The sequence below is a fragment of the Nothoprocta perdicaria genome, unplaced genomic scaffold (assembly GCF_003342845.1).
Source record: "Nothoprocta perdicaria isolate Ctin4 unplaced genomic scaffold, notPer1 scaffold_180, whole genome shotgun sequence".
In the NCBI taxonomy this organism is placed as follows: domain Eukaryota; kingdom Metazoa; phylum Chordata; class Aves; order Tinamiformes; family Tinamidae; genus Nothoprocta; species Nothoprocta perdicaria.
The window spans coordinates 1,173,225-1,240,577 of NW_020454983.1; the positions used below are offsets into that span (position 1 = coordinate 1,173,225).

The following is a 67,353-nucleotide window of genomic DNA, read 5'->3' on the forward strand; positions in this document are numbered from 1 at the left end:
CACTCCTCTTGGTTTGGCAGCTTCGCCCTCTCTGCTACCTAACTGCTTTTAGGTGCTATTGATTCTACCTCAGATCAAGCTTTAATAGCACTGAAGCCTAGGGCAGCATGCAAAAAATATTCCGTGAATTATAGAATATAGTTAAAGTGCAATATAGGTAAATGAAATGCAAGTACCATTTGCCTGAAGAGGGCACTAAAGGTAACTAATTGCACCTATTTACATTTTGCTTGGCTTGAAGGAAACAGTCTTTACCATTACTGTAACCTACATTATTGCAAGGCAGATGAAATAGTACATTTAAATATATACTTTTCACGCCTAAGAGATGTGAAATACACATGTGATGTTTCTAGATACCTTTCCAAAGAGCTGCCTATATCCCCAAATTATTATAGCATAATATAATTCAGTCAACATTTACAATTTTCTGAAAAGATTTCCAAGACCACAAGTTCTAATATGTGTCAAAGCACCTTGTTTCCATTTTTCCATTTTAGAACAGTCTAGAAAAAAGAATCAACTTCTGCTACTTCCCTACTTTATGTATATGYAACATTTGTTTTCCAAGAGAACCTTTTTAGCTATATCATTTCCCCTTTGTGGTTTACTAACAAAATAAAATTGAATTCAGAATTAACCTAGGATAAAACCAGTCCATAACAAGTGCAGAACTGTGGAGACTCCTCCAATTTTTTTTCTGATATTCTAACACACCAGCATATATTCACTGTGCAAGAAAACACAGAACAAGAACAACATGCTAGAAAACAAACAAAACAAACAAAACAAAACAGTTCACAGACATGGCCCATGGCATAGCAGATGTGCACACAGGACAGACTTGGTCTTGACATAAGCCAAGTCTCTAAGCAATATGGTCAGATATTTTAATATAATATGGCCATTAAAGGCTGAGCACCTGGCAGAGGATTCATGTGTCCGAGTACTTACTCACAGAAGTTCTTTTGTGAGGAAGCCTCCCTTCGGAGGAACAGCTATTGCTCCTTCTTCAAGTCGAAGCGCACTAAGGTTAAACCTGAACTGTGCTTCAAAAGAATTAATAACTTTGTGTTCAGATGCCCAGATTCTCAGGTTAATAAGCCCAAATTTGCTGTAAAATCTGAAGATAACAGGATTGGCTAGACCAAATTTTGAGCTCATATCAATACATAAAGCCAAGAAAAACTCTCAAAGACATAGTATCAACCATAAACAGACTATAAAACATGTCCAAGAACAAATAGTCAGAATASTATAGTCATACTGCCATGCAAATTGATTAAAAAAGCACACATGCACACACACAATTTTTCCTTTCTCAACTATAGCAGCTCCTAGGATCTGTCCTGCAGTCTCCTTTCCTAGGGCACAGGTAGCTTCTGCCTCCTACAATCTCTTTTCTGCKTCCAACAGTCACCCCCACATTCCTGTGAAGAACACGCAGAGAGGACTGAAATCAGGTTACCGGGCTAACTAATAAGTCCCTTCCCAGGAGAAGTTTAAAATACAAGAGGCCAAATGATTCAGTAAGGCACTTGGCACTGGAGCTATGGAGCTGCCACTTGTCATTAGCAGCAGGAATATGGTCGGCTTACCAGGCAACCTCACCTGCCTGCACAATAGCTTCTATTTTCAGACATATCTTGTCAAACAGCACAGAAATAACATGAGCCACATGGATTTATTTTTCCTGACACCATGTTGATCACACTAGGAGGCTGTCTGTCCTCCAACTGGACTCCAGACTAACCTGGGGACTTCAAGCATCTCATCTGCAGCTACGATGTATTATGGGCCTCTTACGCCTAGATGTTAGAAACTTCTTTTGGGGGAGTAAAAATAAAAAATCTACTTCCTTGGAGGAGGCAAAARGAAGATCCTTAAGTATTACAGGTTTACCAGCGTTATGGCATTTAGTACCTTCCCTCATCTTCTGTACCATCAGCACCAACTCAGCTGCACTGACCATATTAATCCAGTTAACTGATCCTGACAGGCCAGATGGAGCTGAGGAACTTCAGAACAGAAACCTGGGCCATCTGCAGTCCACCCCATTAAGGTGATTCACTGGCAGTACCAGCACAATCTCACTCAGGACCAAGCTAACCGAGTGTGTCCTACACATGCTCGTTCCATGCAGTCACACACAAACAAAATGTGGTGGTAAGAACTGCAAACAAGAGACTACAAAGCAATTAATCCACAGACCCTTTTTTTTTTTTTTTTTTTTTACCATAGAGGAGAAACTCCTGCTACTCATCACCAAGAGATCCAAGTAAAACATTACAAAATAGTTCCTACTAGTAAGAGGAGCAAAAAGCCAAGCCAGCTGCAGGACAGAGTGGGCAGCCTTACCAAGCGAGCAGAGCTACCATGACTCTCCTCCAGAACCCAATCCCTCCTGCTCCTCCCCTGCTGTTTCACATCCCCAATTGCCAATGAACCTCATTAGCCTTCCTGCATGAAGCACCTGCTAATCCACCCAYCCTTGTTAGTGCACTGAAGAGCATCTGCTAGTTTGCAGACTGAGCAAGCCAGAGCCGTTAACCCTATCCCTGCCAGACCCACTTACTGCCACGCACTGAGGTTACAACATGACCAAACCAAGTGTCTCAATACATTAACTATCACCTCCACACTTCGGTAAYGCAGGATTCAGCAGTGCCGGAGCCCACAGCCTCATGACCCTAAAAAGACAAAAGTCACAGAACTGTCTTGATTTTATTAAGAGAAAGAAGGGAGGGGAAAAAATCCACCACCATAAACACAAACACAAAAAGATGCTTTTCATGCACTGGAACATTTGGCTTTGCCAATTTTTAGTCCTGCATACAAATCAGTTTGTACAGTCTTCACCACCTGTTCATAACCTCATGTGGTATCTGCAGCCTTCTTTTGCAAAGAGAACCACAGGTCTCCTCATGATGTCTCTCAATTCATGACTGAAGACAATCTACTCCCTCTGATCTGATACCCTTGTGACTGAAGCGCACACAGGATCACAGAACAGTTGAGGTTGGAAGGGACCTCTAGAGACCATCTAGTCCATCCTGCTTCAGCAAGGACACCTAGAGCACAGGGTGGCCTCCAGGCAGAATTTCAAGACCTCCAGAGAAGGAGACTCCACAGGCTCCCTGGGCAGCCTGTTCCAGGGCTCTGTCACCCTCACAGTGAAGAAGTTCTTCCTCATGTGGAGATGGAACTTCCTGTGTTTCAACATGTACCCATTACCCCTTGTCATGTCACTGGCTACCATTGAGAAGCATCTGACCCCATCTTTCCTACATTCTCCTCTCTGGTATTTGCACATGTTGATCTTATTCCCCCCCYCACTCTCCTCCAGGCTAAACAAGCCCAGCTCCCTTAGTTTATCCTCATAGTAGAGATGTTCTTGCCCCTTAATCATCTCTGCCACCCCACACTGGACCCTCTCTAGRWGTTCCACGTTCCTTTTGTGCTAGGGAGCCCAGAACTGCACACAAATTACATGCAATCATTTCTATTTCATACTCTTCCAGCTTTGGTGTACAGGTTTTCTGCCAATCTCTATCTTCCTTCTCCATTACATATGGGGGAAAAAAAAAAGACATGAGTGAATTTAAAAAAAAAAAAAAAGGTATTTCAACCTCAGTTTTATAAAGGCTACAAACAAAACAAGAAATCTATAGGAAAATTACTTCAACAGCAAACACTCTTAAAATTCTGTAAACAGACAAGACAGGTAACAAAAAAAAGCCCAGTTGTAACACCAGGGTGCAGAGACCATCATGGGGAACTATTTGATGGTGTTTTGGTTTGGTTTTTTTTTTTTTTTTTTGTTTGGATGTTTACAGTACAGCCAGGAAGCAAACAAGATTGCAAGAGCCAGTATGGAGCTTTTATTACAAGGTCCACCATGAATGACATGATCTGACCAACTCATTTTTTTCAAACAAGTTTGACAAGTTGACACCTTGCTGCTTCATTCTTGATTTATACTGCACAACTCGCAGGAGTCATCTCTAACATATCATGCAGGGCTTAATTTATTGGTTTTGGACTATTACTGTAATATCATGTCAAACTATTGTGGGAGGTAGGTGTTTTCAGGCAGTTTCAGAATATTCAAGAAGGAAAAACTGTTGTCACTCTCCTGCAGAGTAAAGCTGCTCAGCTACAAGGATGCTCATATGTTTTTCTCCAAACCTCTACTCAAGTTTCCTGAGCTGTCCCTCCTGTCAAAGGAAACAGCCAACACGATGCACATTTGTGCAGCTGAGATTGGATGGGCTCTTTCCACTTCAAAGACGACAGAGCTCATATTAGAAATAGGGCAGCATGGTACCAGTTTATTGGTACTGTTGCTCCAAGCTGACAGCAAAAGCAAAGTAAGTTTCATCTCTTGCTTGCCTTGTCTTAGGAATTCACATGAGTGCTCAGCACAAGTGATCACATCCTATGTCATTTCCAAACTCCCAGGCTGAATCGGACATCATTTTGTCAAAATCTGACTGGCATTAAACAAACCTCAGATATATATCTACACAAGAGCTTTCCTTCACCTTAAGAGCTCATACTGCTGCCAGACGAGTTACTCCCTCTCTGCCTTTTAGAGGGTTTCTTGCTCTTTTTGAGGCATCTAACTCAGAATTTCCAAGTTCCTGATTCCAGCTGGATCAGACACATGTAGCAGTTACAGATATGACAAACAGGAAAGACACYACCTAGAGAAAGACAGACCACACTTAAGTGTAGATGCAAAAAGTAACTTACATGGCAAGTACTGAAAAAACTGCAAAATAACCCTCAGCCTTTTAATGGTGAATCATTACCAAGATTTGAACTTCTGTCTGCRTATTAGTTACCAAATAGTTAGTTATCCAATTAAAACTAGTTCAGTGATGCAGCTTTGATTGTAAATTCATCGGAAAGGCAGCACCTTCCAGTATGGTGGAGATGCAGCCTGGAAAGCTGATTAGTATGTCAGTGCAGATGATAAATGGTGATCATCATTACTGGCTGAGAAGGTCAGTCATGTCAGCAAGCAACAGCAGTAAAGAACAGGAATGCTCTGCTTCAGTTCATGCTCTGTTTACACCTTGTCAGAACACACTGGCAGGAGAACTACCTGGTTCACAGGACTTGCTGTAACTGTTGGACACTAACTCACTCTAACTGCCCCTCTAGGTTGGCTTCATCCTTCCRTGTCTCATGAAGTCTGAGAGTTGCTTGTACAGTGAGTACCAGCAAATACAGGGACAAGGCCAGTCTCTCTCGTCTCCTTATGTCTTTTTCTTCGTATTTCCTATAAGTGTGATACAGCCATTGCTATTCAGTCCCGCATGCTAATGGTGATTTTCTGCTTGGCTCTTCAGCAGTATTGAGACAGACTTGAAGATTAATGAGGCATTTATTTTCCATCTAGGAACTATTAAATATGTGCTTTTAAATTCAAAGGTAGATATAGATAACTTCAAATGAAATCATTTCACTTCTGTGGGACAAATTCATAGCTTTTTTGGCAGCAAGTATTTAGTCCYATTACTGCCATCCTTGTCCTGGGGATCTATTACGTGCAAGATACTGGTTGTATTCTTTCAATTCTGTAGGTATCATCATATTAGGGTGACAGAGCCCTGAAACTGGCAGCCAAGAGGTTGTGGAGTCTCCTGCTCTGGAGATCTTCAAAAACCACTTGCATACGGCCCTGTGCCACCTGCTTTAGGTGACCCTGTGTGTGCAGGGGGTTGGACTAGATTATCTCTAGAGGTCCCTTCTAGCCTTAASGATTCGATGATTCATTATAGACTATATATACACATCCAGAATAGTAGTTCTGAGACTAAYTTGATTTTAGTCAGCAATTTAATAAATGGTATTAGTGCCTATTCACAAGTTTCAACTTATTTTTTTCCAATAATAAAGAAAAAAGTAAATTAACTAATCCTCTTTCTATAGGTTCCTCACAGTTTTCAACAGCTGCACATTACAGAAGAAAACACCTTCCTGAACCGTAAAGGCAATGTTAATATAACACACATGTAATACAAGCAAATACCACTAGAGCTGCCTTGGAAAYCTTCTTGGAGCACCACAAGAAGCCAAGGGCCTAGGGAGCAGGCCACGTTGACAGCAGSCTGGTTCATCTCCCCAGGGCAACCTCTAGAAGGGCCTCCTCACCACGCAAAGGGCAGCTCTGGCCCTTAGCCTTAGCAGCCACCCTCAAAACATCCTGGGAAATGGAACTGTCATTCCTGGAGCATCTCAGTTGTGTTCGACAGCTTGATTTCTTTTAACGTTATGGGAGACTATGACCATTTTAAGCTGTTAATGGTAAAGTAGAAGGGGGAAAAAAATAACCAGTGCTGCTCTTTGGTACCTCTGCTCTTCAGAGCTAGCTGGCACTGAGCAAATACACAAATAGACAATTACACAGGAGTTCTRTATACCATGAAGCATAGTTAACAGGAGACCATAAAATAACAGGGCTAAGACACAAAGGCTCTAAAGGCCGCACTTCTTGGCTGTATGCTGCTGCTGAGAGGCATCTGACTTGGAGTTTCACATTAAGGTTTCGGTAACAGGTAACAGAACTTCACTGTAAAGGTGASACTAATTATGGCAAAAACAAAAACAGAAAAAAAAAAACCAAAAAAGTCATTATAACTTCAAATATATGAAAATATGGAAGGTTTAAAATAGCTAATTATTTCATTTTGCTCATTTTTTCTTTTACTGAAATAGACATTTGTTTCACCCACATACTGTTTAGTCTGTAGAAGAATAGCGTGATCAGTGTTTTTCCCAAATGAACCTTGTTTATTTGGGTTTGGCAACAGGGGATTTTTTTTTTTTCCATCTATGCCCCACCACCTGTGTTAAAATGCTTGTTTTGCAACAGAACAGTGCTAAATTGTCTACGAGTGCTGGAAAATTTAATTAAAACTCACTTCAAAACCAAACACATCCTGTTAGCATATCAGGAAAACTATGGGCTCATCATTAAATTCATTAGCAAGTTTATAAAATCCAAAAACACAAAAATCTGTTCAAATATGCATGAACACACACACAGAGAAAGCAGCCACCCCCAGTAATGCAAATGCTCTTGGACCTCGTGCATTGTGGCGAGGCCCCCAGAGTCRGGCAAACACGAGCGACCATCTGTTACTGCTGTCTGCAAAGCAGCCACTTCCCCCCCCCGATGGCTCCTCGCAGGCAGCGGCAGCGACTGCTGCGGCRGGAACTGACAGGCAGCAGCCCCGCTCCCCATCCCTCCTCGCACTCCGCCTGCATGTTAAATGGCTGCTCCCAACCCACGAGGAGCTCCTTACATGCTAAAACTCAATATGCCTTCTCTGCGCGCTCATTTGGATTGCAGCAAACGAAGGGAAGTGTCAGGGAGCAAGCGAAGGGAGAAAAAAGAAAGAGTTGGAGGATGGAGAAGCCCTCAGGGAGCACTCATGATGCCAAAGAGACACTAATTTTCAAGCACCATCTGTCAAGAGCCACTTGGAGCTTTTGCTTTCTTTCCCTGTCTTTTCTCTCCTTCATGCCCTCCCCCCTGTTTTGCCGTCTCACTTGCCATACCAAGTGGCAAAAACCTCCAGAGATAACAGAGAAAACGCATGGACTTCATTTGCTTGAAAGGCAAAATACAACCTAGGGACTGATGGAACTGCAGTGCAAATCAGCATTAGGCTCCAAGAGGGGTGTGTGTGGATGCACGGGATGCTCTGTCTGATAATATTAACTGCTAACCTCTTTCAGTGGTGCTAGCATACACATTTCAGGAGAGCAATGAAATGAGCTTCACTCTGACTCCCATATCAGCCACTAGTTCAGCCTCCAGCCTTCCCCTGTTTGTGTGCACAACAGGAGCACCAGTGCTGCCTGTGTGACAACACAGCCGCTGTGTTGTGAACAGAACCACGAGCCCGACTGTCCTCAACTTGGCAACATCCTGGCACCTGGGGCAGAGCCTTCACCCCAAAGACGCTTTATAACTTACGAGCAACAACMTTCACAGCTTCCATGTAGAAGTCGGTATAGGAAATGTGCTCATTTCATTAACTTACACATTTAGATGAATAACTTAGTACAGTGTTGGCATGGCACATATATAGCAAGCATCTCAGGAAACTCTGCATCAAGTGCAACCATCATGAAGGCTCATGGGTTACTGGGCTTAGGGAACAAGGTCTTTCAGCCAACAGCAGCAGCAGGCATGAACCTCCACCCCAGAGCACTGACACGAGCAGTGTGCCTATGGAGGGAGGGAAAAGATGGACCCTTGCTGACCAATCCTCTTAAATAAAGATTCTTATCATAAAATGAAAGCCAGGAAAGCCAGCTAGTCATAGTAAGCATCAAATTTGACCTTTCATGGACAGGAGTGAACTACAACTACCAAATACTTTGTCACTTCTTATTTAACCAATTTGTTTTCTCAGTCACTAGACTTCTGGCCATTTAGCAATGTTACCATTCTTTTCATAAATAATTTCTTCCTGCCATAGCATTACTGTACACAATTACTCCAGTGCATGAGACAACTGTCTGCCTTGCCCTATCACTCACCTTATTATTTTCTTTGTTCAGTGGATCAAAACAACCTGAGGGACTGTATCATTGCACCAGGTCAGCAAGACACTTGGAATCTAAGTGGCTTGAAGCATGGTAATAGTCTCCTCAACATCAGAAAGACCATTCAGGGATTCATAAATAAAAAAATAAGTCCAGTAATATTCAGGTTTTTAAACATATATGTATATTTCCCTCCTTCCTATACAGATTGCCTTATTTAGGATCCACTTCCCTCAGTTCCACTCTATTTTCTTATCATTTCAAGGAAGCGTTTTTCCTCCATTTGCTATCATCTTTTCCTTTAACTACTTTTTTTTCCTCTTCATTTTAATTCCCACCCACCAATCCTTTCCATATTTCAAGAGGCTATCTTGACCTGCCTCTGCAAAACTTGACCCTACATTTACCTCCAATTGCTTTGGCTTTACAGCCCATTCTTCTCCTCCAAGGCTCACCCCTGCAGCTTCTAGCTCTGGTCTGCGCCTGTCTCAAGGCCACTACATCAAACGAACAAAAGCAGAAGCAGCTGAGCAGTGAATACTATGAGCCCAGTTCTTTCCCCACCCAGCCACTGGTTTCACTTGAAGRCTACAAAAATACTCCCAATTTATCTTAGTTTAAAACAGTAATAGTTCCTCTATTTTTTTTTTTTTTATCCTGAAGGCAAAGCCAGAGAATCGATGTTACTGTTGATGTTGAGGAAGACAAAAGCAGTCTGAATAAAATCTCCTAATATGAGCAAAGAAAAAAAAGTTTAAAAACCACATGCATGCTTCCCTTTCAACATTTCTCAGTGCTGACCCTGCCCAAGACAAATCTTCCAATTACACAGCCTGTTTCTGATGGAATCAAAGTACCSAACTCAACTAACAGTTCAAATGAATTCACATGAAAAATACATCCAATGTTATGTCTGCCTCATGTATTTGAACATATATTTCATATTATACACAGACATCTTTTAAACACAATACTTAAAGAACTTGCATACACGGTATGATACTTGCATACATCTATTTGCAGTAGATTTTAATGTCAAGGTTTAGAGTCTTTCAAGTTCTATCAATATATCACATAAACCAAGAGACCCTTGGGCTTGGGTCTATGCAAACTGAGGTTTGTTCATACCATGTCAAACTCCATAAATGATAGCATTTGTTATAAGAACTGGAGTACCATTTCGTGTGCTTTATCTCTTCCCTCTTTGTTAAATCAATTTTTCTCCCCCTCCAAAGGTACACATGTTGTGGCATAAGGAGCAAACGATAGACAGATGGCATTGAAACACCACAGTACCATAATTGAAGCTTATTTTCATACATCCCTGCCAGTTCAAAATCTAATTGCCAATAAAACAATACTGTGAAATTGCCACATCTAATACTTACTTCTCTGAAGTTACACTTGAACCCACCAGTAAGTCCTATACTCCCTATACAAAACATTTTCTCCATTCTGTTTTTTCAAATAAGGACTATAAATCTATGTTCAGTTTGAATGAAATCTTACCTCTCTCATCCCCAAAGAGCTGTCTTATTTATTCTTAATACYAGTATGAGAATGGTTTTAGACATCTTTTATTAAACCGCAAAAATGACACAAATCATATAGCACACACTGCTTTTATAGAGGGTCTAACTGAATCAGGATTAAGATATAAGAGCCTTGCTATATTAGTATTGACTGAAATTTAACAGTTAAAGCATCTGTTTTGAATTCTTCAGGAATTCATCCTAAAGCRTAGCAGAACCGCTGGGATGTTCACACTCATTCTTTCTCCGATTCCTTTTAACCTGAGATATATATATATATACACACACACACACAAGATTACTTATTCCAAGAAAATAATGGATTGTATCTACAGCTTCTGGATGCATTGACTTAAAGTTAACTAGTCTACCCTAGAAAACTCCAAACTTTTTTCTGCAAACTCATGCTCTTATACTGTAAGCCTTCATACAAACATTTTCAATACTATGAGATTTTATTCTGATTCATTTAACTGAGAAACAAACTTCAATAAATACTTATACAAGTACTTGCAGATTAGATTCTGCTTTAAGTGTGCACAAATGTGTACATATGCATATGGAGGTGTATGTTTATATGCATCTTATTAAATATGTATAAATCAATATGGGAGGTCAACAGATGGACTACCAAGTGTGTAGACCTCCCTGCTCACCCACTAGCACCAAGTGATGCTCCACAGCCCTGCCAAGTGTCTTCTGTTGAACCACGACAGTGCRAGGGCTGCTGAGATTAGGAGTTGCACCAAGTATTAAGGCAATAAAAAGTGCTTTTAGGAAGTCTGAAGCAGTCCCTGTACCCAAGACTTAGGTATTCTACCAGTGCTGGGTAATAGAAAAGCTACTCTCAGGACAAGGCATGCGTCAACAAGGAGATCTGCCTAGCCTGACTCTACAGGAAAGTTTTCTGTTTCTAGCACTTAGCACAAATAAGCTTAAAAAAACCCTTCTCAAATCTCATTTGTTTTTAAAAAGTGCATTTTTATCCCTTTATTCCTTAATTTTAAATAAAACCACTATCTTCTGCCTTCATTATTTCCTTGTTCTATTCCAACARGACAAGGTGGGAGGGCTAAAAATATTATTACAGTACGTATAAGACAGGTTTAAAAGTTCCTTGGACTCACATTGACCAGATGATCCATTCTGAGCACTGACAGAAACACAAAGCAGSTGCAGAGCTGGATCACTGCTCCAGCCTACGCCAGCAGGCTGCAGATTTGGACCTGGGCTTTGAACCCTTGACTAGGACTAGTACAGAGATGCACCTGGGTGCAAAGGCCCTGCAGAAGTGATAAACCTGCAGAGCTTGGAGGCCACRTCTGCCCCCACCAGGCCTTCCAGAAGCTTCCGCCCCACAGCCAGCRGCTGCCCTCAGCCACAGAGCAGTGAAGGACACACCAGGAAGACACCCCACACAGCGGGAAAACTGATCCCGTCCCATCCAGGGCAGGCTTAGCTCAAGGAACATCTTCATTTCCCAACATGGAGGCAGCAGCATYGCACGCAGTCACTCAGCAGGGCAGGCAGCAAGCTCGTCCACTGCAGGCTCAGGTGAGGCCCTTGTTTTTATGCTATTCAAAACARGCTCAATATCTTACTTGGATAAACATGAAGACAGCTAGATATGTGAAGCTAAACTCCCCACAAGGAAAAATATACAGATCAAAGTGGAATGCTGCCTACTTCTCCCTCCAAAAAGGAATTTTTAAACCATCACAAGATCARAACACAGGGAGTATTTCATATACTTCAGTTTCCTTGTGTGCATCTTGCACTCAATAGCTTTTATCCATTATGAGAGCATCAAAAACAGCAACTGATCAAAATACACTSTTTTTCTCAGGTATTTGACTTTGCTAAATTATGTTATTAATSGAGCATATTAAAGTATTCACTGAGMGCTTTTTAGTCTTGTCAGGATGATAGCAAAGCTAGTTTGAGTTTTGAGTTGGCAGACATAGTAGGGAAGAGAGTACATGACAAGGCAGCAGGCAGCCATCCCTTTTCATCCAGAAAGCAGAGGGTGCCATAGTGGAGCAGTGATACATCAACTACATCTGCACGTAGCAGTTATCTGAAAAGAACATCCTCTGCTTACCATGACTTGGCCACAAACTGTGGGGTCAGCTTTCATCCAATGTGAAAGTTTTTATATATGTGTACTTGCTACCCTCTGGCATCCTGCCCTCTTCAGTACTCTCACTCTTACCCATAAGTGAGGCAAAGCATCTTTATGAATCTTTATGCTAAATATGAAGTTTTGGCATCATATTTAGCATGTATCTATTAAAATCTCAGCAATTTCATGAAGTGATTCAGCTCACCACCCTACAATAAAAGGTTCTTGTGCATTATTGACAAGAAGGAGAATACAGGAGGCAAAGGAGAGATGAAGGACCAAGCTAGCCAGCTGACTCCAAACTCTACAACCACCAATGCTGCAAACAGACAGGAACAGATTTCATGTTTGCATGCACGAGCATTTTGAATCCATAACACCATTTTCATTATGCACCTCATATTCTAATTTGATGAACAGTGCAGGAAGAAAGCTGGAGCGAGTCATTACTGATACATCTCTGCCCTTAGCCCAGTAGCACTCTTTCATAAATCTCTGAGTACAATTTGAGTTTTCCAGGCTTGCAAAAGGAACATGGGCAGGTGAGTTTGTAAATAAATAGCAACTAACTTCAGGATTTAAAGACAAGAATCGGTATGAGTAGATTCCCTTCCCACCAACACACACAGCCCTTAAGCAAAACAAAGACTATGAAGTGATACTAAAAGCTTGCTGTGAATCAATCTCCTTGGTAAAAGGAGTCAGAATTTAGTTGTCTCTTCCATGTGGATTTTTCTTTAAACTCTGCATTTTCTAATATCCATGGTAATGGCTTAAATAGCACCACCACCAAATTTGAATGGTGGCAAGAAATTAGTAGAGACCTAAGAGCTCCAAACAAGATGCTGCATGGCTGTCTATTTGTCCATGTATTAAGCAATTAAACAATTTAGTTTTTCCTCTAGTCACTCAAAACCAGACATTTGCTTTAACAAACAATCCTTAAATAATTTGAACCAGTCCAATCTGTAAACTGTCAGCTTTTATCAGCTCTGCTCATGTATGAGGCACACACAAAACTTTCCGAAGAATCTAGACTAATGTGAGAACCAAGACTTGGCACTTTCCAAGTGTATTAGGAAGTGTTTATGCTCAAGGACCGTACTTACTCAAGTGGATTCTGCCCAAGCTAGCCTCCAAGCCAGGATATTTTGCAGCACACAGCTCAGATGCAGGATGATCCATGTGCTGCACCACTGTGAGTCATGCCAGTGCTAGACCAGATCATAAAATATGACTCCAACTTGTCCACAGCATCCAAAGTATGTACTGACCTATAATTGAACTGTACAAAAGCATTTGACCCATGATTTCAGTAAAGCATAGGTAGGCTTAGGGGAACATCTCTTCCTGTACAGATTTTCACACTGCAGTTCTTGGACTGGTTGCAGGTAAATTTTGTGCAACTTCTTACTGTTAACACGTGTGCCAACATTTCATAATGTTTATAACTCTTAGCTTGTGTCAACATATTTAGTTAACTTTTAGCATATGGACCAACCATAACTTGGAACCAAAACAGTCAAGTACTAATTTGTAGCTTGATTTATGCAACAACACTGTTTGGATTATGAGGTTTTTATTTAGTCTTCTTCACAATCTTGTTTTCCCAGCTTAAGTTCAAGTGAAGGATAGCATTCTTGTTACTAAACATGTGTTTTCACTCTGGAGCACATACTAAAACAATCCTGAGTAATCCATGAAAATCCATGGACTATTCTGATGATAGATCATTAACAGACCTGCCCTGTTTCCTCCTCAGTTATTGACTTGTGGGTTTTATTAATTAGACGTTTAGTGGACTACACTGCTAACTGATGTAATGGAATCAGATACATTAAGAGACTCACTGTTGAAAGATACTACTTCAGCTAGACAGAAGTAACAGATGTAAATCCCATCTCCTGAGGCTGACTGGCCTCCATCATTTCCCCTCAGAGAAGGCCTAGGCACTCTGCCTGGCACTAACTTATCTTCTGCCCTTGTGTTTCATTTCTATTTACATTTACAAAACACAAGACTATCAGGACAAAGGAAAAAAAAATGAGTAAAGGAACAGAAATTAGCAAAGACTACAGCACCTTCAGTAAAAGTTGCTTATGACTCCTCATCACCTTAGCATTAGGGTACTTTCCAAATATATAAGCAACCCAGTAACATTGGTGGGAATATATTATAGCCTGTTTTGGGGAAACAAAAAGCAGAGTCACTTTTGATTGTCTCAACTGCAGACTACAGCTTATTTGCAAATGCCAAAGTAGACTGTTGGGCCTTGCTGCAAAGTAGGCAGTCTTTAGACAACGCTACAAATGAATTGCAAGTCTCTCATATYTGCCCATTTCCAGCAGCAAGTGATTTTATCAAAATATATCCAAATCCAAAACAAAACTCCTCGGAGGTAATAGACACAGTAAAAAGAAAAATAAAGGGGAAAAAAAAGAGTTAGTATGAAGGTTGTGTCCTAGCTGCTGGCACTTTTGTGACTAATGACCTGAAATACCAACCAGGTCTGCKTTGCTACTCTGATAACGAACCTGCAGCCTGACAACATGGATTTCAGATGAATGCATTTCCAATTTTGACTCCTTGCAGAGTCAGTGGTAAAATTCCCACAGGCTTCAGGAAAGCAGAAGCAGATCCTTCCTCCCAGGAATCCATGTGTAATGAGTTCACCACAGCCCTGGCTCTTACAGCAGGAAATATCAATAAATCCCTACATGGTTTGGCATGTAGTTTATGCTGCACTTCATTTTGTGATTCAGCTTGCATTTTCACCAGGCAGTTGGCTATCACAATAGGAAGCATCTAGACACTGGTAAAACCATTTCTCAGTATGTGGGAAGAATGAGAATGATTTCATTGCCAAACAGGTTGTTTCTTTGTTAACAATTACCTTCTTGTTAAGGGAATGACTGGAACAACAAACAGCCAGGTCACCATCAGTGGATGTCACTGAAGACTCCAAGGCAGCAAGAAATGAATGCAAATGAAGAGAGATGAGCACAAATTAAGAGAATCAGGTAGTCCTGCAGCCACCACATGAGCTCCTACAGCTCTTTCTTGGTATTAATTGTCATTCAATTCCCCATAGCCTTCTAAAACCTAGATGATCAGATAATAAGAGGTTGAGTAGTATGCATAACATCAAGCTGATTAAATTTGTTTACTGATAATTCTTTCAGGTTCCCAGGAATATCATGTAATTTTCAAGGTTTATTTCAAACAGATTTTATGTAATGTATTATTGACAACATCCTCATGGACCATTTCTACAATGTCATTCAGGATAATTATTTCACAACAGATTTTCAGAGTCCCTGATTCCTGTTGGGATTTGCTTTTGCATAAATTACAGAGCAGAATATTTAATCAGTGTCCCCATTAGAACCCTATGGCTTATTTTTAGGAATAAAGAATGAGAGAATGGAGAGAATAGGGAGGGGGAAAGGGGGAAAGAAAGGAATATTGGTATGATTAGAGCATGAATGTTTTCTTGAGCTGTTTTTCCTCAAGTGRAACAGCTAGATGTTATCCTGCAGCATCTTTGCCTTTTTTTGAAATAAACACAAGCATTAATCTTCTGACTGCATTAAATTAAATATTAATCTTAACAGATCACATAATGTGGAGTTTAAAACGATTAACATTTAAACCACATTCTCCATGTATTTGTTCCAAAAAATGACTTAGTCCCCCTTTAAAAATGCCAAAACAATAAATCCAAGAATTATGACTGAGAGAGATCTATAGTATATACATATATACACACATCCCCACACATACATACAGGTAAAGACTGGACAATCATTTAGGTCTTAAAGATGACAAATCTTCATAGATGTCAAGATGTCATAAAGATGTCAAATATTCATAGACATTTCCTTATGTAATAGTCTATAGCCTCAGACTCASGACTGTGCATTCTGCTCAGTGTTTACTAAAGATAGTTAAGCAGACAAATCAATATGGTCTTGGGATTTAGCAATATATCAAGGATTCAGAAAATATACACATTCATTTCTCTAATAGATTGCAAGTTGCCCACTCATATCAGCTAACAAACTGAAAGTTTAACATAGTTGAAGCAAAAACTCAACTATTCCTTCTAATTCACTCGAACATTGTTTTCTTCAGCCAAGACTASACTTTATATAAATGCAAGTTATCTGGCCAGGGCAAGGGCAGTGTTACAGGCCACTAAAGCATACCAGGCTGCAAGGGAAAGGAGTAAAGCAACAGCAGCCATTGCCTGGTCCAAACCAGTGTTGCCATTCTTGCACTTGGAGCCCRTGTTACTCCTCCCTGAAGGGAGGCTTGAAGCAGCTCAAGGCCTAAGCCTGAGAAACCAAGAGCTCAGAGGCAAGATGTTGAGGGCAGTCATGAAGGATCCAGCAGAAACCCTGGCCAGTGCCAAGAGACACAAGAGGCACCACAGGAAAGCTCACACTGCACACCAGCTTGTCCAACACATACTCAGGAGCCAGGGCAGCAATTCTGTCAGCTAGTACTTGAAAATTGATCAGTGTTTAAGGAGTCAATGTGAGCTTAATAGACAAGCATCTCTGTGGCCTTTATCTAAAAAATATATATCCTGAGCCCTGGGAAATCAGTGACACAGTACTGCTGTGCTGCATGCACGATCCATAATAGGTACCTTGTCATAATGTTTTTATAATAAGACCCRCATCCTTCTTACCCTTCCCCACCAGTACAGCTCATACATATTCAAGTGAGAATTGTCAAAAAACACTACTAAGTAGGAAAAATGGACACCTGCTCAAGTGCAATGGTTTGAGCTTACATATAGCCATGCAAGTGACTGTGTAGCTTTTGATTGATAACTTTTAATGCTGCTAAACATCACCAAGTTAAAGCATCCCAAGAACTTGGCTATCTTTGTTTATGGCCTCTGCACAGGGCACATGCTTCTAGTCTAGTTTATAAGTTGTCCTGAGCCAAGTGGCTCACAGGGCTGGCCACAGTAGGTAGCCTATGGCCCATAAGAAACGGCTGAGCAAGCAGCCTGCTGGTCATTTAGAGTTGCAAGCTGGTGACCAGGCAGGTCCCAGCTTGGCTTTTATAAGGAGTCTCAAAGAGATCTGACCCATGCCTTAGTTGCTATAGAAAAATGCTTCAGTACATTGCATAGTGCCCCTCGGGTATATTCTCATTAAAAGGTATAGATAAATACATAGAACTAAATTTTYTCCCTCACATATAAAATCAATCTTAGAAACCTTGTGAAATTTTTCAAATGGGCCAGAAGTTATTTCCTGCTTCTGCAAATTCTGCATGTAGCCAGGCACTAGACCAGTATGTCATCTTTTCCCCTAGCAGATGAATATAAGCTGACAACAGCAGTATACTTTGGTCCTTGCAGAAGGCCAAGTATCCTACCACTTTTACATAACCCTATCATTTGCATTTTTACTTTCCACGCAGTACAGAGCCAACTGAACACACAGGACTGGAATGGATAACCAGTCAGTGCATCCTGCCTGCACCTTACACAAGGCGGCAGTTACTTAAGGAACAGCCCAGTATAAGGCCCTATGGAAGTTGCATTGCACTCAATGCATTTATGGAAGTTTTATCAGACTCTTAATKGATCCCACTGCAACACATTGATTCTCTGATTCCCCCACTGCACACAGAGTCAGGTAAAAGAGCTCATGCTGAGTGCTAGCTGCTTTTGACCCATCTTTTAAGATAAGACTATCTTTAAAACCCACMAAGTAGAAACAAACATGCTCTTGCTTCAAATAGGATTGATAAAGAGAAGCTCCCTCCCTCTCTACTCCAATACCAGTTTATAACCAGTAAAGCAGGTTTTGCGGAGGTTTTTGGAAAAAAGATCAAAGACATTGCTTAACTTGCTTACAGTTATTAGAAGAAAATAKCAAAAAAGGCTTAAAAATAATTTTTATTCAGCATTATGATACAGACACTGCCTGAAAAATTCCACTATCCTCTGTGCCTCCCAGTAATCCTGCCCAAGAGCTTGGTGGCAGCTGAGATGGGCAGAGCCACAGAGCAGCACAAGAATCAGAACAGCTGCTTAATGCAGCACTCCCTTCCTCTCAGCACAAGCCAAGAGACAGCAAAAGCATCAGGATAATTTACTGCCACAGCTCCAGGCAGCAGCACCTTTGCTAYCCAAGGCCAGCCTGCAGCTGGAGGCTGGCAAGTACTGTCCAGCTGGGACAAGGCCTAGACCAGGCCGAAGAGGCACCGTGTGCTATCTGAGATCAGCACCATCTCCTCTTGTCAAAAAGGAAAGGTGAAATTCTTAAGTTATGCCCCTCTTCCGACAGTCCATCAAGGGCACGCAGCCAGTGAGAACAGCCTGCATGGGCCAGCAGCCAATTCAAGCGTCATGGGCTTCCATGTGGAAAGCGAGCGCCTCCACGCAGCTTCCCTCCACACGCAGTCCCACGCAGACACYGGAGACAGCAGCTAAGCTGAATGCTGCCTTAGTTCAATCACAGTACGAACCCTGGTGCACAAACAGGGATTTATGACCTTACACTGAGGAAAAAGTAACCCAYTGCCCAACAGGCCTGGTTTTRACATGCGGGAAACGACACTGGTGCCTGCTGGCAGGTGGTAAAGCTCACAAGGGACAAARGGCATGAATGAAGTAAATGCAGGTAAACACCAGTGGACAGAAAGCAGTGATCCATCTTCATCACTWCTTTCCCAAGAAGTGAAGCTTAGTAAGTCAGGGCCTTTTGACAAGTGGGGCTGGCTGGCCTACATGTTTCATATATATCATTAACAAGGATTAAAGCTCATTATTCCATGTTTTCCCCACCCCAGTGACCAAGGCCATGTCTGCCAAGAGCAATGCCAGCCTGCTCATCCTGTGTTTTAATCAGCAGAGTGTTTCTAGCTGTACCTTTTGGCAGGASAAACACAAAATTAAAATTAGCAACTTGAGGAAAATGGAGACTCTTCAGAAATTGAGTAAGGTGCAGTTTTAGGTGGGGAAACCCTGCCAAGGAACAGGGTGCACTGGCAAGGAGAGCAAAACAGCAGCACTGGGTGTTGCACCACAGTAATGTCATTTCTGATGTACCCAAGTGGCTAACTCAAATACACTATAGGAAACTAAATCAAAAACAGTTCACATGTTTATACACACAAACAGACCACTCACAGTCAAAAAGGGGCCAAATAATGCATCATTTTGTCCGTACATCCCAAAGCTGACTACAGCATGATTTTAAAACAAACTTGATAAAAAAAACACACCCCCTTGTGCAATGCAGACAGGGTATTTTAAGTATCTATCTGCTTGCAGTCTAATCACACTGCTGTGCTATCAATCCAGATTTGAAACAAATCAGAAACTGCTTTCTCTTCCCCACTCTCCCCAGGAGCTTGGAACAAGTTTCCAGTCTTCTTTCCCTGCTGACAAACACAGCACTGCCTCTTCGATGCAGTCCTGGTCCCAGCGTGGCCAAGAGGCTGCATGGCATACACTTTGTTATGCTGCAGAAGGAGCAAGGGCCGCTGCATGTTTAGGCGGGCAGGGCCAAGGCTGCAGCTTTCACAGGTCCCTGGTTAAAACCAGCTCTCYCAGGTGCTAAGGCCGCGTATGTGTGGAGGCCAACAGGCTTCCTCCCCCTTGGCTGCAGCCTCCTCTCGCTCCACCCATGGGCACCACACTCAGTGCAGGCCCACGTGGGCCGGCTTTGCCAACTGCCACAGCATCAAGGCCCATCCTGCCACCCAYGAGGGCCACAGCCCGGGGGCAGCGCAGCCCCCCAACATGGCCCGGTGGGTCACACCGAGGGGCCTGGAATCCGGCGTCCAAGCCCAGCCACAGTCCGGGGCTGCCCCTTTGGAGAACCCCAGCGTGAGCCCGTGCTCAGGCTCACGCTCACCTGCAGGAGCCTCCATTTCTTGGCAGCTTATTTTGTAGCTCTGTTTAGATCAAACCTGGGGAAGTTGGGGTAAGGGAATATTCCAGTTGAGGGCATGGAGGAAAAGACTAGTTCGTCCAAACAATGATCACAATAGAGAATAGTGTGCATATGTATATATAAACACTCATATATAAACTATTTGTGAGAGTAAAATGTTAAAAATTCAACCTGGTTGTGCTCTAAGCCATGAAATTTCACTTATTTGATGAAAACAGGTGAGAATCAAAATGAGTCAAAGAAATACAATTAAGTGACCAAGAACAATAAAGAGCAAAGGGCATTAGTGTGGAAGGCTTGATGGAAGGAAGCTCTTAACTGATCCCTCCCTCAAAATAATGCTCCTAAACAGGCTACACTAAGCAAATCCCTGCTGAAAGTCACTGTTTGAATACAGCTGAAAATGACAACRAAAATAATATTACTGTTTCTCACAGAATGGTTAATTGGAAGGGACTCTATTGATCATCTAGTCCAGTTCTCCTCATATTCACCTATCAACTAGAGGGTTTTTAATGCATTTTACAAGTCACCACCTACCTCTTTTATTCTCTATAGGGTTATAGTAGTTGTGTCTCGTAAAAGTTAATTGGAAAATAGTATATGTAAAGAGAATGTATTCAAATTTCAATAGAGAGGTGGGAGAGAAAATTGGTGTTCACAGTTTAGAAATAACATAAGATGAAGAAAAACTTTTATACATAATTAGCTCAAAATATACCATATACCATTCTCCCAGGGAGAATGATATAAAAATTCAATAATGTGAAATAATAATAACGCAGATGCCTCTCCATCTCCCAAGCATTGACAGGAAAAAAACTAGTGCTGAAAATAAGTTTACTTTAGGAGAACCATTTTCAGTGCAGCATTTAATTGTGAGGTCTCAGGGCTACAAAGATCCAAGTTTCTACAGCATGTTTAGTTATTCACCTGCTTGTCTCAACTGGGTTTTTTCCCAGATAAAACTCAAAACAATTTACCTTCCCAATCACCTCCAGCACCTGCTTTGGAGTTTCAAAATTGCTGTTCCTCTCCCCATCCCCATCTTCTCCACCATTCCCCCTTCTAAGTCACCAAGGAATTCTAGTCCCTTCATGGAATAAAGTCCAAAGTTAATAACCTGGAGTAGGGCAGAGCTTTATGAGCAAGAACAACCTACAACAGGCAGAAAAAAAAAAAAAGCAGATTATCATATCAGTTGAGGCATCTTTTGGGGAGCATTGGTAATCTTTGCCTGCTCCTCCTCCCCCCCTCCCTTTTTTTTCCTCTCCTCYCTCTTTCCTGATCTAAAATTCAGAACACAGAATGAGAAGCAAAACAAATTCTGCTAGATAAACATGCCTGGATTTCATAATGCTGATTTGATTTGGGTTTTTTTTTTTCCCTCCTTATAGTTCACACCAAGGCTGCAGTGGTACCACTGGCTGAAACCATTCAAGCTCAACAGCCCAGTGGGACTAATTACCACATTTACAGTAAAACATGCAAGAAAATGTATCTCCCTATCTCCATATAAGTAAGTTTACTGAAGGATAACCTACTGCATTACACAGATTAATACTCCAGTGAGTAAATTAAACCTCAGAATTTCTTTCACTACTCATGGCTTATAAATTTTAATTGGCACTAAACTGCCACATGAATTTATGTGAACGCATATTGATTCTGTGGAAGGGATCAGAAATTACTCTATCAACACTCAGAGTTCAAAGATAAGATAACAGAACACATTGGGACCAATTTATAAATATATATAAATGATTGCAAATTGAAATTCAAACTTGTTTCAGAGTTGTACTATCACAGATTACATACAGTTCAACTGAGGAGAGAAAAGCAGCATTAGGCAGAAAGGAAAAAGTAGATCCAAAATACCATGTATTTCCATTTTTCAATAAGACACATCCCAAGCTCAAGTGTAAACAATGCTTGTGCTTTTCTGATCCTGGGCAATCTATACTTCCAGTGCTGTGATCAGAATGGTTTCCTGATGTGCTGACACATTTTATGGCATACAAATCAATATTTCTACATCCACAACATACAGCACTAGATTTTCAAAGGCATTAAAAACACCTACAGATAACAGATTGGACATTTGTGCACCTTTTGAGAATTTTGTCATGAACACACAACTTGCCCTCTGCTGTTAAATTGTTCACAGACATCTGGCTCACTAATCTTCCAAAAGTGGATCAGGATAGAACCGGCTCCTTGAAATACTGCCCAGACCACCTAAAGCGTCTCCTCTTGTGGTTGATCCAGAATTGTTTGTTAACCCTGGAATATAGCAGTGTATTTACACATCAGTAGCAGGGCATGATGTGCAGCTGACACTAGCATAAGAGGCTTCCACTGCTTCCTCCCCAACATGGTGAAATAGGGGAGCAGCAGCAAGGAGTAAAGGGGCAGATACAGAATCAGAGGAATGACTTGCCTTGGAAATAACGTGACAATTCTTTGAATGCCAGGAACGTGAGAAACCAGCCCCACCTCCTAACAAAAACATAAGTGGCTTCCTGAAAGGCAGGAAGCAAAATTGCTTCCTAAACACAACCTCTTCCACTGTAGTGTTTTGTTTTAAATGAATATCTGCATCATACAAAAATAATCCTGATACCACATACTTCAGTTTAATAAAAATATAAGCCATATAATGAAATAGTTAAAGGCTATATTTTCATATTTATTTCAATAGAATTCCTTTTCCCATCCTGGGTGGATTTCCCATCCACTTAAAGCTCCCCAAACATTTCTGTGATGTTTCAGAAATTCCTTTGGCCCCAGAAGCTAGATAGTTGGGATCTCCCACTCAACATGATCAGTAACACTGCTGTGCAGCAGGAAAAGGCCCTAGAGCTGCCAGAGCCCCCTGGGAGCTGCCCCTCTGCAGACCGGGCCTCTGCACTGCCCCAGCCAGCCCTTTAGCAGGAGTCTCCAGCACCTGCTGCTCACAGGGGGCTTCTCAGCTCTGGGAACTCCCCTACTCATCAGGGCTCCTYGCTCTAAGCTGTGATGATATTACTCAAAAGAGATCATCTCACATCCTGCTCTAGAGAAATTTAGCATCTGTTCACACCGCACTAAACAGGGATTAGAAAGCAGCCTGCCTTTCCTTTGAGGCAAACTGCTTGCAACTGGAGATACTGGGGTCTTGCAGCAATACTCAGATATGGCTTGAAATTCAAAAGACTCCCACTCACAGTAAGGGTGGCACAGACAGTGGCTGGGCCATCTTGTGTCCTCTGAAAGCTGTAGAGCCCTGTGTGTTCCCACTTCACCCTCTACAACTACTCAGTATGGGAATTGCCAACTTTACATCGAAAGCACAACCTAAAAACAATCACATTAGACTAGCTGCTGGGAGATTTTAGTTTGGAGACTAAACAAAAGTAATTCTGAACTATAACTTACTTTTATTTTATTTTAAGAGAGGCACTTTTTAAGATAAACCATAGGGATAATAAGCACAAGTTATTCAAAAGAAAAAAAAACAGTTCTAAACACCTCTCTCTGAAATTATTTTCTTTACGCACTTAACATCACTTGATTTTTTACTCTATTCTGGTTTTGATACATCATAGAGAAAAAAATCAAAAAGTAAAGAAAGGCAAATAAAACTGCTTTTCCTTAAAAAAAGGATAAAAAAAAAAAAAACACTTAATTTCAGCTAAACAAATAGTAAAACAGTGGCACTCTTACACAGACTTCTTCAGCTTTTTCTTACCTGTACTTGATTCCAGAATTTCTTGAGCTTCCTGTTCTTAGTTTCAGGTCAGACAGACACATGCAAAAAAAAAGTTTTTGGTAAAATATATTTCTTCCATGCAGTTGTTGAGAGAAAAAACTTCTAAACACTCAGCCATCTGGAGCTACTGGTTCCCAACTTAGSCTCTCCAACTCTAAGCAATACAAGGGCTGCAGTAGGAACTGTAGAGGCACCACCTTGCAGCCTTATGAAACCTCCCATGTTGCATGGCTGCAAGAGGAAGCACCTGGAGAGCATCACTGATAAATTCCTAACACCTGTGTGCAGCAGATTGCCATCACCTGGGCTTCTAACAAATCAGTATCTTAGGTTGGGTAGGAATGCTTTTTATCTGGACTAATAGTGATCAAAGTTGTAGGCTGCTGTTCACTCAAGTAAAAAGATTTATTTTTTAATACTTTTTTTAAAAAGTGAGAGAAAAGGTATAACTTGCATTTGTTCTGCTTTTTAAGAAACACTGTGAGCTGCTTTAGATGCATAGCAGTATATATTCTAATTGTTTCTATTTCATAGCGTATGTTTTCATATAAACTCCTTATAGTATTTCAGCTTTTTTTAGCAGCCTCCTGTTTTGGAGCTAGAACAGCATATAATATTTTGTTTCAGTGCAGTTTTGTGAATGTTCATGCCTGAGTTTTTACAGAATTTGTGGTAAAAAGCAGTCTCCAAAGCAGGACCTATCCAAAAGGGGAAAGGCAGTGATAGCTCCCAAGTTTCTGGAAGCTGTTCAAAGCCCTGSCTGGTTCCTAAGAAAGTATTGCCTTGTAATGCATTATTCACCTAATGTGTTATCTGCCTGGCTGTTAAAAGCTGTGTTATAAGCATTATTAGTAATGATTAAGCTAAGGCCTTAATTAAGAATGGCTGGGCACCGACCAAGAGCTTAGTTTTCACATTTCCCCTCTGAAAGGGATGGTCTCTTAAGGACACTGCTTTCTAATCTACACAATAGGGATAATAACATGTTTTTATTTACTTCAGAGGGCTGTCATAAGAGGAAAATAGTTCATGTTTGGAAAGAGCTGTGACACAGAGGAATGATTTCTTTTTAGTGGTTGTGCTGTTACAGTCGTTCTCAAGGCCCAAGAGAAAAGGCCTGAGACAGGAAGGGAAAAGCAGCCTATTGTGGAGCTGCTAATTTCCAAATTAGTCTGTAAGTGTATTTTTCTGATGCACAACAGTCATATTTGCAGCTGTCCTATATGCMTCTTACCTTTTACTGCACAAAATGATATTTCTGAAGTAAAGCTTGATAATTAAAGTCAGGGTGAGGTTTTTCTATTACATTAAACAGAAGAAAAAAGAATAAATGGYAATCCTTGGTGTATATACCATTGCTTTGCCCCCCCACTTCTGTTGTTGTAGTCAGGTATCATCATGAAATCAAATGCAGCCCTTTATTTTCCCTTCTGTCTCAGGTCTTTCCCAGCCTGGTGAAGCTTTCCAGCTCGCACTAGAAAGCAGCATTTCAGACTTACGGCAAAATCTTGAGTAGGACATGAGGGAGGGTGACCTTTGCCGGAAAGCTTTGTTGCTTTAGGAAAACAGAGGCAGAAATTAGCCCGTCCTTTCATCCTCAGTAAGCACTGGGTAAAAGTATCAAAGAAGGAGACCATAAAGTTCTTGTGAACAGTCCTGATGAGACATCACATTGTTTGACTGAGCACATTACACGGGGACCAGTGAGCTAACTGCCTAGTCAATAGTGGAAGACTTACTTATTCATTAGCCTGTTTGAGCTGATGTTGCCCAGACATTAAAGTATGAGCAATGAAAGCTCTATGGAAGCAAAACAGCTGCAATGACTCTCAGATAAGCACTCTGGCTGAATAAGGCTGGGGGATATTATTCAAGGGCTGCAGAAAGATTTCCTCTGCACAGCAGCTATCATCTATAAAGACCCCGGAGAACTTAAATGCATGATTGAGATGTGCAGCATGGAAGGAAGGCAGTTCCCAAGTTTCCAGAGCTGTTTGTTTCTTTTGTGTGTGGAGATGGAGCAGATGTGACTGCTATACTAAAATTATTTGTTCAAATTCCCAAAATTAGTATTAATAATGCATGTTTTGCCTGAAGTGTTGGAAATTGACTTCATTTTGCTTTGYTTTTTCCTTTGGATAGTTAGATAAAACAATATTTATATCTCCACACCTCTCAGTGGCTCTTAACAACTTTAGGTCAAGGAAAGGCAATTCTGAGAACCATTTTCAAGGAGATTATTCTAAAGCTATTGCTTTGCTATGGTGCTGGGTACTTGCACTCTTCCACCTTGTGAGTTACGAGCCATGCACCCAAGTGATAGAAATCCCATCACTTACTCTTATCTAAGAGATATCCTCTAATTTGGTATGAAAGTGTAAAAATGTTTGGAGAAATAGATCTCAGCAGAATTTACTGCAGATGCCCTTCAAGCCTCTTCCAGTGGAATCATTTATCAAATATGTGTGAACATGTCAGAGCAAGGATTTCTGAGCCTTATCCTAAATTGCATTTTATATATGGATTAATGAATGAAGTAATAAGTCAAGAAAGACTGCTGTGCTCCRATTGCTTTCAGTTCCTCATATGCAGTTTCTTCTAACACCCTACCTGCCAGGCAGTGGGGAGAGATCAAGATTGGGTAGGGGGGTAGAGCAAAAATAACAGGACTGGAAAGAATCATCTTTCCTCTTAGTATTGATTCTATCCATAGCTGCTTGCCCTTTTCGATTATATCATTAAATTTGCCCTGTCCTGCCTAGTAGCTGAGGGGRAAAAAAAGAAAAAAAGGGAATTCCTTCWCTAAAAACATGTGTATGAGCTCTGGGAATTGGTTTCTTCATACAAACCGTAATTACTRTCTGTCTTCTACAAAAAGTACAGGTCGTAGAGCATGTTGATTCTTTATCCCCAATAGAGCAGGGAAATGCCTCTTGCAGACTGCAGCACTGTTACACCTATTATCCCCCCCCCCAAAATAGTCAACTGTAGCTTTGCTATTAATTCCCGTAGTTAGGTGTTGTTCTAAATGCCCATCTGGAGAGCTGCATTGATTTAACTATCTAATCAACCTAAGGTGTAGCGTAAACTGAAACCCAGTAGGAACACTGGCATGTGAGGGTTGTACCTCTTAATTAGTCTGCCAGAATTTTTAAGCATGTGTTTTACCTTGTGTGCAACCAGAACTCATATATTGTAGTGAGAAATCCTGTACTCTCTGCTGATATCTCCTGGCAGCTAGTGAGCAAGCAGTCTAAGAGTCTTTCCTAGGATTTTAATAAAGCAGATTTGCCTTCTATTGCTGGTGGAATATTTCTAGCCTTCTTTTAGGCATTCCAATGTCTTTGGGAAGCCTTCTAAATGGTGTGGATACACCTCCARGTCCCCACAGTGAAGAATTATATGACTTGTAATCACAAAYGCTCTGATAATGTTTGCTGTTTTGTTGCTGTGAAATCCCCCTGCCCCTCCYGAAGCACCGAGTTGCCTTTATTTTYGTCCTTATCCTTCATTTGCATTCTCTCTTTCATCCATACAACACCACAAATTTAGTGTTTCGACAGTTTGTCAACAGCATCGCGTCGTTCCTGTCCTGAGGACTAGATCCGTGATRTACAATTGTTCTCCGCGTTCCCTTTCATCTTTCTTATACAGCTGTACGGAGGATGCAAAAATATTTGTCTGTTCTAGACATGCGCAGTGCTACAGAAAGAGAGCACAGCGCCGCTTTGCAGTCCAAAAGGTGGATGTCACATTAATATGACAAACTTGGAAGAAGCTGGAGAGCCAGAAAGAGAAGACATAAGGTGCAGGAGAAAGGCTTTTAAATTGCTGTTGAAACGCTGTGCGTTAGCAGTGATGTCAGGAACGCCCGGCCTGTTTGCATATCACAGCAAGTGTTTGTTTTCTCCTTGGGGACACTTCGTGTTTGTCACATCTGACAAGAAGAAAGGTGTGGAAGAAAGAGCTAGTATATTTTAAAGCATAATAGGAAAGAAAATACAGGCTGTCTCAATTTCCCTGTGCTTGGAGAACCGTTTTCTCTCTGTAGTTTCCATAGGYTGTACCTGCAGAAGTGCAGGGAAGTGAGGGAGCCCTTGGAAAGACAGGAGGGAGGGAAACCAAACAGACCCCGAGGCCTGAATGGTGAAGACCAACCTGGCAGGACACCAGCTCACTGAGGGCACCAGAAACATGAAAGCAGACAGACTCCAGTACCCTGGATATCCCCGGGACGGTGATTCTGTCCACCTGTACTTTAGTTACAACTTTAAATAMATAAAATTTTGGAAACTGAAGGAATATACTGAGCTAACTGAAGCTGGTGCTTTTCTGGCCCCATTATGCTTAGTGATTATCCCATCTCCAAGGTTTTGGGAAAATTCTCTTTTCATTATACTGCAGGCTGCAAATAATGAACTTTCCCACTGCTCTTCTGTTCTTGGTGTTGGCTCCATAAAGAAAATAAATATTAAAATTGGGAAGAACTATTTCACGCCACTACTATTTCTTGTCCTGGTCTTGCCCTAATGGATGCTTTATTAGGTAGAGTAGAATGTTAGGCCGTGAGAGCTTTAGTAAGAGTATTATGACAAATGAGAGGTTTTATGTTTGTTTTGCTCATATAATAAGCTTAGGTCTTCATTTCTWTTTACAGTATTAGGAAATGCTCTTAAGCATTTTAACCATGTATCAATTATTCTCTGAAGAGGGCTTCACTGTATATCTACAATATTGCACTTGTGCAGTAAAGACAAGTATCTCAAGAACCCTCATGAAAACACATAAATGGCAATTATTATGATTTGCRTTTACATTCCAGCTGTCTTCTAAGGAGAATTTTTTTTCTAAGCCATTAAAAAAGTCATTTCTGGACTTGAAGATACAGTTCCTCAAAATATAGATACCCATTAAACTTCTTCTCTTAAAAGGACTTCCTTGGAAAAGTATACATTTAGCCCTGCAGCAGAGTGCTATTATGAATTAAAGATTTGGAAGAAATGAATGACAATAAACACACCATGAGAGCAGATTCATTGACCCGATCGTGAGGGTGAAGTCCTTCCCGGGTCAAAGCAGCCTCACAGCCCCATTCCTGGCCTTGGTGACCAAGGCCTCATAGATTACAGGCCCAAGTGGCAGGGAATTGTATAAATAAGGCAGTCTAAATTTCAGTGAGATGCCTCTGTTTTAGTGCTCTTGTAACACCTTAGTACTCCATGTGAGATCTAAGGTGAGGAAAAAAAGGCTACATTGAGCACAACCTTTGAAGAAATTGGTTTGAATATTCATTAAACAACATTCGACACCCAAACTCTCAAAGCAACATATGGCCTATTTTGTATTACATAAACTGCATAGGAGGTTGTGCTATTTGTTTCTGCAGAAATGATGTTCACAACAAAGCGCCGTGACTTGCCTCTAGGGATTGCACCATTTCTGTGTGCGCAGTGCCGTGACACCCCAAAGGTGCCGTGTACTTGCCTCGCGCAGCACTCCACAGTGCTCTTCAAAATAAAAATAAAATAGCCCTACTTGGTCAATGAAGATGAAGGGCAAATTAAATTCCCTYGTGAGGACCAAATAATGGAAGGAGCCCTCACTTTTCACTTATTTTACCATGTAACCATGTAAAGAATTCAGTATTTTAAGAGAATCTCTGCTCTGCATTGTTTGCTACATGGATTTTCCCTTTGCTCTGTGACAACATTTCTGCATCACTGACTGTGTGTGTGGTTCTACAGTCCTCTGCTGGCTAGAATATTACTTTGCACCATCTCTTGCAGAATCTGAGCTGCTTTCCTGCATGAGCAYGGCTAAAAAGCAGGGTGTGTTTGTTCTTCAAATTAGCATAGGKTCAGGATGCCCACAGAAGTTTAGATTTTGACTTCATGAAAAGTATCTTCATATGGTCTTGCATCCTGAGTCCCATGACAGCTGTTTATATGGTAAAACAAATAAAAGGCAGAAAGTTGTGATTACTCTAAGGAAGCTTAAAAGCTAAAGAAAATCATCAGCCCATCTCGGACGCTAGGATCTGCTCTCTGCAGTTTTGCTTTCCTTGCATTCAAGTTATTGAGGAGTGTTCATTGAAGACCACATCTCAGAGACACTGTGCCTTGTGTTTAGTGCTCATTTAGCAGCTGTCTCTGATAGAATTCAATATATAGTAGGTTTATATTTGTCATTATATATATCATGTTCAAAAAGGAAAAAAAAAGCTTCTCTTCCCATGTCTGCACTGTAATAGGACTGAAACCATGAAAGAAACGAGATAAACCCTGTAAAAACTACCATTGACACTCAAAATAAACCAACTTACTCCTCCTCTTAATTTAGCGGTATTAATCTGCTTGCACTGCRGTATTTACCATAGCTGTTGAACCAGGCAGAAAACACTGAAAAAGACTGAAACGCAATCTTCTACTTAGAGCCAACACTGTGCAGGAGATACTGATCTGAGGTCAGCTGTTGTCAACGAGTCCTATTACCTGTGATGGAAAYCGGTTATCAAATCACCACAAATGATGCCTGGCTTAACCAACAGCTAGCAACAATTGACAGAAAATGATAGCAGGGTAATAGCTCCAGCACAATCGAATCAGACCCTCATGAAAGGCAGTGGAACGTGTTTTTCTTAATGCAGGTCCATTTAAAGTCTGGCAGCTTCATTAGATAACAAGCTGTCTTCTAACCCAGTGAACACAAGGATAAACCACCATCGTCCGTGCCCAGTCAAGTGCTACATTCACACTTTTTGGCCACTTCTTAAAAATCCACTCTGTTAAGCAGCATTACAGATAAGCTCAACGTACTTCTGCCTCAGCTCACAACTTGACTTTACTTATCATCGGTGTATGAACAGCAGTAACCAGCAAGGAAGATAGAGATTTTTAAAAAGGAAAAAGACTACAATCCTCATAGCCAATGGTCAGTTCTTCAGAAAAGATATATATATTTATACATAATATATAGCTATCTTCCAGTGCTCAGGATGACCTTTTAGCCGCTTTGGCAACTGCTTCATTAGCCACAGCCTTTATAGAAAGCAAAGTCTAAAAATTAAAAGGAAACTTAATTCCAATTGAGGATGAAAATCTACAGGGACACACTTAAAAAAACAAAACCTACAACCAGAAAGGCAGCTAGGTCAAATTTATCAATGTTACCAGGTGACAATCTAAGTCTTAGCTTCCAATTAATCCCTTCTCRAGCAAGGAAGATCAAAAGCAGTAACATATTAAGGGGTCCCCTATTCCTAATACTGCTTTTTTCAAAAGCATTGTAAAAGACTACCTTCATAGGAGTTACTTATTGCTGTGATTTTAGTAACACACACACACACATAGAAACATTTAGTGCCTCACCTTTTTCCACCCACTAAAATTACTGGTATTTTTCCACTCTTTTTCAGAAAAACTTGAATTCTTACCATGAGAAACAGCCAAAAGTTTAAAACATTATTTTCCATGCAGATCATTTTGAGATTATTGATGCCACAGTTTCTATTAAAAAGGTATAATTTTTAATTTTTATTTCTTATGAACTACCTAGAGCACAGTAAATTACTTGCCTCTTGAACAAGTCCTGTTTTCAAAATTGACATAGTATGTAATGGCACCAGCACGCAGAAGCAGGTAATAGCAGCCAATACTACTACACTTTTTTTTTTTTTTTTTTTTTTTTTTTTTACTGCTGTGTTCACACTACCCTCTAGTGATTGAACTGTTTTATTTATTAATGTGGCTATTCTGTCCTTGGGTGTGGAGTATTACCTGAAGGAAGAGGGTTAATGCAGGTATTGCCTTAAGCTTATGATCTAGTTCTAAGCTAAAACTGTGTCTCATGTGAATTAGCTCTTTTCCATACACCCTTAGAATCTCTTTACTGGTCAGAAATTTCTCTTCAGTAATTCAAAACACACCAACAGACACTAGCTCAGGGCACATGTTATGTAACTTAGCTCACTTAATACCACTCTACCAATACTTTGCTTATCCCTATGTAAGAATAAACTACAGGCATCTATATTTGAAGGCATTTCCTAAGTAAAATAGCTATTTTTTAAATTTAAACAAACTCAGAATCAAAACTACTCATTTCRGAAGAGAGTACTCCCTGCTTTTCCATCTCTTCAGTCAAGTCTTCTTAGTGCCCCTATTCAAAAGCAACAAAAAAAACAGGCCCTATCTTTTTAACAGGGTAATTCATTACTAGTCACAATTACTAACCCCATTAAAGCAGAGACATAATTATGAGGTAAAAAGGGACTGTACAGCTATGGGTATGTGTGTGATGCTGCTCAAACAGAGACAGTAGCACCCACTACTTCAAGATATGAAGGCACATCAAGGACTTTCCAAACTACAGTTTCCATGTTAAAGGATAGTCACATCTACCTCTGCTAAATATCACTGCCTATAATGGAACTAAGTTCTATCAGTACACAAACAAAACAGACTCAAGAAATACTAGTGAGTTGTTTTAATTGTGAAAAACTTTCAATACCACAGCAGCACTGCAGCAAATTAACCTCTTGTACTTCATAAAACTACAGAACTCAAATCAATACAAAAGAGCAGACAGACATTTAACTGAGACAGTTTATTTGATGTTAAGGCCAGATGAGCAGCTTCTTTCCAGAATATTTCTTCTCGCTCTTCTTTCCAGAATAATTTAGTCTGTAAAGGGAAAAAAAAAAAAAAAAAAAAAAAAATCAATTCCATACAACTACAGAAAACTAGCCAAACTTATTTTTACCACCTCACCGACTGATCAAGTGACCACGGTGCCTCTTGTCTTGGAAGAAAGGAGATTTCATAGCGCTTATAAGACCTAGCAACACCCTAAGTCGCCATTTCTGTAGGACCAAGCTAGAATTGTTTTGTCCACCTTCTGACTAACTAACTAGGATCGGTCCACCAACTCCCAGAATTTTTAAAATGAGTCACTGAACATTTGTAGTAAGATTTGTCTGCAACTGCTTCTGCCCACAACACATCTAAACTCATTTCTATAGCTACTCTCTATAGCTAAAATGCATTTGAAACATCAAATATTCAAATGCATTTTAGGACTTGTCTAAAATGCTATCAGGTTCATACACAGTGTAATTGACTTAAGTACTGGTAAGAAAATAGAAAATAGTTTCTAAACCAGAAGACAGAAAAGAAAGAAACCCATTCAAGACATGAAAAATGATTTATCCTATTCTAAGCCATAATATACTAGCACCATTTAAAGGGAACATTTAAGCCAAGCTCACAATAAATAAATAAATCCATTGTTTAAGAGGAAAACTGGTAAGACTTATTATTCCATTCCTTCCCTTAACTAGGTGTTTAATTTAAGAGCTTAAAGCGACAAATCCACAATCACAACTCACAAGCATTAACAACAGAGATTTGTAAATATTTACATATTCCTTAGCCTTAACCTCTGCACTGGGTTCTGTACCAGCACAAATCCCAAGGCCTTTGCATGGATCAACATGAAACGCATAGAACGATAGAGCTACCAAACATCCCGTCTAACAAGGCATTGTAGTCTTACCTGTTCTCCATTTTCCATCCAAAATAAGTTCATTTACTAAAATAAAAAGACATTAATTGATTAAAAAATGGTCTTATCTGAGTTCTACTACTGTGAAATACTTAGCTTTAAAGGACATGCTGATAATCATTTTTTTTCCGATCAGCATAGTGAAACATGGTGACAGTTTTGATTCACACAAGTTTTGACTATTGTGAGAGATAAAGCTTAGACTTCATGCATTCCTAAAACTTGAAATGGGAGCTGGCCATAGCACTGCAAAGCCCTACAATACTCAAAATGCAGTTTTATGTTCATTTCTATCTACGGGCCACAGAACTGTTGCAAGGACTGATCATGTTTCCCATTTTGATTCCATTTCTTTTAAGACAATCTTAATAAACTTCTCTTGGAAATACAAGAAAAACAGGAATTCTGAAGAAATGGCAAGAGAAGTCAAACATTACAATACCGGCCCTACTACACAGAACAAAATTCCAGTAGGGTTCCGCATATCAAGTTTTCATGTGGCGCCGGCCCATTCAGACCTGCCTGTGCAGGTCTCYGTCTACTGCCTACATGAGCCCAGCAGCTATTTCACTCATGTAGGGGGATACCACATCTGGGTTGATTATTCTAGCATTGCTACAGAAGGCTGTGAGAAATTGCTGTACTACACCACACTGTTACATTTAAACATGCATTTCTGAAAACAGGAGGTATTCTGCAAGCTTCTGTGAGGCACTTCACAGCCAGGTTCTCCAAAAGACATACCAATGATTTTGTCTTCAGATTAAGCTTTACCTAACAACACCAGGATTAACAGATACCCTCTAACCTTGATATACTTACTAACTAAAATATCATTTAAGACATTGAAATAATCTCTGGCCCCAAACAATTCTCTTAGACAGTATACCTGTTACAAAAGTCTCATCTGCTGTGCAGTTATCACACACAGTGCATGACCCTGATCTTAAAGTATTAAGTCTTGAACTGTATTAAGAAGGGACAGTCATTTAACTCTTTAAGAAGGGGTAAGTATAAAAGCCAGTACCAGCCACTTTCAAGTAAGGAATTCTTAAACAGAGACTACAGCTGTGCTACTGACAACAGTGCAGTGCTAAGGACTACATAATGCACAAAGGGGTGCATGTTACAGGGTTGCTGCTACAGTCAGCTTYTCTACTGTTACATTGTAAACAGTAGAAAAACAGAACAGTTTTGATTCGCATTTAGTAGGTAGAAGTAATTTTAACTTATTTCCTATCCAACAACGTAACTTATGAGATTTATACTCTTTTTTAAGCGAGTAGAATCTAGCTTCACAGACAAATCACTACCATGTGTGCCTTAAAATTCACACATCTTCAGATCAACAGATAAAAGCACAGTTGTTTGATTCCTCACAGCCATCTTAAATGCACTACACTGGAATATGATTTTGTTTTCATTAAGACATATGAAATCACTTCAACATAAAGGTCAAGTTACACATGCAGTTGCRCTGTACTACTTTGAGCCAGGACCTGTGCAATTTTGACCCTGTGTCTCAAAGGAAGCCATTCAGTTTCTTACAGTATGAGCTCCTTAGGTTAGGGCTATTTTGTTTGTATCGAAAGTAGTGTTTGCTATCACCCAGACACGTTTTGAGTTACATAGAATCAAGCCGATTTGTGTATTTATCAGAGCCCTTACAGGCTAAAATAAGTTTAATGCAACTGGGTAGGCAGGCAAAACAGTACAGTGCTTACATGAAAGGGATAGATCAAGTGTTTCAGTGCTATATTATATGCATATATGAAACTCAGTCACCACATCCATGCTCATCTTTGTAGTACCTGCTAGATACTTCATTTCTGATGAAGAATTCCAAGAAAGTAGGAAAAAAAGCAAGAGCAAGATTATTAAACTTCAAGATGTTAAAGTAATTTATTGCAGCTACAAAACTAAATCTCCATACCCATCACCCTACCTTCCTTTATTAAGTGTTTAAGGACTCACTTGGTTGCAAAGCTTACTCAATTATTGTCCATATTGCACGAAGTCCTGCTACTGCTGGTAAAGAGACTGGTTATTCCCATATTACTCTTCAGCTTTTATTTTTTTAATGGAAGGAATTCAGGCCACCTCCACGTTTCATGCTTGTCATACAATGATAGCTCGCACCAGAAACCCCCCAAAGTATGAATCAGTCACTCCAGACAAATAAGGAGGCCTTTTTTTACCCTACCTTACTTAAGCTTCCACACAAACCTCACCACCTAGCACATGACATAACTTTAAGAAAATCTCCTTTATAGCACTACTAGGGACACCATACCTGGGTGGGATAAGTGTTAGTCAGATAATCTGAGAAAAAAAGTGTTAAAGAGTGCAGCAAATTCATATATTGCATAGCAGGGTTATGGCATTACAGCAATGCTTCTAGTAAACTGCAGAGTATTTGAGTTTGAAAAGTAACACAAAAAAAAAAATCATTTAAGCAGTGCTGTTTCATGCTATTTCAGCTAAGCTGCAGCAGTGAGGAGCTGAACTAAGCTAYGGAGCCAACAAGTAGCTATAGATGACCACACAGATTACCTTCTGTTATCCCGTAGAAAAAGTGAAAAGAAACAGGAAGAAAACCCAAGTTATTCAGTTGAATAATTTATCAGTGTTTCAAAGGCAACATCTTCAGCTCATAGTTGTTTTCATCCTACCTTCTTGCCAGCACCAACATTTGCCTTGGCTGTGCCCCTGACTTTCTTCATCCTGTTCTTACGCTCCTTTCGCTGTTTCCTAGAAGTCTTCTTTTTCTCATAGAGGCCATGCTGTTAAGAAAAAGTTAATTGCTTATTTAACATGGCTTCACTGACAATAAGAACAGTTTGAGCTCACAAGTTAGCTACTCAGTTATTCTGAGGTTCTTGAAAGATTGTTTATATATTGAAGTTACCTCACCATACAGTTAATATAAGACAGCATATAACAACTGATATTGAGTATATACCAGTCCTATCTCYTGTACTTTTAATTCTTCCAAGACATCAATGTGTGTACAGTTACTTCCTAATATTAAGTTTATCTAGTGACATCTGTTTTGCCTTCCCCAGGTCCCCTCTACAACGTCATAACAGTCTCAGCCTAGCCAACAAACACATTAACACATGCCATTGCCAGATCACTTGCAGAATACATCAATTCTATTAAACACAGAACACTTGAAGTCCCTCATCATTAAACACAAAACTTACCCTAGCCAGCCTGTGCTTTGGTTCGTTTTTCTTTGCATAGTCCAGGGAATCATAGATCATACCAAAACCTGTTGTCTTTCCACCACCAAAGTGAGTTCTGAAGCCAAAGACGAAGATAACATCAGGGGTTGTCTTGTACATCTTTGCCARCTTTTCCCTAATTTCTGTTTTGGGCACTGTAGCCTTCCCAGGATGAAGAACATCAATCACCTAAGAAAAAGTTGTCACAAGTTACATGAAATCCTAAGTAGACCAAGAGACACTTTCATGACCAGACTTCCCAGCCCCATCCCGGCTCGGGTGCGCATTCCAACAGCCACCTCCGCAGCAGGGAGAACCCCTACGTTGAAACTCAAGTGTTCCCAACAGTAAATAGTTTCAAGCACCCCAGCAAGCCCTTACTGCCTCRCTCAGATTTGCCCTCAACATCCACCACTGCCCTTAAGCACCTGCTTCTGCAACAAGCTCTCAAAGAAGAGGCCGACAAGCTCTCACTGCCAGCAGCCCACGGCTGCGCCACCGCCGCCCCGCACCTCTTACCATCTGCTTGCGCTGCAGCAGCCTGTTGGTCATGAACTTCCTGGTCCGGATGGTCACCGTGTCGTTCTAGGGGACACGCAGRGTGAGAGGCGGCGCCGCGGGCACGGACACAACCGGGCACAACCGGGCACAACCGGGCCCCGGGGCCGGCGCCGCGGCGGGCGGGCGGGCACGGGGCAGGCGCAGGCCGCGGGCGGCCCGGAGGGGAGCGGGCGCAGCGCGCCCGGCCATGGCGGCACGGGCGGCACGGCGCGGGCGGGCGCGGCTCCGCGCGGGGCGCACGGGGGCCGCGGGCGCGGGATGGCGGCGATGCGGCGCGGATAGCGGCGCGGACTCACCATGATGGCGGCAGCCTCCCTGGYGGCGGGCACACGGGAAAAGGAAGGGGGCCTCTCCCGCCGCCAATCATAAGGCCGCGGGGGCCTCGCCGAGAGGCGGGGCTTCGCAGGGAGGCGGGGCCACGCCGGGGGCGGAGCCGCGCGTGGGGCTGTCTAATCCAGAGCCGGAATAGAGCGCCGCGCAGCACCCAAACAAGCCCCAGTGCGCGGCGCATGCGCGGCTGGCCCGCGGCCGTTGGGCTCTGCGGTGCCGCGTGTGGCTCCGCTGCAACGGCCGCGCCGCCGCCATCATGGTGAAGGAGCAGTTCAGGGAGACCGACGTGGCCAAGAAGATGTGAGTGGGGCGGCTCTCCCCGCGGGGCAGGGCAGGGCGTCGGGGGTGTCAGGACGCGGTTAGCGCGTCCGCGCGTGTCCGCGCCGCGGCTGTGCGCGCTCACTCGCGGGCCCTCGTGCCTTCCCGTCCCGCAGCAGCCACATCTGCTTCGGCATGAAGTCCCCGGAGGAGATGCGGCAGCAGGCGCACATCCAGGTGGTGAGCAAGAACCTGTACAGCCAGGACAACCACCACGCGCCCCTGCAGTACGGCGTGCTCGACCACCGCATGGTGAGAGCCCCTTCCCTCTGCTCCCTGTGCTAGCGCTGGGAGCTCTGCCGGAGTGCTTATGGAGAACGTGAGGGGAACGGGGGRGCTGCCGGTTCATTCTAGGAAACGCGGAAAGGGCTCTGTTTGAGGCAGGGAGGCTGTCGGGTGTGCTGAGCTGCTTGGGTGTTGCGCTGGTGGAACATGCCCTGAGTGGGCCCRAAACCTGCACTTTGATATGTGCTTTCCTCCTGGCTCCGGGTGGTCCAGGGAAACCACTCTGAGACAGTTAACAGGTGTGTTGAGCTTGGTTGTTGGCAGACCCAAGACCCATCTGCAGGGTGTCCTGCTGGGTTGCTCCTCAGTTGTAACAGCTCAAATGAGYAGAATGAGTTAATAACACTGCTTTTTCCCCAAAGTTTGGACTGAATGCAATGATACTGACATGTTGTTGATGCAGGGAGGTGGAAGAAAAGCACCCTGGGCCTGTTGTAAGCATAGCTTCTGTTGTAGACCTAACATTTTTCAGCTAGCTGTTGATCATAGGTAAAGTNTGTTGATCATAGGTAAAGTTTTTTTTTTTTTTTTTTTTTTTTTTTTTAACAATATTTTATTTTTTTCTGAAGGGAACCAGTGAAAAAGACCGTCCCTGTGAAACCTGTGGAAAAAATCTAGCTGATTGTTTGGGACATTATGGCTACATTGACCTAGAACTGCCATGCTTCCACGTTGGTTATTTCAAGGCTGTGATAGGCATCCTGCAGGTAAATGTATTTATGCTTCATTGTCAGTAGGTAATCTGTAGGACAGAAATGATCAGAAAAAAATAGAAACCTAGTAGCTCAGACTGCCAAATTAGGGTTGTACTCTAAGTTTTCTTGGTTCTTATGCATCTTAGGTATCTTCTGTATTTTAAAGTGCATTTATTTAAGTAGTGTTAATTAGGTAAGCCATGTGTGATCTTAGGTTGATCAATTTAATCTGTTATCTGTTGGTAATAGTTTGAATGAAGTGTTTGAATTGTACATCACAGTTAGGAATTTCAAGTGCATGAAAGCTGTGTTTGCCCTCTGTGGACTGTTAAGATGCTGCAGAGACTTGATTTCAGTTTGTCTCCTTGAGCAGATTATTTCCTCATTACTTGCTTCTGTGATACAGCCTATGGCATGTGGGTTGGCCTCTCCACCCAAAGTGTTTATTTCATTCAGAAAAGTACGTGCTGGTTCTACTCAAGTTCGGGCAGTACCTCTTAAGCTTATTTCTGTTGCAACTCTGCGTGTTTCTGTTAAATCATGTTTACTTAAATTTACATTTAAGATGATTTGCAAAACCTGCTGCCGTATCATGCTGTCTATGGAAGAAAGAAAACAGTTTTTGGATTACCTGAAGCGACCTGGGCTGACATACCTTCAGAAGAGAGGACTGAAAAAAAAGGTGTCCGAGAAGTGCCGAAAGAAAAATACTTGTCCTTACTGTGGTGCCTTTAATGGTGAGTGCTGATGTGAGCACACAGTGGTGTAGTGTGTAGCTGGGGTACACACTAGTGGTACCGTGGTAGCTGTGAACAGTGCTTGGCTTTACCTTGGCCTCTTGTGATAGGCATCCACATCTTGAATATCTTTGTCGGTTCCACAGTTAATGGTTATTAAGAAACAGGCAGTTGCATTTTTAATTCAGAGATTTTTCCTATCTGATGTGTGTCTATAAATGTTATGCTAGTAGCTTGTTTTATCTCATGATCACGATAGCCATTTGTGTCAATAATCAGTATTTGATTCTTGAATAGTGGCAGAAAGCCTGCTTAACATGTTTTTAAACACTGAGAGCTATTGTCTATAGTAAATAACTTAGAAACATTTGTAGCTCTTGTAAAGTTGACTGTAAATTTAGTCCTCATAATTTTATTAAATTAACTTTTATAAGTTTAAAATTTCTAGTCTTGTAGAAAGGTTAGTCCTAAAAGTGTAGCTTGGAGTTTTGATAAGGTTGAGTTTCACTGGGATTTGTTCTTCAAGTCACAGTAAAATTGTTAATGCAGTAAAATTTTTAAATAATTAGCTAATATATAAGTGCACAGCTTAGTTTTTATTGGAAGAACTTCTACATTAAAAATAAATTAAAGAAATCTCTGATGGAAGGAAAGCTGAGTGAAAGTCAAGAGTGAGAGAATCCCCTCTTTCGTATTCAGAAGGCACATTGTGATCAAGGTAGGAGTAGGAGTACAAGAGGGAAGGCCGTGGTTCTCCTCTTGTTTTATGAATTTAGGAAACCAGTTATAGCTGATGAACTTTGATTACTGTGTATATACTGCATACAAGTATATRCGGTATACAAGAAGGAGTACCGAGTTCTAGGAGAGAAATTGACTTGTTTTGTAAGTTTTTAATTTTGAAAAGCATTTGTTTGCTCACAGGAACTGTGAAGAAGTGCGGTTTATTGAAAATAATACATGAAAAATACAAGACCAATAAGAAAGTGGTAGATCCAATAGTATCCACTTTTCTCCAGTCCTTTGAAACTGCCATAGAACATAATAAAGAAGTAGAATCCTTACTGGGAAGAGCTCAGGTAAATTTTATTATCATTTACATTTCTTGCTAGTATTTGTGCATAAAATAGTACTTCTCAAAGGTGTATAATATATCTGCTTAAGCCTTGCAGTGGTCTGTCTTGTACACCAGAAAGACAAATAACAAATGAAGTTTTTTATTTGACCTTTAGAATAACACTAATTTTGCAAAAATGAGCAGCTTATGTGTCAGGATATATTAACACACTAACATTCTGTCTATTAAGAGGGGAGGTAATTTTGCAGAAGCACTAGGAACATTTGTTGCTATGCGGAAATGAATTTTGGTGTAGGAAACTTAAAAACTAGGAAGAGGAGAATAAATGCAGACCTGTAGAAACTTTACACACACTTGTAGATCTATTTTTAAGGCAGGATGATTATGGTACGCTTTTTTCTGTCCTTCAGAAGGGTTTAGTACTGAGGAGAGATGCAGATAATCAGAAAGCGCTTTGGTTTCTTTCATTTGTTAGTGTGTATGGAGCTGTGTTTCCTTCTGCTTTTTGCAAGCCAGACATATTTTAGTGTAGATAATTGGGTAGAAGAAAGTAATGTGTACCTAAAAGTTTCATAAACTACACCAGTAGCTCTACTGAGAAGTGAAGTTGTAAAAATTACTTAGAGATGTTGATTTTCTGCTAAAAGTTGGGTGTTTATAGTTTACTATAGGCATGTTGTAACTAGTTTACTGAGGTGCTTTGGGAAGTGACTATAAAAATGCTCTGATGAACTGTTTAAAAAAGAGAGTAACATAGTGAGAAGTAAACTCTGCTAATGAAAGAGGGAAAAGCAGAAGAAAAACAAGAATGGGTGAGCTGAAACATAGTTTTGTTYGTATTTGATAGGAAAACTTGAATCCATTAGTAGTGTTGAACCTCTTCAAAAGAATCCAGGCAGAAGACATCCCTCTGCTTCTGATGAATCCAGAAGCAGGGAAACCTTCAGATTTGATCCTCACACGGCTCTTAGTGCCCCCACTGTGCATCAGACCCTCTGTTGTGAGTGACCTCAAGTCTGGCACCAACGAAGATGACTTAACCATGAAACTGACCGAGATCATTTTCCTCAATGACGTAATCAAAAAGGTCAGTCTCCTTCCAGCTCTGGGATTGTCATTGGGAAAGATCTGGCTAAAACTGCTTTTTACATGTGTCTCTGCTTACCATGTAAAAAGTAGTGTATACTGCAGTGCTACGTCCTTCAAGCCTTTATTGCAACAGAGAAACTTGCTTCAAATGGAGCTGGCTTTTTTTTTTCTTTCCTTTCTCCTTCCCATGACAGTTATACTTTTTGAATGATTAAATAGGGAAAGCATTCTGTAACTTTCAAAAATTACCTTTTTGCTTACTGTTGAGCTTTCTCTTGCTACTTTTAGGCCTGCCTGTTTCTTTTGTCCTTATTTTTTTCCCTTTATTCCACAGTCTGTTATTAAGATAGGCCTTTTCTACTGCCTTTAATATTAAAATGGRTATGAAATGTTATTTAATACTGCTTTCACAAAAACAAATAGTTGTAGTCATTATCAGAAAAATTCTTTGCTAGCTTCCTACCTGATTATTTTCTAAATTGGCTGACTTACTTTGTTTAGCATAGGATATCGGGAGCCAAAACACAGATGATTATGGAAGACTGGGACTTCCTTCAGCTGCAGTGTGCCCTGTACATCAACAGTGAGCTCTCTGGGATTCCTCTCAATATGGCACCTAAAAAGTGGACTAGAGGTTTTGTTCAGAGACTGAAGGGAAAGCAAGGTTTGTCTGCAAAGTTCGCTTAAGAAATAAAGCCATCAATACAGACTATTTCAAAGCATCACTTTGTGCACCCTTTATTATGTTATGTTCCTGTGATGTGCCTTTAGAGTTGTTCTAATATGCTGTCTTAATGTGAAAGCTCTTTTTACAGAGAACATGTTAAAAATGCTTTTTGGTAAATCCATTTCAACTTGCTTGTTTTGTTAGGTCGATTTAGAGGCAATCTGTCTGGGAAGCGAGTGGATTTCTCTGGCAGAACGGTCATTTCTCCTGATCCTAATTTACGAATAGATGAAGTAGCAGTGCCTATTCATGTTGCTAAAATACTAACCTTTCCAGAAAAGGTAAGGAGTCTAGAACCAAAACATTTTTTTGTTTGTGCGTTTTTTTGTTGTTGCTGCTGCTTTGTTTTGATTTTGTTTTTTGCCAAGCATCAGTGTTCTTTTTTAAAACAACAGAAAAGGAGGGCGATAAGGAGTGGATGTGTTAGTTTTAAGTTCACTGTGCTGCTCAACAATACTTGGCTAGTTCTGTTGCTGCTAGTAGATGAAAATTGTGTCAAGTGTGTTTGACTTGTTTCTAATTTAAGTGTTTATGCAACAGGTGAACAAAGCAAATATTAGTTTTATGAGAAAACTTGTCCGAAACGGTCCCGATGTTCATCCTGGAGCCAACTTCATTCAGCAAAGGCACACTCAGATGAAAAGGTACCGTGATTACCTGAAATGATTATTTTGTTAGCTTGRTTTTGCTGCTGTGTGAAAACAGTTTTATATATAAGAATTAAAAAAATATATAAATATCCATTGTAAAAGATGTTAATGACTTCTGGACATTTTCTAATGATAGTGACCTGCGGTTAGATTGTTTTAGGAGGGGGGTATGTTGTGTTTGGTAGAGGCTAAAGTACTGTGGGTAATGTAGAAATGYGGAATGAGGTTTGAATTCTGGGAAGTACTGAGGAGCATAGTGCAGATGACTCTGCTGGATTGTTTCACTTGCTTTGTGTGCTCTCATTAGCAATTGTGGTGGACTGGGCTGGCTCAACGTGGCCGTCTCGGGTGCTGGGAGCTCGGCAGCTTGGGGTTTAGTTACGTACAGGCTTCCTGCTGGCTGCCCTTATGGAAGGGCTAATCTGTACTCAGTTGTGGATAGTGACTAGAATTGTATATTAATGATACTCCCTGTCATAGGATTATGAATTTTTATGTTTTTATGCCTAGGCTTTTTTGACTTAGAGTAATAACAATACTTTTGGTAATGAACACTGCAGATAGGTTTAAATAAACCACCAAACGGGACTGGTGTGTGGTGATGGGACGCTTTGCACGCCACTTTCATCCCCTAGTCATTGYAAAACCAATACTCCAACATTTAATGGAAGAACTTACATTATAAACACAGTTCTTTGTCTCTGTCTTTCTGATTTTATTTTTTCTGTCTCTATTGCAACGTATTACTGTAAGGTTTTTGAAATATGGGAACCGAGAAAAGATGGCCCAGGAGCTGAAGTTTGGTGATATTGTGGAGAGGCATCTCATAGATGGTGACATAGTGCTCTTCAACCGACAACCCTCTCTGCACAAGCTGAGCATCATGGCTCACATTGTAAGTGCACGCAGAGTGCTAACACATCACCTGACTCTTAGATATTTTACCTTTTCTGCTGTTCATCCCTTACACATGCAAAAATAAATAGCTTTTTCTGAAACATGGTATGAGGAGGATGATAAATRCAGTCTATTTATCATTATGCGTGATAATTGAAGTGGAACCAGCCAGCATGCATTGCTGTTAGTGGACATAATTGATCTTGATACCTTTCTTGCATAGACCTTTCATTCTGCAGAGTAGATGTGATGCCTGCCAAGCATTCTCTATTCTCTTCTTTGTGTAAGCTCTAAATAATGGAGATGAGTACTTGGATTTGTGTAATGCAACATGTTTCTGTCATTTCTTGGTTTCAGTAAATCTTTTGATCAGAAATTTTGACATAAGTCTGTAATAAAAAGACAGATTAGGAGACACTCGTGTGTGTCATGTGTGACATCGCTTTTCATTTTATTCATGTGCTTGACTGTGTGCTGTTGGTCTTTTTCTTGTTTTATAGGCTAGAGTAAAACCTCATAGGACATTCAGGTTTAATGAGTGTGTGTGTACACCATACAATGCAGATTTTGATGGAGATGAGATGAACCTTCACCTTCCTCAGACAGAAGAAGCAAAAGCAGAAGCACTTGTTCTAATGGGGGTATGGAGATCATGTTGCTATTGGGATTTGCCTAGTGGCAGATGAGCTATGTCCTGAACCTTTTATGTCACATGTAAAATTTTGAATTAGTCACTTGGTAAGGGTARTGCTAAACTGTGAAGCAGCCTAAAAAGTATGAGAAAGGGAGTTGAGAAGAAAAGTAAGGTTATTTAAAATAATATGGTAGTTCATTAGGCAAGTATTTATTATCCCTGGCAAGTACATCATTTTAGATTAGCTGAATTTCTTTAGTATCTTTCTGCATGACAAACATTAGCAGTAGTGAGCACTGCCAGAGGAGCATGGCTGTGTTTCCAGGTTCATATTTTGCCTTCCAGTCTGATATCTCAGGACTTTTGGGTTGTGAGACCAATTGGAAATGAGACAGTAATGATGTGGTGGTACTGGAGCAGTGTTGAGCAGAGAAGATGAGGCGGGAGGTTTGTATGGTGGAACTGAGACCAAGGATGGAAAGGATGGTAGATAATGAGGGATCTGATGGCTGCTGCCATTGATCTGTGATGTGGGAGTGGAGTTAGTAGCAACAATCTGACAATTTTTCCAGTATGTTGTTCCTTTAGAGCACTGTTGATTCACAAATGCAGTATCAGACTATTGAAATGTGTTATCTTTGTTTCTTATATCACGCAGACTAAAGCTAACTTGGTAACACCAAGAAATGGAGAACCTCTAATTGCTGCTATTCAGGATTTCCTTACAGGTGTGTCTGTTAGCTTCTTTTAGAGCTGTGTATTTGAACAGTTGTTTGCTTTATTTTTGTTACGTAATCACTAAGGGAATTAAAAGAAAAAATCTAGAAAGGATTTACGACTGAAGCTGTGTAATTTAGGTGGATAACTTGTATCAGAATTAAATCATTAATTATTATTTTATACAACCTAGGTGCCTATCTTCTTACACTAAAAGATACTTTTTTTGATCGAGCCAAAGCCTGTCAAATTATTGCTTCTATCCTGGTTGGTAAGGATGAAAAGATTAAAGTTCGCCTTCCGCCTCCAGCAATTCTGAAGGTGAGTCAAAGCATCTTTCTTTCTCTCATGTTACCAGAGCTTTGTCTGTTTTATGTTTTTTGACCTATGGCGATGCTTTCAACAAAGGGCATTTCAATAACAGTTCCTGTTTTCTCTGACATTTCCACTGTATCAGATGGTGTAAGGTATAAAATTCAAGAAACCAGGGCCCAAGCTACAGAGAACGAGTTGGGTGCCTGAGGCTAAACAAAGTTGGCCTTGCATGGTGAAGTCCTAAACCATCTGCTATCACCAACTAATTCCCTCAGGGTTAAAGCAGAGTATTTCTGATACCCTGCTACTGTCAAACGGATTGCCTGGCTCTTGATCATCTGTAGAGGATGTTTTATTCTTAGAAACTTCAGTTTTACGAACTGTGCAGACTAATACGAGGCCAAATGGAGAAGCTACATTTTTCCATGAGTGCCCTGAAACGATGCGTTCTAATGCTGGACGCTTCTAAATTTCAGTATTCCAGCCTTAAAAGATGTCCTGTCTGTGAAATAATATTTTAACTAGTCTAGGAATCTAAAATTTGAAGAGGATGAGAGCTACGTAATTTTTGTTAAATGATACTTCAGTATATAAAAGTTGAGTTCTGAAAACAAAATTTAAAGGAGTTTTATCACAAAACCTTGAACCCTAATTTTTTTCTTTTTGTTTTCTTAAGCCTGTAACACTGTGGACAGGAAAACAGGTTTTCAGCCTTATCCTCAAGCCCAGTGATGACTGTCCTGTAAAAGCCAATCTGCGAACCAAGGGCAAACAATATTGTGGCAAAGGAGAAGACCTGTGTTTCAATGATTCTTGTGAGTGACACTTCATCAGCTTTGTTTTACAACTCTGCAAATAATCTGTAGAGATGGAGTTTGCTGCTACTGAGCTGTGGTGGAGCTGAAGGAGTGTTTTATATAAGTAATCTTGAAATGAAAACTGAAATTATGCATTTGTTCAAAAGGTTGGAGTCATACTGAACATCAAAGGAGAGACCTGAAGGCTTTCTTGTAAAAAAGGTTCTTTTAAATGATGCTAGGTTTGTAGTGATGCTAATGCGGTATTTGAAAGCAAAAAAGACAAGAAAAGCAAAGAAACTTGAAGTAGCTGTGCAGAGGGTAAATGGGAAGATGTAGTATCTCACGTGGAAGTAGTGATGCTGAAGTTGGAAGATAGACAGCGAAAGGAATCGAGCTCTGAAGGCGAGATGGGAATTTCTAAGAGGTCAAACCAACTGCATCCGTTCAGTTAGGGAGTCACAGTGGTAGCAGAGAAGCAAAGGCAGAAATTAGCAGGGCTTTGCTGGTGAATAATTTAGTTCATGTGGTAACACTTGCCTGATCAGGCAATTTTAGTAGGGTCTTCACTGCTCAGAAGTGTAAGTTAAGGAACCTAAGGAGGAACCATGGATGTACATGGCAGTGCAGGTATTATATAATACCAAACATTCCTTCTTGCACTTCTACAAATACAGTAAATATATACCTTTGAACTTCATTATTTTCATGAACACAGCTGTTATTTAAAGTACTTGAAGTACTATTTAAAAAAATGAGTTATTTTATTTGTTTCTAGATGTCACAATTCAAAACAGTGAGTTAATGAGTGGCAGCATGGATAAGGGAACTTTAGGATCAGGATCCAAGAACAACATATTCTACATCCTGCTGAGAGACTGGGGTCAAGTAGAAGCTGCAGACGCCATGTCACGACTAGCCAGGCTTGCTCCTGTCTATCTTTGTAAGTAGTGAGGAAATACATYTCTTTGCCAAACAGCATTTTATGCCTAAAACAAGATTTCCTATTTGTGTTTTCTCTGTATGGTACTGACTTAGCAGACTCATTTTTCTATTTTCATATAGCTAACCGTGGCTTTTCGATTGGAATTGGTGATGTTACCCCTGGACAGGGCCTGCTAAAAGCTAAGTACGAGCTGCTGAATGCTGGCTACAAGAAATGTGATGAGTACATTGAAGCTCTGAACACTGGCAAGCTGCAGCAGCAACCTGGCTGTACTGCAGAAGAGACACTAGAGGTAAAACTTGAAATAAAATAAATGTATATTTGGAGACTTGATGAGTACATTGCTGTTGTATGCTGAAGCTTTAAAACTTGAGTTACTAACGTCCTTACATACTCAGTTTGACTTGTTTGAGGTTGTCTAGGCTTAATGTTGAGTTGCCTGTGTGAATGGATTARGGCCATTTGGGGTTGCTCTTGTAGCTCGTCTTGATTATTATAYGAATAGTAATAAACACTGAATGACTTGTGTGATCCTCCCACCCTGCTAGAAGTATTGGGGTAGCACKCAAGATAGGACAAATACACAGGCTAAGCAGAATGGAGTTCATGTTATATTTACCAGTATTGGCTAAGTTAATAATCAAAGGCAACACCACTGATTCTAATCCACCAATAATTAATTATTGCACTTATCCACTCATTTCAAATTGGTACTCTCTGTTTGAAACCAGAGTCTTAGAATCTTTCTCTTCCTTTTCTCGGTGTATGTATTTTTGATATAGTTGTGAAGCTCTTAACACTTGGGGATATTATCTCTGCAAAGTATGTCCAAAATTTCTTTYTGTGGTTGACTTAAGCTGACTAACAGCTTAATTTGTTGGTTGGTATAACTAGCTTAAGCTGGTGATGCTACSAAAAGAGGCTGTCATGCTTCTGGTACTCCCATCTTCTAGCAAGCTGCAGTTATGTGAGAGTTTTATTTAGTTTTACTGAAAACAAACATTCTTTTTATTCCCCTTTTAATTCCCAATAAACTACTGAAGGTATCTGTAGTGAGTGACAGAGTACTGTTGGTGTATGATATTTCTAACCCATGATTTTTTTCTAATTCTTATATTCCAGGCCTTAATCCTTAAAGAACTCTCTGTTATCAGAGATCACGCTGGCAGTGCCTGTCTCAGGGAGCTGGACAAGAGCAACAGTCCCCTGATCATGGCTCTCTGTGGTTCTAAAGGTAGGACTCGCGRAGCTTTGGAATTTATTTGCTGACTACGTCACTGTTGTTGTCACTGCTTGTCCTCTCTCTATAACCTGTTTTATACAGGCTCTCAAATGTCCATGTGTTGAGTTTGTCCTATGTGTCTGACATGGTTCTTTTCGGTAAGTATTATGTGGGTTATGGTTAATTGAAATCATACTGACCTGTTGTGGGAATATTTAGACTTATGGTACAAGATAGAAAGCATCTTTTTGTTCTAGATGTTCTTAAGATGCTTTCTTTAAAATCAGTAAAAAGATTTCAGTAAAAGTAGGTCCTCAGGTGGATTTTTTAAGTCAGAAGTCAATATCACACAAAAAATCAACTGGAAATGATACCTTAAGAGTTGGAGATATTTTTCAATCCTTGGCTTCTAAAGGACCATCTGTGTAGTAGATATTTGTTTTACACTCAAATTCTTGTCTGAGGTTTCTTTTGATTTTGTGTTGAATTAGAAGAAATCGTTTTAATTGCTCTGCCTTTCCTCCTCTGTATCTAATGAATTGTGGAAAGCCTTAGGATGGGGCTTTTGTATTTCTGAAGGAATAAAGAATTTCAAAGCTAAACACTAGATTTTCCTATAAGTGTAGACACCTGAGTCATTAAAGGAGCACAGATCTGCTCATTTGTGAGTGATTTTGGGTGCTTTGTTGGCTTTCTTGGCAGGTTCTTTCATTAACATATCGCAGATGATTGCCTGTGTGGGTCAGCAGGCTATCAGTGGGTCACGAGTTCCTGACGGGTTTGAGAACAGATCCTTGCCTCACTTTGAAAAACATTCTAAGGTAAATGTGTGTGCTTGCAGCATTTTGTACAGGAAGTAAAATAGGTTGTTAAAACCATTTTAAGAGGGACCCATGATAGTGTGGGCTCATTGTATAGTGAAGGACAAGCAACATATCCAATGCGTGTGAAGTGTTTTGAATATAGAGAAGTTAAATCATAACGTAACTTGGGAAACTCTTGACAGGGATTTCAAGTTTTTATTCAGAACTGAAGTAAACACTGAACTTCACAAAGCAATTTTCTCAGCTCGTGCCAAGCTTTATTGAATTATGCATACGTCAGCTGAYGTTCCCTAATAGTTTAGGCAAACTTATAATACATACTTTTCTGTTWTGTGTATATAGAATATGCACTGTATTTGGATCTTTATTAAATTATTTTTTCTACGACTTTTCTATGCAGCTTCCAGCAGCAAAGGGCTTTGTTGCTAATAGCTTCTATTCTGGGTTGACTCCTACTGAATTTTTCTTCCATACAATGGCTGGTCGAGAAGGTCTGGTTGATACAGCTGTTAAAACTGCTGAAACTGGATATATGCAGGTACCTGTCAATGAAATGAGAGTATTAGCAATTTTGCGAAAGGAGACTATTCGTCATTGTGCCTTTTTTGTTGTTGTTCTGGTTGTTGTTTCTTTCTTTTTTTTTTTTCCTTCTGTCGTCTGTATGAGGAATATGAAGTATGTGTGGCTGTTGGCTGTGTACGTCAAGTCCGCTAAAATCCTATAATATATGAATTAAATGGTTTTTTTTTTGTGCCTTTGTGCCTGCTAATGATGACATTCAATTTATTTTCAAATTTAAGTCCAGTTACTTGAGGTGTAGGAAATCCTAATAAATAGCTATTTTGAAAAAACCTCTTTAACTTCCTCATTTCCCACCCCGTTGTGTGGGGTTTTTTTTTTTTTTTTTCCTCCTCTTTCCCATCAGAGGCGACTGGTCAAGTCACTTGAAGATCTTTGTTCTCAATACGATTTAACAGTCAGAAGCTCTACTGGTGACATTATTCAGTTTATTTATGGGGGAGATGGCCTGGATCCTGCAGCAATGGAGGGGAAGGATGAACCACTGGAGTTCARGCGAGTTCTAGACAACATCAGAGTAAGTATCACTGAAGTTTTTACCACAGGTATTCCCTTAAATGGAGATTTAGATGCATATTTCTTACATGAAATATTCTTTTTTTCTCTCTAAGGCTGTATATCCATGCCGGAATGAACCAGCCCTTAGTAAAAATGAACTGGTATTAACATCMGAGTCCATCATGAAGAAGAATGAATTTCTTTGCTGYCGAGACAGTTTTCTGCAGGTAATATCATTTACCTGCGTGATAAACCTTTTCACTTCCTTTTCACACTAGGATTATCCTTCCCTTGAGTTTTGTCATCTTGCAGTTGAAATTGTGCAAGTCATTTGTTGAGAGGAGCACTGAGTTAGCAGCCACACCTATAGCTTCTTTAGGAAATGGTAGTTAAAAACTGTAGAATGAGCCTGCCTGTGGACCTTGATGACACTTTTGATTTCTAATAGTGCTGACAAGGCTGTGAATTCGGTCATCTGCTTTTGAAGAGTTGGCTTGCTTAGGACATGAGTGCTTCAGAGCAGGTGATGAAATCAGTAKAAGCAATAAGTATAAGCAATTCAATTGCTAGGGCTGAGTTGAGAAGTCTTTTTTCAATGCTAGAAATGTTTTGTAAATCTTAACTTTGCTGGAGGAAAGATGCAATACAGTATCAAAGCGTAGTGGTAAAATTCTTTTTTAAAGTTGTATCAGTAAACTCTGAATAAATGCTGTTCACTTCACAGGCATAGATATAGCCATGTAGCTACATCATCCTATCAGTAATCATTTGTATTTCTGAATTTTTAAGCTTCAGCTGTTGTTTCATTTTCTTTTTCCTTTTCTTTTTTCTTTTCATCCTTGAAGACGTTAACTGAGACAGGTTATGAAAAATATAATGAGGTAATTGTAGCATGTGTGTGCACTGTGTGGGCATAAATGTTAGTGCTGCTTAGCTAAAGATGCTTGTATAGTGCCCCAGTAAGTGATTAGAATATACACGTGCCTGCTTGTTAAACTCTAATCTTGATGTTCACAACATGATGGCAATTTGACCAAATTCATTTTCAATGGTTAAAGCCATGACACATGAATTAATTCCTGCAATTAAGTTTCAAGATTTGATAGCTATTCAAGCTTTGATGGGATACATAATTTCTTTTCCTTTCTGAAACTTGTCCTTTCAAAGTCCAGGGGTATTAGTACATTTTTTTCCTGATGTTTTTCTATCGCTTTGACTTTTCCCTTCCAGAACAGATCTTGCTTACTGTTGTTACCTTACTAGGAATTTACTTGAGTGGGTTGATCACTGTGGTGCAGAGTGTGTCTAACCAGGGAGCCTCTTTSAAGCAGACTGGCCTTTGGTCTGCCCGTAGTCTGCCCTCAAGCAGGGAAGTTCAGCTGCTGCAACCAGCACCTTGCTGCCTGATGCAGCTCTGAGCAGGGCTCGGGGTGTCAGCCCAGGTGGGTTAGAGCTGGATTCTTGGTGCTCCACAGGGGCAAGTTGTGCCCTCGATTGCTGTGCTGGGAAACAGGGCAAACTCCTGGGCAACTGGGCTTTCTACCCTGGCCCCTCTTTTGGCTTCATGTTGGCCATGTAGGAGTTGACAAGGTCCGTGTTGAGCCTGAATTKACCAAGTCGGGTCCGTGCCTCGTTAAGCAGGCTCGGGTGGAAGGGCTTAAGGTGTCAGGACTGCATGAAAGAAGCTGTTTCCTCAGCTAGCTCTGTGCTTGGGGAGGAGTGCTGCGCTCCAGAAGAAAACTCCTTGGAAAGGCTCAGCAAGGACCAGCTACAGTGTGTAACATAAATGAATAGTTTTGATAGTCTCCTGGGCTGCCAAAGACAAAAATAAATAGTTGTTCGTAACATTGTTCCTATGCTTCCTAAGTCATTGTTATTGAGGACTTTCTACGTATATGATAACTTCTTTTGATTTGTGGTTGATTGTTGTTGATGCTCTTTTTATTTTTCATGATTATTGCTGTCCCAGATGATATCTGAGTAGACAAAAACATAAAATAACATCTTTTCCTTGGGAAAGAGTTCAAGTTGCGACATTTCTGTTTTGCTCTCTTTTCCCATACAAGAAGCATCTTTCCAGATGAAATTGCTTTTAAGCTTTTCTTCTRTTGCTTTGTTTTGTTTTGTTTTTCCCTTGACTGGATGCTCTGAATGATCTTCCGCAAGCCATGCAATACTCCTTTTGGTTTGCTCCACAAGTAGTAGAAAGACTAATTCTTSATATGACCTTATGGAAAATAAAGAAAATTATTTATTATATCAGATACCTAAGAGTGAAAATATCTTCCCAGTGACAGAACAGCTCATCTGTAAATGCCTGAGTTACTGCAGGGCAAAAGAGGCACAAATGTACAAAAGCAKTCTGTCCTCATCTGAGAGGGAAACAGCTTGAAGCCTTCATGACACTAGCACCCGCTTCCCATCATTTTTTTCATTAGGGTTTTGTTCTGGTCTTCATGGAGAATAATAAGCTGTCTGAAAACATCTTGAACAGTGGAAAGGGCATCACTGTTGTGAGAATCTGAGGCTTCTCTCAAAAGGTAGTAGAACAGTAYTTAGATAATAACCTAGAATGGAATTCTCCCAATCCAGACACTCAGGTGGTGCTGCAGGTACCTCTGGGTGCCCAGCTGTGTGCTGGCGGGCAGGAGTCCAGCACTGAGCAAAGTGGTTCTTCATAGCAACTCTGGTGTTCAGGCAGGCCTCACGGGGTGGCAAGGGGTGTAAGTGCACTCTAAAAATCCAAGCATTCACTGCTCCTCAGACATGCTCTAAAATCATTGCTGAAGTAGACAGGAGTTATTTACTTTTGCTTTTTCCTTGGTTTTGTTTTGGATAGCCCATGTTGTGGTAGTGACTTGTATTGAATCCCATTTTAGAGGAAAATCACTCATAAGCCTCGTATTTTGTGATCTCTAGAGTAACGTATCTGTCTCTGAAGCATAGCATAATGCCTGAATGAAGTTTCATAGACATGTTGAATATTTTTTATGAAAGTATTATTTCAATTTTCATTTCRGTAAAGGCTTTCCGAATTCTTTTTGGGTAAACCTGATAAGAGCGGCTGGTTGATGCACTAGCACATGTTAAATGCATTATTTACTTTACATACTTCTCTACTGACACAGTCTTTTCACTTTGCCTTATTTTCAATACTGAGGAGTGRGTGAGAAAGTGTTGATATGCCCAGGGAATAAGTGTTATTGAGATTCCTTTTTTTCTTCCTAGGAATTTTGAGGTGAGATAGTCAGAATAATGTCAGTGAGTGGTGATTAGAAAAAAATGATCTACCCAAGTCAGATCTTAATGTTTTCAGTGTATGCTCAGGAAGGATGCTTGTATGCTTCTAGGCAGAAGAGACGTTTTTTTTTCTATCTCCTCCAAACAATGATACTAATCTGTGGCTACACAGGATGGAATGTGATTTACTAAATTATAGTTTGTGTGTCCAAGATTTGATATCTCTAGATATTAATCCTTTATTTTGTAAGCATATCTTTTATAGCTGTAAGCAAGTTACTGTCAGAATTTGCAATGTAAGCTGAGCCCTGTTTTATTCAATTTTAGGAAATYAAAAAATTCATCAAAGGTGTTTCTGAAAAGATAAAGAAAACAAGGGACAAGTATGGCATTAATGACAATGGCACAACYGAGGTAACTTGTCTCATGGGGTAATAATGCAGCTCTTGTAGATTTTCATAAGCTACTGCATTTTCAGTTTTTGTTTCTTTCCAGCCACGAGTTTTGTATCAGTTGGATAGGATTACTCCCACCCAGCTTGAGAAGTTTCTGGAGACTTGTAGGGACAAGTATATGCGGTAAGTGCTTGGCCTGCTGCTTGCGCAGGCCTGCTTTTTGCCACTTGGTTTGCAGTTCAGCAGTAACTTAAAGCCAGGTGTTTTACTGTCTTGTTTCTTTTGTTTTTTTTCTCTTCCTCTCTTTCTCTGAACACTGATTCAGTAAAAATAATTAATAGGAAACAATTTACCCCAAAGATGTAAAAATGGCAAGACAGAGGTAGAAGAAGGATTAAAACACGTTGCCTTCTGCAGGTGGGAATGGCATGGAGCTAAGYGTAGTATGAGCATTCGAAGGGTTTGACCGAGCTGAGGTTTTCACCTTTCTTTTGAGTCCTAATCAGAGGTTTTTATTACAAGACTTGTTACAACTTTGGTTGGGTTCCTTGTGTATTTTAGAAAAAAAAAAGTTTTATTTTTCTTAAAACTGTCGTTCAGGGAGACAAGATACCTCCAAATAACAGTACAAACAATAATCTTCAATAAGATTGTTTTGCAGCCAGGCAATTTMATCAGATGTTACAAGCGAAATACTATTAAATAGCATTTTTAGGTGGTAAGAGCCCATCAAGGAAAATGCAAGATGATGCTATAGATTAGATTGATCTAGTAAGCAGGCTTGTCCTGCAASTTCTTCAAGTTGCTTGCTCTAGAGGAGATGATTATTTGTGCTCTCTGCAAGTTGAAGAGTGTTAATTCCAGGATGGGAACAAAATTTTAGTGAAAGATGAGAATTTTCCCCCCAGTGTYTCCTTTTCGGACTACTTAGTGAGATGGTCTTTGTCTTCTGTACTGTGAAGACAGTCACTTCTCAAAGCCTGTAGGATTTGTAAAGGATCAAATAAAAAATGGCCCCATTATGTACATAGTTAGGAACAAGTGGGTCATCAATACAGGCTTTTGGATAAGCTAAAAACAATGAAGCATTAATATCTGGATTTTGATCGCATTTAACAAGTTAGGCTCACACTARCTTAAAAGGATTAAAGCTCTCCTCTCCTAAAAGTTTGAATGGGAGTTGTGAAAACATCAGAGTATTCAATTCAGAGTACTCGGAGTATTCAGTTTCCTRATTGGTGAATTCTGAATTTCCTAATTCATTTTTAGGAGGAGGAAAGTACGTTCTGTTTACAGATGTTTTACCAGCGCGTTGTCTCACCTTGCRCAAGATCAATGTTTTTGTCTTTGCCTGATTAGGATTTTATACCTTGTTGAATTCYCTGTCTCTTCCTGTGGCTGATATGAGCATTTTCTTTTCAGGGCCCAGATGGAGCCTGGTTCTGCAGTAGGAGCTCTTTGTGCACAAAGTATTGGTGAGCCTGGCACACAAATGACTCTGAAGACTTTTCATTTTGCTGGTGTTGCATCAATGAATATTACTCTGGGAGTGCCAAGAATCAAAGAAATCATTAATGCTTCAAAGGCAATTAGGTACTAATAATATCTWTTTATTTGCTTTAGTGAAACCTGAGTGATTAGCTGTCAATATGTAGACTGAATAGTATGTTGAATTGAAATGGAATGTATAGTATATGTATATGGAAATGAAATGTTATGTACACACGTCAGTATGTATATACGATATCATAAGATATATATCAATATATGTGTACTGATATCAGTAATAAGTRGAAGCAGCATAGAATCTATTACATACCCAAACAAGAACAATACATTTTCTGTCCAAGGAAATGATGAATTAGAGCTAGTTATATTTAAAAAAAAAAAAAAAAAAAGGATTTTTTTAATATAATTTGTTTTTTCTAGATGATAATCTAGCTTAGCACTTTCACACCTCTGTTTTTTTAATGTGTGTTTATTCTCTATAGCACACCTATTATAACAGCGCAGCTGGACAAAGATGATGATCCTGACTTTGCCCGTCTAGTTAAAGGAAGAATTGAGAAAACTTTATTAGGAGAGGTAGGAAAAAAATGTAATATCGATAATGCCTTAAATGTCTTAATTGTTCTTTTAGACTATTGTTCTAGGACATTTTAGCCATTCTCCCAGGCTAACTATTTCATTATTATCTCTTAAAGATTTCAGAATATATTGAAGAAGTGTTTCTGCCTGATGATTGTTTCATTCTGGTCAAGCTCTCATTGGAACGCATTAGACTACTGAGATTAGAGGTGAGTTGTTCAGGTTGTATTCATGATGTGCTTAGSGAAATTTTGATTCATTTTCAGAAGCAGAAATCAGACTATTGGAAGAGAAAAGTAGAAAGTGAATGAAGCAGATCCTAGGCTACAGTGCACCTAGGTTGCTGGTTTTTGGGTTTTTTTTTTTTTTTTTTTTGTCCTCTTCTGAAATGGATAGTTTTTGCTCTGTTTGGAAATGAGAACAAATTATTTCTTGGTGTCTTCCTAAATATAAGGAAGATGCAGGTGTGTATGTACCCTCATACTTGACAGTATTTCACATAAAGTTTGGCAGATGATTAGTTTACAAGTTATTTTTTCTACATTTCACTTTTTGATTCAGAGCGGAAATCTGTGTCATTGTGAGCAAATTTAAATGTTTTGAGAGAGATGCTAATGTTTGGCTGCTTTTTTTTTTCGTTTGTTTTTCTTTTCCCTGCAGGTGAATGCCGAGACTGTGCGTTACTCAATTTGTGTATCTAAACTCAGAGTGAAACCTGGAGATGTTGCTGTSCATGGCGAGGCAGTTGTTTGTGTGACCCCTCGTGAAAATAGCAAGAGTTCAATGTATTACGTTTTGCAGTCCCTAAAGGAGGAACTGCCAAAGGTAAAAGTCAAGTCTTGTGTTTTGGGAGATAATCATTAATAATAATTTGGCACTTTGCAGTGGGAAGATAGAGTATTTCTTGTCAGTATTTACAGTAGAGACAATCTGAATCCAGAACTACGATGGGGTTGCCACTGCTTGACTGCCTAAACTTAGTCCACATTAGTAATCTTCATAAGTAAAATTCAAGTCTTGATATCTTCCCTGCAGTGCTCGCCACCACATTCTTAACACAGTTCTTGTAACAGCAGGAAATAGTTGCATCCTCCAGCTCTGTCGAAAGGTGGACCACATCACAGTATCTGGCCTATGTTGTGGCTGGTGTGAGAAGATGGTTTGCTTGGCGTTTTAAAAATGACAGTCACTGAACCTTGCTATTGACAGGGTGCCTTTTTAGTTATGTGGATGCACCATTCAGATACTCTGATGAGAATTTGAGGATTTTAATGTTAAATTCAGGTAGTGAGTAAGGCTAATGGTGTCAAGTGAGCATCAAATGAGCACAAATGTATTTAAGAGGGCAACATCTAGTTTTCTGTTTATTTTAAGGCATCACCTAGAGACTGGAGCTTCTAAATAAGTCTGAATGCTGACAGGATGTACTTTATTTTCTCTATACCGCATCACTGTACAAATCAAGCTTAATCAGGCTTTTGTTTTCTGAAGGTGGTTGTGCAAGGCATACCAGAGGTTTCTCGAGCTGTCATTCATATTGATGAGCAAAGTGGTAAGGAAAAATACAAACTTCTTGTTGAAGGTGATAACTTGAGAGCAGTTATGGCTACTCATGGAGTGAAAGGAACCAAGACATCCTCTAACAACACTTATGAGGTAATGTTCAAATTGGTACTGTATGTTGTTYGTTAGGTGTTTTTTCTCCTTGTACTGTCTTTATTACAAGTGCTTGTTTGTGTTCACAGGTTGCAATTGATAGTTAATTATACCTGATTTCACTAAYGGTTGTCATAATGTATTAATACAAGAGAACAATTCTGCTGGCAGCACTGATCCAAAAATGTTTTTGGAATACAAAATGGTTGCAACAGCAACTGTGTTCTTCTAACATTGACTCAGAAATGTATTTGCTCCAAGCATTTGGTTAGTTGTTAATCCAACAAATCTCGTTTCTCTAGGTGGAGAAGACATTAGGAATTGAAGCTGCTCGGACCACCATTATCAATGAGATTCAATATACAATGGTGAACCATGGTATGAGCATCGATAGGAGACATGTTATGCTGCTCTCTGATCTAATGACATACAAGGTTTGGACCAGTCTATTCAATTTATCATACAGTGTTTGGGAAGAATATAGGGATCACCTAGGAAGATGGAAAGCAGTTATGGGTTGATAGTACTYGGGTTCAACTATAGTTTGGACAGCAGTGTTTTACTATCTAAATACTAGTGCTTATATTCCAAACAAAATGGTTGACTAATCTAGTTCTTGAATGGGTCTTTTTTGATAGTTAAAAATAAATAAATAAAATAAAAAATAAAAATAAATAAATAAAAATAAAATAAAAAAAGATCTAGGGAGTAGTGTATCATAATTTTACCATGAAAACACAAAGCCTAAAGCCAATGGGATGAAGTCAATGTAGGGGTAACCACACATGCAGCCTAAGGCAGCCTAAGGCTTGAGGTGCAGGAAGCCTCCTGCACTGTAGTTCACAGCAGCTGTGCTGTGTACGAGGGGCAAAGGATCCAGGCTTTGCAAATAGCACCAGGTGGCAAGTTGAACAGGGGCTTGTTCATTCAAGGCAATAGTTGCTCTTTAGGGATGGTTGCTTCCCTTACCATCCCATCTGTTAGCTGTAGTTGAATAGATAGTTGAATACATGTTGCCTAGTCAAGTTAGCTTTTCTGCTTTTGCATGCCAGAGTGCAAGGGTTKAATTTGGGCAAAATGAACTAAGGAAGCGTGGTTTCCCTAAGCCCCAGCAGCCCCTCGGACTGGTTGTGCTGAGCTGCTGCACTGTGGTGGACAAGGGCAGCAGGGTGCAAGGTTTTATACTCGTGACGTTTCAGTGTTTTATGTTTTGGTTGTGCTTCTGATTTGTGCCTCAAAGCTCATGGCCTCTTATAATCAGAAAGTTTGGTAGTGACAGACAGAAGCAGAAATAGACCAAGTCTTTATCAAGACAAAAGCAGTAGCTTTAGTTAAGTGCTTTTATAGCTCTGCTCTTGAGACACAATAAAAGTCTGTAGCTAAGCAAGTGMTTTATGATGGTGTGTTTGCTCTCATGTCCGTGTGTCCTTCATTCMTTCCAATATTTTTGTTTCAAAACATAAGTTTCTTTAACAGCTTGTAATGGGTTCTGTAGTTCACAAATGATTTCTCCTGTTCTGCATAAATGTTGATGACTAGCAAAATAGTAATCTTCAGGATATTTAGTTCTGAAGCAGGATATTTTATATTCTGTACTATAAYGTAGATAGTCACTTCTTACCTACTGTTCTTGTATCATGACATTGTTAGAGTAAATATTACGTTTCTGATATTGTTTTGTTTGTTTAGCAAGAGGAACTGACTTTCAGCCACTGTTAAGACAGTCTTTCTCTGGGTTTCTCCACCAATCAAGGGTGAAGTGCTGGGCATTACGAGATTCGGACTGGCAAAAATGAAGGAGAGYGTCTTGATGCTGGCTTCTTTTGAAAAGACTGCAGATCATCTCTTTGATGCTGCCTACTTTGGACAGAAGGATTCTGTTTGTGGTAGGTACTGCAAATTGCATCGCAGTCTGTAGTCCTTATTGAACATGAAAACTCTTCTGAACCCTTTGTCAAACTTTCTGTTCAACTCGTGTGTCAAAAACGTAAAGACTGAGGCTGATAAGTGTGTCTTAATCGTAGAAGTTTATTAGATGTTCCTGTAAGTATTGCCTTTCACTGACAATCTGAGATCTTCAAGTCAGATATGAGCAAGTGTCTTATATTTCTTAAGGTAGACTTTCACCTCTTAAATAGGTGAAATGCCAGATGTTCCTATTTTATTTATTTATTTGTTTTCCCCAGGTGTTTCCGAGTGCATCATCATGGGAATCCCAATGAATATTGGAACAGGACTTTTCAAGCTGCTGCACAAAGCAGACAAAGAATCAGTCCCTCCTAGGAGGCCTCTGATATTTGATAATAACGAGTTTCATATTCCCATCGTTACATAGCAGTGGGGCAAAGTACAGAGGGCAAAGCGAAGAACAGCAAGAAAACAACTAATTTAAATTAATATTTTCAGTTCTATGTCTCTCAAAATAAGTGAAATGATAAATGAAATGACGTGAGTAGAAGTGCCCCGTTGTTAACTGCCTATTGCTTGTACAGACAGCAAGGAGGGGCTTCTCTGCACCAGAGAGGAGAAAGCAAGTTCAAGTGGAGTGCAAGTGGTTTAGAAGCATGGTTCTGTGCTGGAGTTTTCCATGCTACAAATAATAAATCAGCAGTATGCCTTGAGAAGAATAAAACTTGGTCACTTTAAAATTTTTCCCGGGGTAGTGGGTGCTGGTTTTTATAGAAGCTGTGTTTCCTCATGATCAAGTCAAGCTTTCAAATTGGCATGTGCTTTTCAGTGATTAATGAAGAAAATACAGTATCCATGTTGCAACATCAGAGATGGGGTTTTTTACAAGTGAGAAGTGTCTACCTTACATTAGCACTATCGGGAGTGTCAGTAAAACTAGATTATGCCCAAATAAGACTGTTCAAGTTGGAGGATGCTAAGAGCTTTGTACAGTCCTACTTAGGAAAAAGGAAAACCCAAGTCATTTACCTTGTTAGGATACCTTGCATGAACCAGAGAAGTAACTTTAASATAATAGATATCCTCTTAAAACATATCCACCATTTTAATGCTAATTGCAGTGAGCCAAGTGCCAAATTAAGAACAGGTGAAGTGTAAGGTTTTCTTGGTATTCTTTGACTGGAAATTATTTCAAGTCCCCTTCTCCATGGAGATCAAACCCTACTGAACCCTGTGGGGAAAAAAGATATGGTGCTTCAGGAGGTGTTTTTGCARCACAGATAAAGCAGAGAGTAAACTGCATGTCAAGAACCCGCTGTTTTAGGAAAGAAAGTGCTGCCCTAGGACCTGTGTTGTGTGTGGCGGGTGTCCAGCATCAAAGCTCCCGTTCACTATGGTTGGTGGTTCTGAAAGCAGCGCAAGTTTCAGCAAATAGCGCTGCAAAAAACTGCAAACTGTTGGGAAAATAACTCCAAGACCTGCTTTATTTCCTTGGGCTTGTGCTATCTAAATTGTAGAGATTGGGGAGAATTTCCCGGTATTGGTGTCATGGGACTTGTATACTGTGTAAAGTTGTAATATTTAATACAGATGTAGGTTGAGTTGAACAGTAGACTTTCTAATAAAAACATATTTCTGTAACATCTGAGTAGCCATAAAACTCTTGTATGATTTATTTTGAGATGTCTGTGTTATTAACCCAGGACTGGGTATGTAGTGTGTTCAGATYGGAAAATACCCACAGAAGCAGCCTGTGAGTTTGTCTGGAGAGCGTTGGGAAAGGGCCTTTCGGCAGCTCCTGTCCTAGTCCATCTGTAGCTCCCAGGAATGAGAAAGGGACTTCAGGGAGCTGCAACTCAGTATCTGATTCTTCTGTGAACCATAAACTGCAGGTGCAGTTCAGTATATCTGAAGTTTTTTGCTCTTGCCTTGTCTTTTATCACTGCTTCATCCCACTTGATTATGCGTGTATCCTTTTCCCCCAGGATTCTACTATAGGGAGCAACTGCAGGTAGCTGCAGACTTTAAAGCTGTCACTAMGTTCTGAGAAGACCTGTGCTTAAGAACACTACAAAAATAAAGTTGCTCATGTGATGGTAGTTGTTATTATTGCTGGCATCTGTAATGTACATAATGTACAGCAGTCTTAGTCCTGGGAAGGTTTCTTAAGTGAGCAGGGTTGTATTTTAATTGGCTTTATTTTTAATATGTGAAGTGGAAGTGCAAAGGAAGCTTTTCATGCATGTACATGAAATTTCATTTAAAACATTAATCTCTAGCTATTAAGACTGTGTGTGTGTATATATATATTTTAAAATACTTAAATGTAGTGCTTTAAATTTACTTGGGTGTTATGGAGGGAAAATATGTGGGTTCGGCTTGCCATCAGTATTTGGGTATTCAGTATGTTTATAACACAGGCCAAGGCTGCAGAGAAGACAAGGCAGGGATAGCCCAAGCTGCACCCAAGTGAAACGAAAACCAACCACTACATTATCTGGCATTTGAAAATAAGCAGGTGTGTGCTACATTTTACTTAGATTACCAAAAGCAAAGTGTAAGGATCCATTAAGAGAATGACAATTCTCTTATTTTAAGTCTCAGGTGGCTCTGTTCATCTGTTCAGTCTTTTTTTTAAAAGACAAACATCTTTCATGCAGAAAAGAGCTAATATGACATTGTGAAATTTAACAGATATTTTCAGATTATTTTATTTTATATTTTGGAGTGAGCACTAATAGTTCTAGTAAGGTTTTGTTGGAGTAAATATTGGGAGTAATGAATTTAGTATCTGTTCTAAAAGCCACAAGTGCCTGGCTGTTCTGCTTGTTAGAATAGAAATAAAATGTGGATATGGTTTGAATTTCATGTTCTGAGCTAGATGGATACTTACTGACTAGTAAGTCTGCAAAGAAAACTTGTTCTTTTCTGGATTTTTTTTTCCTCATTTTTAATACGTGTGGTCTAAGGGCAAAAGGGAGATGATAGCTCAGAACTTCACAGATTTTTATCCRGGGGAATTCTAATGAAAGTGCTTGGTATCTTTATGAGTAAAGATTCTTTGAAGATGTACAATTTTGTACAGTTTAGGTTTGTTTGCATTATATTTGTGAATAAATACGTATATGGGTGACTCAGCCTCTTCTTGCTTTATTAGTTCAGTTATGAGAACAGTTGTCAGCYACTGGGTTTTCCTCAAACCAAATTTCTGGTAGCTGTAAGGAGGCATCGTTGAGGGATGAGGATAACGAATGCTGTTGTTTTTCTGAAGTGGGGTTATTTTGTCATGTATTTTGCATTCAAAGATATAGTTTATTTGCAGTTGATGGAATTGAGGAGAAAAGAAAAAGGGGTTTTGTGACTTGATTTTGCTTTCTTCCACAAAATTCCCACAACTCATCTTGGACATGAGAGGATATTTGAGTTTTGTAGGACACAACCGAACCTGGGGCGGAGTAAGTAATGTCTTGCAAATTCAGTACCTATATATGTCACCCACACAATACTTTGGATAGGTGCTATGTACATYGCAGTACACTTGAACGCCAAATATTTACAATCTAACTGAACCTCAATATTTAATATTAAATATATCTAGCTTACTCAAGTACAAAAGCATCTCCCTCGGAGCAAGTAATGTACTTATTAAGTGTTTTAAATAAAAATTGACGGTTTATAACAAAACTCTACATTTCCAATTACTATTTAGGCATYTTATATATTCAGTTAAAACCAGCCATTGAATTTTGCTAACGGGAAGGAAGGAGCAACCTGTCCCACACACCATAGAGATACCTGCACTTYTCTAGTGCTACACTATTTCATGTATGTGTTAGCACACTTGGCAACCTCTAAGACTCTCCTCCGTTCCTTATTCCCCTCAAAAAATCCAGATTTTCAGCCCATACAAGTGTTTTATAATTGCATTTCAGACTTCCTTTAAATTGCACGTTCAAAAGACTTGAACACAAGTCTTAAAGATGTTGCTGTGGGCTGTATTTCAGTTTCCCTGTGCTGCTTCCTCCCCATTCCTGCCTGGGAGGCCTGCAGTGCCTGTTCGYGGTGGTGGCGGTGGCTGAGTCTCCCCGGGCCGCGTGGTGGCATCCAGGCCGTGCCGCAGGCTGCCCGGCCCTCTAGGAGAGGCTTCTCCTCAGCACGGCCCCATGTGGAGAAGGGCTGCCATCAAAGTGACAGCAAAACTTCCCGAGAGACGAACTTGTTATATAATTTCATCAGTATTCGTGCTCTGTGCTGAAGCGAAGGGCATCCCGGCCAGATGTGGCTTTTTCTTGTCCCTGAGAACGCTGGTCAGTGGTTCCGTTCTCCGCTTGCTTTTCACTCTGCCTGGCTCCCATCCCTCCCCGCGTCCTGACCCCCGTGTTGCCTCCCTTGCTGTGTCCGTGTGTGCCTCACAGAGAMTAAAAACCCGAATCCAAGCTTAGGGCTGCAGCGCAGGGACCAGCACCTGGGCAATCGGGCACCTCTTGCTGCCGACGACTCACGTGACCCAGGGAAATCTTTGGGCTTTCTGCACCTTAGATCACGTCAGTTACTGGTAACAGCCTTGCCTTAGCAACATGCTCAGCGAGGAGGACTGGATAATCAAAGTGACTTACGCGACTGTACCCGTGAAAAAAAAAAATGCTATGTTGAGCAAATGGCACGTACTTGTCTTTCTAGAGTTTTATTGCCAGAGTGCCAGGGTTAAGCAGTATGATTCACATCTGCTGTGTGGAGTTCGTTCTACGCTTTCATCTTTTCCATGTAAACGAGAACAAGGCCAGAACTTGCTCATCTTCCTGTCAGGTACAAGACTCRCTTGAGCAGGCAAAGGGCAAAGCGTGAAGCTCTTTGCTGACGTGAGGATTGCTGGAGGGGGAGAGAGAACCCCAAAACAAACTAAGGGGAAAGAAATCTACTGGTACAAATGGCCCACAGCAAGAAGAGTGTTATTTGGCTTGCCGAGCTCATAAAGTGAATTTTGGTTTAATGGATTATCCCTAACAGTCCTGGCAAACGATTCAACAACTGTATTTCAGTTGTTCTTTTGCACAGTGTTTTYATTGCCAACTTGGGGCTTAATTCAGGTAATTCAGGTCCCCTAGACAAGTCCCCTAGAACCTAATTAAAGGACTCTAACTTGGCTTAGCTGGATGGGTTTTGATATATTCGTTATATTAAATTTTCTAGCCATCAGACCCCGTACAGTTAATGCATCTTGATAAGTTTCAAACAATTGCACAGCACTTCCCTCAACGTCTTTGCTGCTGACTTGATCCACCAAGACTCATTTAAATGTAATTTTTTTCCAACGTTTTGCATGCTGCTCATGGCTTAGTGTGGGGCGTTTCTGGACTGCTCTGTATTTGCTCTTTTGTGCAGCATCAAGGGCATTTCTTGCTATTTTTGTTTCTTAAGTGCATAGTATTAAAACACACACTTTCCCCTTCTTTTGTGGTAATTTAGAGATATATTGCTGAACTCCAATAAATCTCAGCATTTGTAGTAAGTTAAAATTACTCTTAGGTTATTTTTCTTTGAAAAATAAACTTGGAATCTTTCAGGCTTTTAAGTTTTACGTGAGTGCTATGGGGTGTGGGCAGGGAAGGCAGAGCTGTGCTCAAGGCTTGCAGGTTGATTTCAGTGGGATTCACAGATGACCAGCCTGGGGGGAAGCTGGTAGCAGACCTGAGACATTATTTCTCAGGTCTGCAGCTAGCAGCTGAGACATTATTTGATCCTGAAAACTCTGGTGGTTTTCCTATCCCTGCCAAGTCACATAGGAGCTCCAAAGCTCAGAGACTTGGGGGTTACTTAGCTTCTTGTTAGGTATTTTTTTCAAAACTGATTTTAAGTCAGTGTTTTTTAGTGTTAAACTCTTCCTGGTCTTTAATTGCATCTTGGTGMATGGTGAGCTCTTTGGGCTTAGAATACAGATAGCTGGGGTGTCCTGTGACTTTCTATCTCAGCTGCAGGAGCCTTTTCTTCCAGGTCTAACTTTGACCTCTGCTGGTCCCACAGTTAAAGCCCTGTCCAACAATCTTCATTTGTGGAAGTGGGATTGTTTCTTATGCAGCTCTGTAGACTTGGCTCTGCTCTATTATTTTAGCTTGCTGGATATAATGAGATGATTTTTGCTCTTTCTGTACCCAGAGGACTAATGTTTGACAGAAAACACACTCTGTCAAAACAACTTCCCTTTCTGTCCACCTACATTTATTTTAAAGATACTATGTTTTCGAATGGTAAAATGACATGTCTGTATTTTGGTGGATAATGAGCAYGACAGCTCAACACCCTTTAAAACGAATGAGAGAACTTCTGTGAACTCGCAACAGTTTTGAATGAAGCCCTAGATCCTTTCCTTGACTTGCAGCTTMTCAAAACCAGTTGGTCAGTGTGATACATCCAGCTCATAAACCTCGTTTCCAGCTTGCACAACTGCCAAGGAACATGAGCATGAGGGCTGCTAGAGCCAAAAAGCAAAAAGGGATGTACCCGTGCATTTGATCACAACAATAAAAATGAAACTTCCAGCTCTTAAATAAGGCCCTCTTCTTGTGGAGTGTTAACTTCCCTGTCTGGTTGAGGCTGATGCAATCAAGAAGGGGTTTTACCACTGAAACTATCACAGCACATGCACTGCTAAGGCTAAAGCAGCAAAGATGAGGGCAGCTACTGCAAGGGCTACAAYAAACCCATTGTAAAGCCCGGATGTTTCTCAAAGGCTTCTTATCGAACAATATCAAACTGGAGTATATATATAACAGTGTCGCTCGTGATGTGGATCACTGAGGTAGAATATAAATCCTAACACCTTTGGAAGCAAAAACTCTGCAGGACAGACATGCTGATACTTGTAAGAGTGATTTCTTTAGGTCTGACCAAAGGGATTGTTTTGTATTTTGATAATCAAGGCTTTTCTAATGCGGACAGACATTCCCACTACCTGAGTGTCCAAGCCTTTAAAAATGTATTGATCTTTCTCTTTTAATTCCTTCTTTTTCTGAATCTATTTAGCATGACATGACATCCTGTGACACAGCTCCATGTTTGGTTACGTTTGTTTTATTCCTACTTTTTGCATGTTTTGAAGTACACACATCTTGCCACCAGAGGAAGAGCCTTGTTTCAAGCCTGGTTCTCCCCTYTTCCTCCCGTTTTCCTTGGCGATATCCGCTCTCCCGTCGTTCTCCCTCCCGCCTCACGACAGGAGCAATGGCAGCCCCTTCCACCCTGCGGGAGAGCCCGCGCGCAGGGGCAGGGGGCGGAGCTCTGCTCTTCGGGGGCGGGGCCAAGACCGAGGAGGGCGGGGCCATGATCAGCGGGGGCTAGGCTGTGCTCCTCGGGGGCGGGGCCATGCTGGGCGGGGCYGTACTGGGCGGAGCCGTGCTCAGGGAGGGAGGGGCAGTGCTGGGCGGGGCCGCGCTTAGAGAGGGCGGGGCCATGCTCAGGGAGGGCGGGGCCGTGCTCCGAGG

General features: G+C 40.5%; 2 protein-coding genes across 5 annotated transcripts; one reads left to right on the forward strand and one right to left on the reverse strand.

The window, feature by feature from the left end:
* Positions 1 to 32,392: 32,392 nt before the first annotated feature.
* Positions 32,393 to 37,582, reverse strand: RPS24 (ribosomal protein S24). Of its 4 annotated transcripts, XM_026036583.1 has the most exons (8): positions 37,547 to 37,582; positions 37,209 to 37,274; positions 36,669 to 36,878; positions 36,135 to 36,245; positions 36,016 to 36,018; positions 35,274 to 35,291; positions 33,454 to 33,489; positions 32,399 to 32,582 (listed from the first exon to the last, which is right to left on the reverse strand). In XM_026036583.1, exons 1-6 carry the CDS (start codon positions 37,547 to 37,549, stop codon positions 35,286 to 35,288), a joined length of 399 nt encoding a protein of 132 aa, XP_025892368.1. In that variant the 5' UTR covers positions 37,550 to 37,582; the 3' UTR covers positions 32,399 to 32,582; positions 33,454 to 33,489; positions 35,274 to 35,285. The 4 variants fall into 4 exon arrangements, with proteins under 4 accessions (XP_025892370.1, XP_025892368.1, XP_025892369.1 ...); XM_026036585.1 differs by lacking the exon at positions 35,274 to 35,291 and having other exon boundaries at positions 32,393 to 32,582; XM_026036584.1 differs by lacking the exon at positions 36,016 to 36,018.
* Positions 37,583 to 37,797: 215 nt separating this feature from the next.
* On the forward strand, positions 37,798 to 60,622 carry POLR3A (RNA polymerase III subunit A). The gene is made up of 31 exons (XM_026036582.1): positions 37,798 to 37,880; positions 38,015 to 38,150; positions 38,753 to 38,890; positions 39,444 to 39,615; positions 40,540 to 40,694; positions 41,541 to 41,780; positions 42,284 to 42,446; positions 42,654 to 42,790; positions 43,050 to 43,153; positions 43,913 to 44,054; positions 44,557 to 44,697; positions 45,349 to 45,418; positions 45,601 to 45,728; positions 46,399 to 46,537; positions 47,298 to 47,462; positions 47,585 to 47,757; positions 48,588 to 48,699; positions 49,390 to 49,508; positions 49,912 to 50,049; positions 50,437 to 50,607; positions 50,702 to 50,815; positions 54,156 to 54,242; positions 54,324 to 54,406; positions 55,646 to 55,816; positions 56,215 to 56,308; positions 56,428 to 56,520; positions 56,972 to 57,136; positions 57,803 to 57,967; positions 58,270 to 58,401; positions 59,721 to 59,853; positions 60,154 to 60,622. Exons 1-31 carry the CDS (start codon positions 37,837 to 37,839, stop codon positions 60,300 to 60,302), a joined length of 4,173 nt encoding a protein of 1,390 aa, XP_025892367.1. The 5' UTR covers positions 37,798 to 37,836; the 3' UTR covers positions 60,303 to 60,622.
* The last annotated feature ends 6,731 nt before the right edge of the window (positions 60,623 to 67,353 follow it).